Below are 63959 nucleotides of genomic sequence, written 5' to 3'. Positions count from 1 at the left end.
TTGAGGGTCCATAGAGAAAGCAGAGGTGTCCCCCCCCCGCTCTGTGTTGAGTGTTCCTATTGCTCAGCCCCACATTTGGGGGATGATTTTTCCCCTATTTTTTGCTGTTTGGGCATAGACTTGGGAGTGAAGGTTTGGGGGGGGGGATACAGAAAGAGGAATTCGGGAAGAGGCTTTGGGAAAAGAGCCCTCGGATGTTATTTAAGGGGGAGGAGAAAGAATTATAGGGGAAAACGCTTTGGGATCGATAACGGAGGTTGTGGGGGGCGAAGCGGGTTGGGGGGGGGGGTCCGGGTCGGCCGCCACCTGCGTGTCGCCGCCTGCAGTGCCACCAGCGGCCACCGGGTGGGGCGGCAGGGCAGAGAGTGAGAGCGGAGCCGGGGATGGAGGGGGGGGGGAACAACCGGTAACAGTGCGAGAAAGGGGCTCTGCTGCTCCGGGATGCACCGAGGGGTGCTGGGGGGTTGGGGGGGGGTTGGAAGCTTCCCGCTTGGGGGGGACATCATGGTGTGGAGTGTATGGGGGGGGAGCGGGAGGGGGTCTGATATGGAGTACGGAGGGATGCGGAGTGGAGGGTATCGGCAATGGGATGCTGCAGTGTGTGGTGGTGGGGTGTAATGTGGGGGGGGGGGCTGCATGAGGGTGGAGGGGAAGCACAGGCTCCCTGTAGTAGGGGAAAGGATTGTGGAAGTGGTGGTGTGTGTGTGTGTTTGTGGGGGTGTCTGGGGGTGTTAGCAGCATAGAGTGTACAAGAATGGGGACACCCCCCCCCCCCCGACTTGCATAGGGGGATATGGGACTCCCTGCTCCCGGGGTATGGGGGGGGGGTGGAGATGCAGGGAAGAAGTGATGGGGGACCAAGATTTGCAATTAGGCTGCAGTGCTGGCAGCCCCCATCCCGGGATCACCCCAAAGACTGAGACCCGACCTCAGCTCCCCCCGACAGACTCAGTGTCAGAGAGGGGGGGGAGATGAAAAGGGGAGGTGGGGGCGTCCGCAGCACTCCGGGCATCAGACTGAAACCAGCTGGGGAGGCTGCGGGGGGGACGTGGGGAAGGGGGCGGTTGAAGGGGGGGGGGGGGATGGCGAAGGAGAAGGGGGGGGGGGGGGAACTCAATGAACTTTTGTTTTTCCTGTAATGTGAAGCAAATGCTTTGCAAAAGTGGCTGTAAGCAGGCAGCCCGGATACCTGCCTCTGCTTTAGCCTCCGTCGTTGAGCTGTTGTAGGGGGCGGGAGGGTGGGGGGGGGGGGAGAGAAGGAGTGTGGAGGATGGGGGGGGGGGGGGTTCGGAATCGCTGCCTCCTTTGTAAGGCGGGGGTCTCTTAAAAGCGTGGGGTCCCCCCAGTCCTGATCCCTGTGCTGAAAGAGGGGCAAAATCATTCTCTCTCTCTCCCTTAAGATATACAGGAGTAGAGGGGTGGGATATTACAGCCCCCCCCCACTCCCGTCCCTTGTCCCAGCCCGAATATTGTAAGAGGAAAAGAAAGATGGGGGGTGGGGGGGGGGAGAAATGGGGGGGACGGCATTGCCTGGGCATCTATAATTGAAAGATGGCATAAATTGGGGATGAATGTGGGGGGGTGTCATTGCACATGGGAAGGCATTGGGAGGGTTAAATAGTGGGGGGGGTCATTATAAGGAGAAGTCATTGGGGGGGGGGGGTAATACTTGGGGGGGGTTCTTGCATGGGGAAGTCATTGGGGTTCCATTGGTGGGGTTCATGGGGGAGGGGGCAAGAAGGGTTAACTGTAGGGTGGGGATCTTGGCGAAGGGTTAAATATGGGGGGCAGGAGGGACAACTGCAAAGGGGATTGTATATGGGGGGCAACTGAATGGGGAGTTAATGGGGTTAAATATTGGGGGGGGGGAGTATTGCAAGAGGGGAATTCGGAAGGTTAAGTTGAGCACTGCAAAGGGGAATCGTTTGGGCTTGTGTATGGGGGGACAATTGAATGGGGAGGGGGATATTGCAAGGGGGGAATCAGGAGGAGTTAAGGGGGGGGGGGGACACACTGCAAAGGGGGAATGGGTAGGGGTTAATGATGGGGGGACAACATCGTAAGTAAGGCAGGAACGATGAAGGGGAGGTGGGAGCCGTTCAGGGGGTGGAGAGAGGGTTAAATAGGGGGGGTGGGGGGGACACACACACACAACTCCTTGGGGTCAGCCGCGGGGTGGGCGCCGGGCTGAGCCGCGCTGTCTCTCCGCAGGGACGAAGGTGCGGACGGAGGACGAGAAAGAAGAAGAAGGAGGAGGAGGAGGAGGAGGAGGAGGATGAAGCCGAGGAGAGCGGCGTGACCGAGCGGCGGGCTGCGGGCCAAGGCTCGCACGCTCCAACGCCGCGTCCGCCCGGCCCGCCCCCCCCCTCCCCTTCTCCTTTAACCCCCCCCCCCCCTCCAGCAACCCTCTGAAGTGAGAGGGGTGGGTGTGCGGGGGAGCAGAGCGCTGGCGGAGGGCCCAGCCCGGCTTCCCCGCCTCTATATAAACACACATTGACTTTTTACTCAAACCCACATTGAGTGAGAGAGAGAGAGAGAGGGAGAGGGAGAGCGAGAGAGCGAGGAGGGGGGGGGATACGCCGAGGCAGCCCTGCCTCCCTCCCTCCCTCTTGACGGGAGTCCTGTGAAAAGTGTGGGGCGAACAAATCCCGCCGTATAGATACCGATAGATATTTACAGAGCTAGATTGATCCATCTATCAGCCAGAGATACCCGGCGGCCCGCCACGCTCCGTGTGTGTAGATCCATACATAGCGCTATTTGAGTTCTTCCATCATCTCTCCGGCTCTTTGCTGACTTATTTGATGATTTTTTAGCAAGTTTTTTTTTTTATTATTATTATTTTTTATTTTTATTTTTTTAAATCTCGCTCCATTTTTTTTTTCATTTTTCCCATTTTTTTTCCTTTTTTTCCTCCTTTTTTCCCACTTTTTTCTTTTTTTTTCCTCCATTTTTCCTTCTTTTTCCCTTTTTTATCCTTTCTTTTTCTCCTCTTTTCTTTTTATTCTTCTTTTTCCTCCCTTCTTTTTTCCTCCTTATTCCTCTTTCCCCCTTTCCTTTCCTTTCCTTTCCTTTCCTTTCCTTTCCTTTCCTTTCCTTTCCTTTCCTTTCCTTTCCTTTCCTTTCCTTTCCATTCCCTTGATTTCTCCTCCCTTTCCCCTCCCTCCTTACCCCCTTTTTATTCCACTCTTTTTTCTTCCCCCTTTCCTTTTCTTCCCCTTCTTTTCCCTCCTCTTATTCCTTCTTATTTCCCCCCCCCCTCCCACTGTGTGTGTGTGTGTGCTTTGAAAGCGAGCGGGAGCAGCAGAGCATCCGCACTTGGACTTTTTTTTTTTGTGGTGTGGGGGGGGGAGGGGGAACTTTATTTCTTTTTCCTTTCCCCCTTTTTAAACTCTTTTTGTCCCCCCCCCCCCCCGACTTTTTGCACTCCCCCCCCATTACCTTTTGCGGGTAGGGGGAGGTTGGGGGGGGGGAGGAGGGGGGGGGGGGGGCTGAGCGTTGTGCTTATTTTCCCCTTCTCCCCCCTCTTTCCTTTTTATTCGCCTCCATCCCTCTGTCAAACTGACGCCGGGCAAGAGCAAACTTTTTGCAGAGGGAACGGAGCAAAAACCGCTTTTAGCCTCGTTCCATATATACATATATATTTTTTAATTCATTTTTTTTTAAATTCTTTTTCTTATTTTTTTTTTTTTTACTATTTTCTCGCATTTTCCGTACTGTTCTCCTACCAAAACCGGGGGCTTTCCCGCCCCCTCCCTCCTTTTCCAACTCACCCCCCCCCCCCTCATCCCAACTCGGACCCCCCAGGCAGGGTCGGCTGCGCTCTCCGCGCTCTCCCTCCGCTTTATTCCCCCCCTCGTGTCTGTGTGTGTGCGTGCGGGTGCGAGCGCGGTGCCTGTCAAGGGGCTGTTTCTCTCCCCACCCTCCTCCTCCTCCTTCTTCCAAATATGCTTTTTGAAAGTTTTGATCTCGTCTCGGCACTGGCTACCCTCGCGGCGTGCTTGGTGTCACTGACTTTGCTGCTGGCCGTGTCCCAACAGTTGTGGCAGCTCCGTTGGGCTGCCACCCGCGACAAAACCTGCAAGCTACCAATCCCTAAAGGCTCTATGGGATTCCCTTTAATCGGAGAAACCTTCCACTGGCTCCTGCAGGTAAGGAGGATTCCCTTCCCTCCGGTTGGGAATGGATTTATATTCATTTATTTCCCTACCCTTCCCCCCCCTCCTTCCACTTCTATCTCCGTCCTCTGTTCCCCAAATATTTTCTTCTCTTTGGACGTCGGGCTGCTATTGCATCATGCGAGATGGGGACGGGGGTGGTTGTGACTCGGGGGGGCACCCGGCTTGGCCCGACTCCCCATCTCCCCCTTATTCTGGTGCTACGGCTCCGAGACCGCACGGCGGTGCTGGGTTCCCCCGGTGGGGACCGCTCGGAGCCGGGCAGCGTGGTAGGAAAATGCTCCTGGAGACGGGAGGTGAGGGGGGTTCTCCCCGATCCTCTCTTTGGCCCTTTTCCATCCCCCAGGCGAAATTGAGGATAACGATTAAAAAAGATAGAGAAAAAAAACCCCAGGCTAAGCCAACCAACCCGCGGGGGTGTCATTGCCGGCGTGGTGGCGAGGAAAGGGGGGTCCCCGGTTTAAGAGCCCTCCATGGGGTAGATGGGGAGCTGCTCCCGGTGCCGGGGGAAACCCGCGGAGGTAATGGGGAGATTAACCCAGGATTAACCTCGCTAAGTGCCCGAGAGGCGGCGGGCGGAGAGGGATCCCCCTCGGAGGAAGGGCGGCTGCCAAAATAACGATCGTCGGAACAAAAATAGAGAGGGGAGGAGGTCAGGAGGTGCCCCGATGCCGGCATGGGGGGCAACCCGCGGCTTTCAGGAGGGAACCCCCGAAGTAAACGAGTCCTTGCGTTTCCCATTCTCTCTCCCTCCTTCCCTCCGAGCCTTTGGGAAAGGATGCTCCCCGCAAAAAGGGGAGAGATTCCCATTGACGGCACCGGCACGGGATGCCGGAACCCTTGCGGGGCGGCTCCGCAGCGCGGCCGCGGAAAGGCAGCGAGGTGCGGGTTGAACGGTTCGATTCGTCCCGTTCGGTTCGGCCCGGTCCGGATCCAAGCCCGAAATGAGAGCCGTGAGTCCCTCCGGCGGATCCGAAGGGGTTAACGGCACGCTCTCAATAGGGCTTTATTTTTTAAAGAAATTTATCAGATTTTTACAGGGGGACCAGAAAAGGGTTCTCGCTTTTCCACAGGCTCCATCCAAACAGAGCGCAAGGGCTAAAAATACAAAAAAATTTTGTATAAATTGGACTCCATTCGAAAGTTCTCCCCGCATAAAGGTCCTCTTTGTGCTGCCCTGGAAATGGTGTACAAATAACTCTTTATTAATGCCACAAAAAGGACTTTTTAATTATATTTACGCAGATCAAGAAACGGGGTCACCTGAACATCTGAAAATCACAACCGCGCTTTTGTTTCAAAATAAACACACGCGCGCTGCGCTGCTCGCGGGGTCCTCCCAGCCCGATTCGGCTTTGGGGAGGGGGAAAGGAGGGAGGTGTGTGTGTGGGGGGGGGGAAACCGGCTCGTCTCCCCCTTCTCCATCCCCGGCTCCATCCGGCTGTTCGCCGACAAAAGCCCTGGGAGCATGTGGGAAAGTTATTAAAGGGCTGCGCGGATCTGCAGATCGAGTTAAGCAAAGCGCAGCCTTTCGAGTAAATTGAGTCTGGGTGGAGGAAGGAAAAAAAGAGGGGGGGTGGGGGGTGGGGGGGGGGGGGGGAAAGGGGGGGGGAGGGAAGGGAATGAAAAAAGGGGGGGAAGTGGGAAAGGAAAGGAATAAAGGGGAAATGGAAAGGAAATAAAAAGGGGAAGGGAAAAGAAATGGGAAAGGGGAAGAAAAAAAGAATAGGGAGGAAAAGAAAAAGGGGGAGAAAAAAAAAAGAGGAAAAAGTGGTTAAAAAGAGCCCGGGGAGGCAAAAGGTGGAAACAGGAGGTGGCGGATGGCGCTGCCTGCAGCGCGGTGCGGTACCCACCATCCCAGCTGGGTGACCCCCATTGCCCCCCCCCCCCCCAGTCCCACGACTCATTCTGGGGTGTCCGCGTGGAAAAAAACCCACCCGAATCTGTGCGGAGGGGCTTCAAGGAGCGCTGATTTTAAAGGGAAACCCGGTAGAGGGGGGGGGGGGGGGGGGTTTAAAAGGGGAGGGAGGTGGGGGGGGGGGGAACACACGCGGTCCAAGCGCCGCGTCCCCATCCCCATGGCCGTGTCCCCATCCCCGCGCATCCCCGCAGGGTTCGTGCTTCCAGTCTTCGCGACGGGAGAAATACGGCAACGTGTTCAAGACGCACCTTTTGGGGCGGCCGCTGGTGAGGGTGACGGGAGCGGAGAACGTGCGGAAGATTCTGATGGGGGAACACCACCTGGTGAGCACCGAATGGCCGCGCAGCACCCGCATGTTGCTGGGACCCAACACCGTGGCCAACTCCATCGGGGACATCCATCGGCACAAGAGGAAGGTGAGGAGGACCCCACGCGTGTCCGCGGGGTGCGTGGGGTGCTGCCGGGGGGGCTTAGAAAGGGGGGTTGAGGGGGGGGGATTGCTTTCCCTTCTTCCTCTCTCCGCTCTCTTCTTCTCTCTCCCAGCCGACCCACTTAGCGTGGGAGGTCCCGCGTGGGTTCCCCCCTCCCTCTGCGTGCGCGCTCGGAGCCTTTGAGGAATTTAAAAGGGCGATGGAATAGGAAAAAGGAGATCGGGGAGGATGGTGGCACCAGGGGGTTTCCCCTCGTTCTGCTGTTTCAGAGGGAGGATTGTCCCTGTGATCACCCGCCGCTTGTCGCCTCCGAGCCAACCCGCGGGCGTGACACGCGTGGAGTGGGTTGGAGGCCGAGCGTCGGCACGGCGCGCTCTTAAAAGGGCGATGCGCACGGGCTTGGGGGGCCCACCGCGGAGCGGCTCCGGGGTGTGGGGCAGAGAAACGTGGCTCCAATGTAACCAGGCTGTGCTGGAGGGGTGTTATGTGCAGACTGCGTTCTTGCTGGGGGGTTCTGGCGGTGCTGAACGTTGCAATGGGTTTTAGGGCAATTGGGGTATTGATGTGGGTCTGGGGGTGGAGTGTGGGGCACCGGGGTGGCTGGGAGGTGGTCAGTCTCTCCTGGAGGCTCATCTCGTCTCCCCCCTTGGTGCTCCTCTTGTCAGGCTGAAACCCACAACAGTAGGGACAGTCAGGTTTTTGGGGGCTGTGAGCCCCTGTGGATGTGGGGAATCAGAATCAGCCCCTCCACCCTCCCAGAGGTAAATCCTGCAGGAAAAGGCAGAGGGGGACAGTGTGGTGTGGCAGCTTTCATATCCCTTTCGTGGTGGGTGAGACTGTTTCCCAGTTGGGTGGGGGCTGGGGGTTAATTTATGGGTGGTTGATGTTGAAGCATTGGGAGAGCACGGCTGTACGCAGAGCCTCAGCGCTGCCTTTACCCCAATGCAAACTCCTCTCTGTGCCTCAGCAGGATTTCCTATTTCATCCTATGTATTTCTACAAAAGCCCAACCCCTTCACTTCTCTTTTCCCTCGGGGGAGAGAGTGGGATAACAGCCATCGGTGGTCCCTATTTGTCACATTTCTTAACACCATGCTGAAGTGCTCCCACTCGGTGCATGCGATCACACAACTCCTTGGGCTGCTTCTTTGAGTCTTATGGGAGGAGAAATCCTTCCCAACTTCCCTGTGCAAACAAAAGGGCAAGGTGCATGGTCTGCCTCCATCACAGAGGGCTGGGGATGGCAGGGAGGGTGTGCAGGGACATGGGAGCCGCTTTGGGCTCTGTATTAAAGAGCAAACACTCTCAAGGGCTGGGGATGCTGTTAAGCAGATGTTGAGCTTTCTATTCCAGCTGCACAGGGTTGGTGTGATGGGCTCAGTTGGCTGCTTCACTTTCCTTGCAAAATGAGAGATTATTCCTATTCCTTCACTTGGTCCCCTTTGCATTACTGCTATTATGAGGCTGAGCATCTGCACCCTTTCCCATGTGCCAACCACCCAGGGCTGAGTTGTGCATCCAGAGACAACTTCTAGTTGTGCAAACCAGCTTCTAACAGGAAGAAAACAGCTCTCTTTGCACCCAGTGAGATGGCAAAGTGGCAGATTTAAGTTTCTTTTCCAGGCCAGGTGCCTTCTACCAACAAGAAATCAACAGCACTTCTTCTGTTCGTTAGCCCTGAGCTTCTACTGCTGTTAATTAGCTGCTAATTCAGCTCTCCCTATCCCAGCTGTGAGGAGGAAGCACCACATTTGGCATTTCAGCTTGCTGCTTCTCTGTAGGTTGTTTTCTTGGGTTCCTGCTCCGCGCTTCCTTGCAGGGAGCTGAGCAGAACCTGCAGGCAGAAGCCCTCAGAAGGGAAGCTGTTATCAGAGAGAAATGCTCAGAGATTCAGAGCCTTGTTTCCATCAGCAGATGCTCCTTCATCATTCCCTGGCTGTCCAGCTGAGCTCTCCTCTTGCTGGGACAGATTGCCATTGAGACAACAAGCTCCTCAATGGGTGCTCAGGAAGAACAGTGCCGTATTAACCTGAAGGCAACTCTGCTCTCCTATCCTTGATTACTTCTGTCCTGCAGGAAGCTGTCAAAGTTAAAGCAAGCTGGAAAAAGCTTTTCTTTTGGGATATATGGGCTCTCCAAGCTTTACTAGAGCAGGGATCTCTGCCTTCATAGGGAGGTGATGGCTTATGGAGTGGGCAGGAGGGTTTGCATGCATCATGGCCTTTATTACAGATGTCGTTAGTGGTGGCTCCGTGCTTGGCTCCAGATGAAGCTGCTCGATAAGAACAGTTTACAAGCAGTAAAACAAAGCAACCTCAAACCTTTCAGCCTCCCTCCTGAGATAGATGTGTCTGCTGGGGGGTTGTTACCCTGCTGTGGGGTACAGAGCTGATGATGCTGGAGGTGGATCAGGGCCACCCGTGCTGAAGTGAAGGCAATTTGTTACTTTGCCATGGCACTTTTGTCCCTAGATCACCTTGTGGGGAGGAGCAGCTATATGGCTGAGCATGGTTTAGAGGTGGTGCCTAAGGAGGTTGTGGATGCCCCATCCCTGCAGGCATTCGAGGCCAGGCTGGATGTGGCTCTGGGCAGCTTGGTTTGGTTGCTGGAAACCTTGCAAGTAGCAGGGGGGTTTGAAACCAGATTAGCATTGTGATCCTTTTCAACTCCAGACCGTTCTACGGTAGATACCATAGGGGGAAGGATGCTCATCATCAGAGGGAGCAAGCTGCTGTCCTGTAGGGACCTATAGAGGATGGGTGGCTGGTGACAGTGCCTTGGGTCTCTCCCATTCTGCTCTTTTTGGTGGCAGAGCCACGCCACTTCTTCTGTCTGAACTTGGGTGGCACCCTGTCCAAACATGGCTGCTCGCACTCAGTCCATTCCACATCTCTCCCAATGGATGCCTTCAGTTCCTATTCACGAAACCCTAATCAGCATACTTTGCTTTTTGGCCTTACGTGTGTTTCGGAAGCGTGGATCCTTGTGTCTCCATACCTACAGTGAAGGCAAGGCAAACTGTGCCACGGGTAGCGTGCGTTCTGGTTTTATAGGATTTCAGGCAACCCTGGGATTGGGATTTGTGGCAGCCCTGTCCACAGCAAGAGCTGGAACTCGAAGATCCTCGTGGGTCCCATCCGACTCTGTATGTTTTATGATCCTTACGGTTCCTCTTGGCCATTCAAGGATGAAATGAATGTTGGGAGGTTGTTGGGAAGCTGACGTTCAGCAAAGAGTGAGGTGCTCCCGTGATGCTGCACAGCATCTGAAGGGAATGGGAACTGGGAATGGGAAGCTTTAGGGCAAGGGAAGGAGTCTCCCAGTGCTGGCAGTGCAGCAAGGTAGGGAAAGGTGGGATGCTGATGCTTCTTGGGAGCACTCAGCCTTGGCAGGAGAACTCTGGACTGACCGGGTCCGTGCTGTGTTCCAGCATCGTAATCTCAAAATAGGCCCAGCTGGCTTAAAAAAAGGAAAAGACAGAATAAAATCAAAGCAATCCGTGGGCTGGGTAGACATCCTAGACCCAGAGACTCGAGGAGGAAGCAGACAGTGGTGCAGAGAAACGGCCTGTTTTGTCTCACTGTCCAAAACTACATCATTCATTAACACACCACAATTAATGTTCTGCCTCGGAGGCATACAAGTGTTGAGCTTATTAGCACCAAGTAGAAAGGTCTGAGGCTTTAATATAGTTTGCGAGAGGATTAAGAACACAAAAGGGGCCATAAATTTACAACCAAATATAAACCAGCTGCTGTGGGCAGGGCTGGGGGGAGGGAGGGGGTGGAGGAAGGAGGGATGGGAGCAGCGGGTGCTGTTTCCCCACTGCCAAACCCCCTCACCCATGCTGTTAAGAGACGTTGATTACTTTTTGGCATCCCCACCTCGCCACCCTCCCCAGTAGGAATCGGAGCTGTCCCCTTTCCAGCCCAGCCCACCCATATCGCCCATCGGGTCAGATCTATGGGCAGGGGTCCAGCTGGATTGGTCGTTCTCTCAGCACGTTGGCATCGAGCCCCTTCTCTCCATCACGGGCTGCTGCCCTGAGAGCTGTAACTCACGGGCAAAAGGCTGTAGGGGCTGGAGAAAAAGGCTCTCATTGATGTTGAAGGGCTCCGGTTGGGGAAGAATTTGTCGGTTAGGTTGGCTCATTGACTTTAGACCAAATAGTGCTGTCATCTACGGCGGTGTAAATCCAGAGTCATTCCAATGGATTTTAAAAAAAAGGCAAAAAAAAAAAAGCAAAGTGCAGGCATTCCTGGCTGAGATACAAATGCCCTGCGTGCTCCAACCCCTCTCCGAGGAGCTGTGCTGAGGCTGAATGCGGTACAACCCCAATGCCACCTGAGGCTCTGTCATCGCTTTGGGCTTGGTCTGAAGCCAGAAGAGTCCTCATTGATGGCCTGCAGGATGAGATGTGATGGCCATAAGTTGTGCCGCCACAACGGGTGAGGTTTGGGTATTGGGACATAGTTCTTCCAATTAGCTGTCAGCCATTGGCACAGCAGCCCAAGGGAATGATGAGGTCACCATCCCTGGAGCTGCTTCGGAATCAAGGAGATGTGGCACTGAGGGATGTGATCAGTGGGCAGAGTGGGATGGGTTGGGGTTGGGCTTTGAGCTCTTTGCCAACTCTAATGATTCTATCTATTCTCATCCCGGTACGATGCACCAACATCTTGCAGAGCTGTCCTTGAGATTTCCATGGCAGAGCTGAGATTTCCCTGCAGCTCGAGGAAGGGCTTTTCCAAACATCTTCCCCTTTTCCTGCTCTGACAAAGCATACTTGGAAAGTCATATTTGTTTCTTTGTGATGGAGCGGGCCGTATCACGAGGCAGGTGCTTCCCTCCCAGCTCAGTTCTTTGCCACTGACATCTTCTCTCTCTTCCCCTCATGTTCTATTTCCCATTTGAGGAGTGGTGACAACGTATAAAGTGATTTTTGCTGTCCCCAAATGCACTGCTGCCCCATGAATGAATGGGTACGGACCAGAAAAGGGGGTGATGTGGGCTCATAGGCGCTGAAAAACCACAGCATATTTAGATAACTCCATAATGAAGGCCAGAAAGCCTCAATCGCTGAGAGTAACTGCATTTTACTGTTGCTGGCACTGGAATTATGATTATTGCCATTATTTTCAGGTGAGACAGATGAGATGCTGAGATGTACAGTATCTTGCTTCTTTTCCGTCTGTGCATCACCCAGAGCTGCTCATATTGGGGGACAGGAGCTGAAAAGTGTGGCTAAATGAGCCCAGGTTCCTCCCTTGATGGAGGGATGGCAGGAGAATGTGGGGCAAGAGATATCCTCAAGTCCTGCATTTGGTTGGGTGTGTTTCTTCCCCTCATCTTAACATGGGGAGGAAAGGGATCATAGAATAACTGAATGACTTGGGTCGGAAGGGACCTCAAGGATCATCAGCTCCCACCCCCTTGCTGCATGCAGGGCAACTGACCTTCATATCTAAAACTAGACCAAGCTGCCCCATCCAACCTGGCCTTCAACACCTCCAGGGATGGATGGAGCACCCACAGACTCTCTGGGCAGCTGTTCCAGTGCTTGCCCACTCTTTGGGAGAAGAAATGTTTCCTAACATACAATCTGAGATATAGGGAGAAAGAGCGTGGTCTGGGACATCGCTTGGGATGCTTCCCCAAGGTCTGTGGGTACCCAATTGGTTGTGAAAACATCCCTGTGCCAATCATGCCTTCGTTCTGCTGGGTAGAAGCTCTGAGCAACCAGACTGGATGAGATGTGGGTGTCAGATCCCAAATTCTCCTTCTGGAGGGGAAGAATGGAAAACTGCTCCTCTTTGCCCTGATGGTTGTGCTTGGATGGGGAGGCTTGGCCAGGGCCGAGCATCATTCCTGCTAATTATTCTTCATCCTAGCTGCTAAATGAAGCTTTTTTCTAAGTTCTGCTTGAATGTCCCCTCCTCTTGGGTATGGTTTAAGGATGGGGATGGGGTATTTTCCATACGGGACCGGGGGCTGCTCACTGCCACCTCTGCGGGGGATGGCGGAGCTGAGGCACCGGGAAGGAATTTTCTGCCTTAGGAAAGCCATAAATCTTTAAATATCCTGTTTGCACTGTGAGACGGATTCGGAAGTTTCCAGCTGAGTGCTGGGGTCTCCCTGGACAAATGTGGGTGGGTGTGAGCGTTACCCCCACAGCAAACAGATCCTCCAAAAGGGCGGCTTTTTGAGGCCGTACCAAAGATGTGCAAAAACGAGGGTCCTTCTTAGCACCTCTAGGAGATGCTACCGACCCCCCCCTTTTTACAGGTACCCCCACTTAGTGCTGTTTTTTGCTTCTTGGCTGCTCGGGAGGAACTTTTTGCAGCGCTGCTCCTCGGTTGGTCTTCACTAGAGGGCGCAGGGATTTTAGGCTAGAAGCGCTGCAAGGGCTGTCAGGGAAAGCTGGCTGGCTTTTCCTCCTTTTTAATCAACTGGAAAGATGCAGGGTTGAACTGGAGGTGACTGGAAGGGGATCCAGACTTGTGTCTGGCTGGGGAAGGATCTGCTGACATCTGGGATTAGGCGGCGTGGAGCGCAGTGACGCCAGGTTTGCAGCCGGACGGGGCCAGAGCAGCCCCATAGCAAAAGGACAGCTCACAAAAAGAAAAAAAGAGCAAAAGAAAAAGACCCAAACCCACCAATTCTAAATGCTCGCTGTTTTCAGGCTGCTGACCTCGGCGTGGGTTCCTTTTCTTTTTCTCTCCTAGTGTTTCCTCTTCTGCCATTGCTCCTTAGGATGGTTTGGCGCAATGGGATCAGAGGTGTTCCTGGGAATGTGGGGCATGTCCCTTACTGGGAGAGATGCTGAGCAGGGATGAGAAAGGATGGGATTTAAACCAGATTGGGAGTAGCTTCTCCCACCTCATTGCACGAACGCTGTCAGCTCTGCCTGAGTGTCACAGCTCCTTCCAGGCTTAAAAATAGCTCTGGAAGTGCAGAGGGGCACTGAAGTGCAAAGGAGCACCAAAAGCAGCAGCCAAACCATAACTCTCACCCTCTTCATGGTCACTCCATGGCTCGTTCATTCAGCCTCCCCGTGGTTCATTCATTTCCCAGCTCCATTCATTCATTCCTTCATAGACAACCAGGGACGGCTGGCTGTCTGCAGGCACATCTGTCTGCCTGTCCTCTTGCATCTTCTTTATCCCCTCACGTCTTCTCTGTCTTTCCCAGCCCTCCTCCCACAAACATGCCACTATTCCTGCCCCTCTGCATGGGGTGTGATGAGTTCTACCAAGGTCTCAGCCCTGAAGGTATTCAAGGCCAGGCTGGATGTGGCTCTGGGCAGCCTGGTCTGGTGGCTGGCAACCCTGCACATAGCAGGGGGATTGAAACCAGATGATCATTGTGGTCCTTTTCAACCCAGGCCATTCTATGATTCTGTGGTACTATGATTCTCAGCCCAGGCAGTGCGTTATGAAGCAGCAATTGTCGATCCTCCCACCCTCCCTGCTAGGGGACAGAGGTGTTATTTCACCAAACAACTTCCCAGCTGAACGCTGAACTTGAGCAATGGAGGGGGTTGCAGCCAGGAAAATGTTACCTTTCCCTTTTGAGTGCTGACTGCGGAGGAAATTCTCACATTTACAGCTTCGGCACTCATGGAAAGAGTGGGGGAGGCTTTGGTTTTTCTCCTTTACTCCTTGGTTTGATAACTTTGCAATCCCCCTCCCACCCCAGGAGCCCGGCCACCGATGGAGGCTCTCAGCTCGCTCCTGGGGAGCTGGCTTTCATTTGATTTCTCCCGGAGGCCTGGCATGCATGCGGCGGTGCGTGCGTGCAAGCCCGCCGTGTAGGGAGGTTAATAAAAAATAAACAAACAGCACTTTTTCCTCCGGTGCACTCTGGGAGGGATGCGGCGGGGGATGCCGAATGAAAGCGCGTGCTGTGGGGCTGCGCTGATGGGAGGGGGGGGGAATGGGGGACATTCCTGGCATTTCTCAGCTCCTCGCGCAACACGCGGGCTCGGGCCCAAATTGGAGGAAGGAGCCGTTAGCATGGGGGCCTGGGGAGGCCCGCTCCTGAGCTGTGTTTACTTGCAGAGCTTAAATTAATAGTGTCTGCTGACATCAGTTTTTAGCCCGGCTTCCCAAGGAAATGAGCTGTGTGCGATCGCAGGCTCTGCGTGCGTGCGTGCATGCTTCTTCTACCCAAAGTTCAGACAGGTTTTGAAGAGGTCCTAAAGGTCTTGATAGAATTCTCCCATCCATGGGGGAGCTCAAGGCCAGGTTGGATGGGCCCTGGGCAACTTGAGTTGGTGGGGGGCAACCAGCCCATGACACGTGGAGCAAGGTTGCCCAAGGGGATTGTGGATGCCCCATTCCTGCAGGCATTCAAGGCTAGGCTGGATGTGGCTCTGGGCAGCCTGGTCTGGTTGTTGGAAACCCTGCACATAGCAGGGGGTTGAAACCAGATGATCATTGTGGTCCTTTTCAACCCGAGCCATTCTGTGATTCTATGAAGTGGTTAGAACTGGATCATCTTTAAGCTCTCTTCCAACCCAACTGGTCTATGATTCTATGGAAACCTTTGTTTGTGTTTGTGCACAGCCCAACAATTGGAATCCCCATGGAAGAGCTGCATTTGTAGTATTCAGCATATGGGATGAATGAGCTGGGACACATGGAACTATAGGGAAGTTCTCCTTCCATCCTGCTGTGTGTAGGGTGCGCTATCTCATATCATAGAATCATGGAATCATAGAATGGCCTGGGTTGAAAAAGACCACAATGCTCATTTAATTTCAACCCCCCTGCTATGTGCAGGGTCACCCACCACCAGATCAGGCTGCCCAGAGCCACATCCAGCCTGGCCCTGAATGCTTCCAGGGGTGGGGCATCCACAGACTCCTTGGGCAACCAGTGCGTCACCACCCTCTGAGTGGTCAGCATCCTCCCATCCTCAGCTCACTGCTGGAGGATCACAGGGCACCACGTTATTGCTGATGATGGGGATCAGCCTATGGAGGATTGCCCATGGTGGATCCCCATCAGCCCTTCTTGGCATCTGTTTTAGAAACTAGTGACTCTTGATAAATTCTGGATGATGACAAATCTGCTTAGCACGGGGGATCTGCGATGTTCATTTCTATGGGCAGAAGTGGGCTGTTAGAAAAGGTAAAGAGGAGGATGTTCGGGCTCCATAGAATCCTCTGCTCACTCTTCTGTAGGTTTTCTCCAAAATCTTCAGCCACGAGGCTCTGGAAAGCTATCTCCCCAAGATCCAGCTGGTGATCAAAGACACCCTGCGGGCTTGGAGCAGCAACCCTGATCCCATCAATGTCTACCACGAGGCCCAGAAGCTCACCTTTCGCATGGCCATCCGTGTCCTGCTGGGCTTCCGCATCCCCGACGAGGAGCTCAACCGTCTCTTTGAGGTCTACCAGCAATTTGTGGAGAACGTCTTCTCCTTACCTGTGGATCTGCCCTTCAGTGGCTACAGGAGGGTAAGGGCTTTGGGCTGAGCCCTCCACCAGCTGGTAGCATCGATGTGGGATTAGGGGGGGGTCTGGGTAATCCCTACCTCTGTGTGTTCTTGATTGGGATGGCTCTCACCATCTGATGTCTTTTGGGCTACAAAGTGCTGTTTTGGTAGAGAGGGAGATGCATTCTTAGGTACTTCAGAGCATCGGGTGCTCCGTGGCGCAATGCAATGGGGAATACGTTTGGGATTTGCTCAGATTCATCGAGTTATTTACTTCATTACCACACTAGTTTGATTTTTTTTTTGTCTGTGGGAGCCTTCTACTATCAATACGCTGCCCACCAACTGGGCAAAACAGACTGGCAGCACTTCAAAGTATTGTTCTAGTTCTTCCAGGCAAAAGATTCTTCTGTGCAAAGATGCAAAATGAGAGAACGTAACAACAAATCAGTGGAGCTTTTATTTTTCATTGGGAATATTGGCTAGTAGCAATATGAGTTATTTATTTATTTATTTATTTATTAGTCACCACAGATGTTATTGTTATTTGATCTCGTGAATGAACCCAACTGTTGATAGCCCCAAAAGGTTGGGTTTGCATTAGGGAGGCCAAGCACTACAATTGCTTGGGAAGCCCGTTCTCCTTCCAGGAAGAAGATCCTCTTGGATGAATTGGCCTTCCTTAAAGAGACGATTTTCCCAGGGACTTCTTGTATCCCAGGGAAAGAAGGGTTGTGAACTGCAGCAGCACTGGGGCTCCCACATCACAACTGCCATTTACACGGCGGTGCTGATTGTTCACACCTGTAATCTCGCATGCTTGAGGCTTGCTCCTCCTTGCTGGAGAATGACTCCAGCATTTTTGTACTCCTGTCTGAGCACCTGCAACAGCAGTTTGATTCCATAACCACATCCTGCTTGAGCACGTCTCCCTCTCCACCTTATATGCCGTATACAAGAGACATACAGGGTGGGGATGGCAATGATGGTGTTGAGCCTTACAAGGTCTGATGGTTCCTGCTCCACAGGGCATCCGGGCACGTGAGACACTGCAAAAAGGACTGGAGAAAGCCATCCAGGAGAAACTGCAGAACACACAGGGTAAGGACTACGCCGATGCACTGGACATCCTGATAGAGAGCGGCAAAGAACATGGCAAGGAGCTCACCATGCAGGAGCTGAAGGTAAAGGTCTTCCCATTGCCACCTTGGGGCTTCCTGAACAGCAAAGCTGGTGCACGAGGGATTTCGGGGGGGCAGAGCTGGGATGGGTTTTCAGACTTGTGGGTCCCCATTGTGTTTGTAGATCCCACACCCTGGTGGAGCACGGTGCCAACAAGCCAGTTGCTTTCCCACAGGCTGTATTTATTTGCAGACTCATCCCTTACTAAAAAGCACTGCCAGCAAATACGAAAAGATCATACAAGCATGCTGAAGCTTTCAGCCCTGAACAACCTCAACTCTCTACCTGTGCAGTCCCCTCTTTAGTGTGTATGAGCCCTTGACAGGTTATTATTTGCAGCAGAGTCATGGCATCATAGAATAGTTTGGATGTGAAGGGACCTTAAAGCCCACTCAGCCCCATCTCCTGCCATGGTCTAATTGCTCCCCACCAGCTCAGGCTGCCTGCAGCTCCATCCATGGCCTTGGGCTCAGCCAGGGATGGGGCAGCCAAAGCTCTTAGGGCAGCCTGTGCCTCGTTGCTCTCCAAGTAAAGAATTTCTTCTTAACATCTAACCAGAATCTCTGCTCATTTTAGCTTAAAACCATTCCCCTTTATCCTATTGCTATCAGGCTGTGTAAGAAGTCACTATCCCCCCTGTTTATAAGCTCCCTTCAAGTACTGGAAGGCTGCAATGAGGTCTCCCTTGTGCCTTCTCTTCTAATGCATGGCCAGGCACTGGTACAGCTGCCCAGGGAGTGATGGAGTCACCATCCCTGGAGGTGTTTAGAAACACTCCACTGGCACTGAGGGACATGGTCAGTGAGCATGGTGGGGTGGGTTGGAGTTGGACTTGGTGATCTTAAGAGATCTTTTCCAACCTCAGTGATTCTCTGATTCTCCAGACTGAACACTCCCCACTCTCTGCTATGTTCCCATAGTGGAAATGCTCCAGCCTTTGAGCACCCTTGTGGCCTCCTCTAGTTCTGATCCAAATCACAGAATCATAAAATGGCCTGGGTTGAAAAGGACCACAATAATAATCTGGTTTCAACCTCCCTGCTATGTGCAGGGTTGCCAACCACCAGACCAGGCTGCCCAGAGCCACATCCAGCCTGGCCTTGAATGCCTGCAGGGATGGGGCATCCACAGCCTCCTTGGGCAACCTGTTCCAGTGAATCACCACCCTCTGGGTGAAAAACTTCCTCCTAATAGCTAATCTAAACCTCCCCTGTCTCAGTTTAAAACCATTCCCCCTTGTCCTATCACCATCCACTCTTGCAAGCAGCCGTTCCCCCCTCCTGTTTTTATGTTCCCTTTAAGTACTGGGAGGCCACAGTGAGGTTCCCTTAGAGCCTTCTCTTCTCCAAGCTAAACAAGCCCAGTTCCCTCAACCTTCCTTCATAGGAGAGGTGCACCAGCCCTCTAATTTCCAATGTCCACTGTTACCTGGGATGCAAGGGCAAGAATGACCCATGGCAGACTGCAACAGCCCATATGCCTACCCCATCATACCACATCTGTCTGTGTGTCTGTCCGTATGTCCTTCCAGCCTCACCCACTGTGTCTTATCCCCTCTCAGGACGGCACCCTGGAGCTCATCTTCGCTGCCTACGCCACTACGGCCAGTGCCAGCACCTCTCTCATCATGCAGCTGCTCAAACACCCGCGGGTGCTGGAGAAGCTGCGGGAGGAGCTGCGCAGCAAAGGCATCCTGCACAATGGTTGCATCTGCGAGGGATCCCTGCGCCTAGACAACATCAGTGGCCTCCACTACCTGGACTGTGTCATCAAGGAGGTGCTTCGCCTCTTCACCCCCATCTCCGGCGGGTACCGGACGGTGCTGCAGACCTTTGAGCTGGATGTGAGTGTTTCCATATAGCTGTGTCTTTTGCAGAGCATGCTTGAAGCTGATTTAGAGGAGGGGTGGGAAGGATAAACTGGGTTCTGCTGGTGGCACTGGGTGGACAGAGATTAGATGCACTTAGGATGTCAAACTGGGGACTGCTATGGTGCTTCCAATGGAATGGGATGGTTCATTCTGGAGAACAGGACTCTCAGAAGAGACCTTATGGATGTCTGAAGGGAGGTTGGAACAAGCCTCTGCTCCCAGGTAGCAGCAACAGAATGAGAGGTGATGGCCTCAAGTTGTGCCAGGGAAGGGTCAGGTTGGATATTAGGAGAAATTTCTTCTCTGAAGGAGCAATCAGGCACTGGCCCAGCTGCCCAGGGAGGTGTTCCAGAGCTGTGGAGATGTGGCACTGAGGGACATGGTCAGTGGGCATAGTGAGGATGGGTTAGACTTGGACGTGGTGATTTCAGAGGTGCTTTCCAGCTTTAATGGTTCTGCAATTGTAAAGTTGTCTTCCTGCTCCCTCTCTCTGTACAGCGCTGTTGACCCTCTCTGCTCTTCTCTTCCCTTCTCCCCTCCCCTCCATAGGGTTTCCAGATCCCCAAGGGCTGGAGTGTGATGTACAGCATCCGGGACACCCACGACACTGCCCCCGTCTTCAAGGATGTGGACGTCTTCGATCCCGACCGCTTTGGGCAAGGCCGCAGCGAGGACAAGGAGGGCAGGTTCCACTACCTCCCATTTGGAGGGGGTGTACGGACCTGTCTGGGCAAACACTTGGCCAAGCTCTTCCTCAAGGCCCTGGCCATCGAGCTGGCCAGCACCAGCCGCTTTGAGCTGGCCACCAGGACTTTCCCCAAAATCACATTGGTGCCCGTGGTCCACCCGGTCGATGGACTCAAGGTTAAATTCTTCGGACTGGATTCCAACCAGAACGAGATCCTGACGGGGACGGACGTCATGTTGGGGGCCACTGTGTAGAGCCCACCAGGGATGGGTGGCTGGGGATGGAGGGGTGGGGTGGGGACAGGGGGACGAACAGGAGGGGAGAGGAACGAGGAGCTTCTCCACGATGCTCACTTGGCAGAACCTCCAGGTTGGGACTGTTTCCTCCACCGGCAAAGCTGCCAAAATCCTTCTGCTCTGGGCATGGAGGAGCTTGGGGTGGCATCGTGCCTCTTGCTTCCTCCAGAAAGAGGAAGAGTTGCGAATCCCAAGTAGAACTGGGACTGTCTGACCATACACAGTATCTAAATATTATAAATATATATATATAAATATCTATAAAACACTTCTGCTGCCAGGAGGAGCGCTGTGAAGACCCAACGGTGGGAAAGGCTTTGGGAACCAGCTGGCAGCCAGCAGTCCGGTGGCCCAGTGTGGCCCACCAAGCTTGTTTTTAACAGTGTTAAATTAGCTGGTGATAACAGTGTTTTATTTTTGTTGTTGTTGTTGTTTGGTTGGTTGGTTGTGTTTTTTTTTATTCTTCTGGGGCTCTGGGGGCTGCCCTGGGTGAAAAATGGAGATGAGTGATGCCCATTCCCATCCCACCCCCTTGGGCAGGTTTGGGGGAGTGTTGCCATTTCGCCTCCACCGCGGGACCAAAAAAACCCTGTGGTGCCTTGTCTGGGGCTGAGCCATCTCTCCAAAGCCTCAGATGAGTGTGGTATGGGGTGAGGGGAGCTCCATTTTTTTTTTCTCCTTGAGTTTCCTGCTGCTGCTACACATCCTGTGTGCACCGCTCCCCCCACCCCACGCAGAGGCATCAGTTTGGGGGCATTTTGGTGCCTTTGCTCTCCCTCAGGGTGCGGGCACCTCCGCGATCTGCCGCAGCTCTGTGAGCACCGAGCTGCTCCGTTTGGGTGCACCCTCTTCCACGGGAGGCATTTTTGCATTAAAGGTGATCTCTATAAATAAGCCACCGTCCTCATTGTTTGTCTTGTGTCTGGGTTTTTGTTGGCGATGGGAGAGCTCCGCAGGAAGGAGAGGAGAGCCATGCCCAGCGCACCGTGGCACAAGGTATCATGAGCTTCGTATGCTGGGTGGGTTTATTTGGTTTGATTTGATTTTTTTTTTTATTGGCATGAGAAAAGGCTTCCATGTGTTGTGTGAGACAGGCGGGTTGTGTTGAAAGCAGACGTGGCCTCACATGCAGGTGCAGAGCACAAGCTGGTGTTTGGTTCAACCTGAGCATTAGGTTGGGAGATCCCATTGGGATTGGAGGCCCTTCATCTCGAGGAAGATCCATGCAGCCTTGTTCTCTCCCATCTCCTACCCTGGAGGATGAGGTAAGGATGAGGACCATAGAGTGGTGGGGAAAGATCTCATGTTGGGGTGGGCAGCTTGGCTTTTGGCTTTAAAGGTGTCCAGATAAGTCGAAGGGGCTGAAGTGGGAAGGAGAGGGGGCAGATGTTGATTACCAGGTTGCTTTGCAGGTTGTGCTCTCGATGAGTGGGTGCCTCGTTGGAAGGTCAAAGGATGTGTGGGTGAGCGATGGTGATGGCTGCCTCTTCCCTCGTTTTCTGGTGGGGTGAGGAGCAGGGAGGCAGAATTTTAGCTGGGGGAAGCACTTGAGGTTGGGTCAGCCAAGCTGCCAGAAACCCCCAAGAGCACCTCAATGGATGGTCTCCACTCACACCAGGGAGCACGACTTGGTTTTCAGATGGATTTCATCCCAAATAAAGCTCCCAGTACTCTAAAGGATGCCACTGAGGTCCGGGTTTTGCCTTCTAGTAGGTAAGCAATGTACCAAACCCAAGAGGGAGGTCTGAGTGCTATGTGCTACCTGGGCACTCTGTCCCTGGAATGGAGAATCAGTCAATTTGCTGACCAGGGAACTCCAAGGGAAAGATTTGGCACTGCTGAGACTTCAGGCATTGTCCTTGTCCCTGATGGAGAGAAAACATTCCTAGAGATAAAAGGGGCTTAACTGCAATGAGAATCCCAATAGGAAGCAAAGGAGGACATAACCCAAATAAATGCTGTGGGAATGGGTGAGTCTCCTGTGGGCAAGTGTGTGGAGAAAGGTTTGCAGCATGCAAGGGGTAATTGTCCATGGTGTTGGCTGATGATGAACAAGTGTAAGGCACAGAGCAAGAGGTGGAGGATGCAGGATGAAAACACACCAGAAACCCACAGCCAGGAGTCCCTATTTCCCAGCTGAGACCTACTGGGGGGAGAAAACTGTGGCTGGGGGAGAGAGGAGGTGAAAAAATGGGAGAGATGGAGAGGATATGGCCAACAAGGGCCAGAGGTTCTGCCTAAAGCTCAGCGGTGGCTTCACTGTTTGCTCCCATGGCTGAGATCTCTGGGGTGAATCTGGGAAGGACTCGGTGAAGGGCAGCCAGTGGAAGGTTTGGTTCAATTGTGATTTGAACTTCCAATGTCATTACAAAGTGAAAAACCAAACATGCTTTTGAGTGAGTGGTTGACTGGAGAGCTGTAATGTCAGATGCATACATCCATTATATATAAATGCTTACACCATGTGTATATATAATGTGTGTGTGTGCGTATTTAAACTAGGCATCAGTAAGCCAGGCTTTTGTTTTACCATCCCTAACTAATATAACTTGACTAAAAAAAGAAGTTGCTGCAGTGAGTTTGCAGAATAAAGCACTTTGAATCTCAGAATTGTGTTGTTTTTTTTTTTCTTAGCACAGTCCAATTTGCTATAATGTTATTTTATACACGATTATTATTATTATTATTTTTTGTCTGTCTTTATAAACTATTATAAGTACTATTTTTGTTATAATTCAAAATAGATATTTAGTATAAAGTTTTGCTGTTAAATATTTGTTATTTAGTAAAATATGTTTTTTTGTTGTTTTTTTTTTTCCCTCTCTCTATTGTAAACATTGTCTGGAAAAATATTAATATGTTTTATCACAGTTGTTTTTAATATTAAAAAAAAAGAAGAAAAAAGCACTTGTGGGGTTTTTTTTTTCATTATGAAATTGGTGCCGTGTGAACATGTGTTTCAGTCATGTGGTTTTTAATATGTATATAATATCATGTGTTGCGTATTAAAATGAATGTTGTGTATTTTGTGATCTTAAAAAAATAATAATAAAAAAATAATAATAATAATAACCCACGTGGCTATTTTATAGACTTCCATCATAAAAAGGGTCGAACCTCCCAGCCTTTTGTCTGCATCTCTTCCCAAAGGGCTTGTGGCTGCCTTGGGGTCCCATCATGTCCTGGGACGTAATGAGCCCCACAAATAGAATCATAGAATCATAGAATTACTCAGGTTGGAAAAGACCTTGAAGATCATCAAGTCCAACCGCAGCCCAACCAGTACCCTAACCCTAACCAGTACCCTATCTCTAACAGCCTAACCAGTCCCCCATCTCTAAAACCCTCTGCTAAATCATATCCCTGAGTACCACATCCAAACGGCTCTTAAACACATCCAGGGATGGCGATTCAACCACCTCCTTGGGGAGCCCATTCCAGTCCCTAACCATGTGTATCCCATTCCAGTACCTAACCACCCTTTCTGTAAAGAAGTTCTTTCTAATATCCAACCTAAACTTGCCCTGGCGCAACTTGAGGCCATTTCCCCTCGTCCTGTCACTTGTCACTAGTGAGAAGAGACCTGCCCCACTCTCACTGTAAGAACCTTTCAGGTACTGGCAGACGGCAATAAGGTCTCCCCTCAGCCTCCTCTTCCTCAGACTAAACAGCCCCAGCTTCCTTAGTCTCTCCTCATAGGGCTGATTCTCCAAGCCCTTTACGAGCCTCGTTGCCCTTCTCTGGACCTGCTCCAGTACCTCCATGTCCTTCTTGTGCTGAGGTGCCCAAAACTGGACACAGTACTCGAGGTGAGGCCTCACCAATACTGAGTACAGGGGCAGGATGACTTCCTTAGTATGAGGACATGAGTATGACATGGCTTAGTGGGCAGTGGGTTGATGGTTGGACTTGAGATCTACAAGAAAAGTTTAGATGTTGTACTGAGGGTCATGGCTTAGAGGGGAAATATTGGTAGGCAGGCAGTTGGATTGGATGACCTTGGAGGACTTTTCCAACCTTAATGATTCTTATGATTCCATGATGATCTTTGTGGTCTTTTCCAGCTTCAATGATTCTATTTGGGTCTATTCAGGTTGGATATTGAAGCACGGGTCTGCCCAGGGAGTGGTGAGGTCACCATGCCTGGAGGTGTTCAAAGACCATGGAGATGTGGCATTGAGGGATGTGGTCAGTGGGCATGGTGGGATGGTGGGATGGGCTTGGGGATCTTAGAGGTCTTTCCCAACCTTAATGACTCCATAATTTAGCAGGCATAGTGGGGATTGATTGATGGCTGGACTTGATCTCAAAGGTCTCTTCCAGCCTGAAAGATTCCATTGTCTGCTCCAGGAATCAGCTCCTCTGCAGACCTAGCACGTCCCGGACTCAATAAGTTTTAGCAGTTGTGGTGGGTGGTGGCATTAAGTGCTCTGCATAAGGTGTGAAACTCAGAGCAGGTGGTGGGAGCTGCACCCCTCCCGGAGTGGAGATGGGTGGGTTGAGAGCACTTAGCGAGTCGTTAAGTGATTATTTAAGCAATTAGCTTCTGTATGGGTCATTTTCTTCCCAAAAGGCAATGGAGACCCGGAGGAATTAGTGAAATCTTATGCAGCTGGCTGGAAAATGGGACTGTGTGGCTCCATTCTGTGTCCCTTTTGCTTCATGTCAGTGCTCATCCTGTCCTCCTTCTGCTCCCCACACAGAGCGGTTGGGGGGGGGGGGGGGGGGCAGGGTTTGCAGTGTGTCACCGCTGTTCCCTTCCAACACCACAATGCATTTACAGCACCCACCTGCCACCTATTTATTTAATAGCAGGGGAGGTCATTTCCTTCTAGCCTTTTCTTTTGGGGATTTCTTCCCAAATTCCCCCTTAGCTTTTATTTATTTATTCGTTTCTTTATTATCATGAACATTTTGTATTTATTTTCTTTATGGCTTCAGGAATGAGCTGCAGCACTCTGAGGGGTTGATGTGGCTCAGCTGTGCTCCTGGTTCTCCCATTCTGCTCCAGGAACCAATCTCTCCTTCCTCACTGTGCTTTAACTTCAGCTGAGATCTCATAAAGTCCTCTTTTAAGGCCTGTGTTTGAGTTTAGAAAAGGTGTGTGGAGGTGTGTGTGTTTTTCCCCCCTTTTCCATCTTAACACAGCCTCAGATAAGCTCTTCTTGCGACATGCCCCAAGATGCTGGAGGAGGATGCTCCCTTGGGCTTCAGTATGGGAGTTAGGAGCAGGCTGGATGCTCAGATCCTTGCAAGGGGATGGTGAGTCAAAAAAGGCAATATGAAGCCTTGGAGTGTAACTAGAATAAGTCTTCAGGAATTCTTACAGCTGGGAGAGATATGAGGAAGCAACGGGTGTCCAGGTGGTTTGGGTGGCCCCTTGGCATCTCTCTCTCACAGGTAATTTTAGATGCTCGCAGCTCTCTGCTGATATTTAAACTTCTTAAGGCAATATTTTGGGGCTCATTTGGCTTCTCTCTATGTGTTGGAGGCTTCAGACAGCAGCCTGAAGCACTTCTGGTGATGTAGAAAGGTTGATGTGCTGTGTGCATCATCCCCCTGCCAGCATCCTAATAGAAACAGGCTTAGAACCCCAAACGTAAATTCTGCTACCTCTTCCCAAATGTTGCATTGGAAATGATAGTGCCTGGATTGCCTTGCTGTCTTATAAATGCCCAGTCTTCGCATTGACAGCAAACAGGGCATAAAGTAAATGAACAGCAGACCGCTTTCTGGCAAATATTTCTTTCTGAAGATCTCCCTCCTCTCTTACATGGGAGAGGTTTCCAGTTTATCCCAGCTGGCAATGAAAGCTTTTCTCTACAGCAGGTGACTGTGCTCAAATTCGGGTTTACGGCACCTTCCTGACTGTTGATTAGTCTGCTGATGTGCAATTTTGATCTGTTTAAATGCAAACAATAAAGGTTGGTGCAAAAAAAATTGCCAGGAGGAGAAGGGCAGGGAAGAACTGAGGTTGCCTCAGATTTCCAGTGTCCATGAGTGTGTTTTCCTGTAGACTACCTACAGGTCAGAGATGCAAAACTGACCAAGCGGTCATTGCTTCAGATCTGTTGAAGGTGCCATCTCTCCATTTCTCCCTGCAGGGTAGACTTTTCTTATTTACCCAGTTCTGACTTTGGAAAGTTGATACAAGGGATTTGGTTCAGTGGGAGTGTTGGGGATATGTTGATGGTTGGACTAGGTTATATTCATTGAATCACAGAATGGCTTGGGTTGGAAGAGACCTCAAGGATCATGAGGTTCCAACACCCCCACCACAGGCAGGGCCACCAACCTCCATGTTTAATACCAGACCATGCTGTCCAGGGCCCCATCCAACCTGGCCTTCAACACCTCCAGGGATGGATGGGGCATCCACAGCCTCTCTGGGCAGCTGTTCCAACTATCTTAGTGCTCTCTTTCCAACCTTAATGATTCCATGAAACTAAATTAAGGTTGAACGTGCCCCTGAATGTCTTACTAATGCTGGGGAGCATGGACTGCAAAAAACCAAATGTTTCCTAAGTGCTTCAGGAAACAGCTTGAACAGTCAGTTCACTCACACTAAGAATATTTCCTTTTAATGGTTTAAGACCAGCATCCAGCTGAACTTACCTGCGTCCTCTAGGTCATGTTACCATTTCATGCCCTCCTCCAACACTCATTAAAGTCAATGCTTGTCTTTCTTGTGACTGCGTTGGAAGCTGGATCAGGCTTTTATATGCTTTTTCAGCATTATAAATATAGATGGAGTACATATGTATATTTGTTCTGAAGTATCATGTTTGACCATTTGTTACGGCATGAACAGTTCCTCTTTCAGTGTAATGAACACAGTTTTATCTGGCATAAGGGCTATGTTTAGTCTACGTTCACGTATAGCTTTTCCTTTAACAATATTTGTCTAATTATGACTACACAGATTCATTTTGCTCAGTAGGGAAACGTTGTTTTTTGGATGTGCTTTTGTGTGATGGTGGTGGTCGTTTGCATTGAGCAAATCCAAGCAGCCACAGATGTTCTTTTTGGGTGCTCCTGAAAAATAAGAGCAGCGACAGCACTCCATCTTGCCATATACCCAACACTGTGCATGGTTGTACGTCAAGGGAAAGGCTGTAAGAAACAGATCATGTGTGAACTGATGATGAGTTGATGGTTGGGCTAGACGATTTTAGAAGACTTTTCCAAACTTTATGATGCTACAATGGAACATTTTTTTTTCTGGCTAGGCCTCAGGTTGAGGCTGCGTGTTGGTCAGGGAGGTCCTTTCCTTTTGGAAAACAGAGCTACTTTGTGGTGTCCAATGAAGATGCTCTCCATCTGTTGGCTCCTTCAGTTGGATTTCTTTTTCACTGGAGCCCTTTCAAAGGTTTCTTCTTGTTGTGGCCTGTGAAGCATTTTAGGGAAGGACGGATATAAGAGAGGAAGGTGAGGGAGTGGTGATGGCCAACAAGGTTTAGTGGGCATGGTGATGATAGGTGGAAAAGAACTTTGTGGTCTTTTCCCACTTCACTGATTCTATGACTCTGAGGTGATGACCAGCAGTGCTGCTGCTTGACCCTGCCTGACTCCAAGGGCTGAGCTCCAGGCCACCAAATTGTAGAGCCTGTTCCCATGCTCAGAGGTGGGTGTTGTGGCATTCTGAGCTCCCTCCATGTTTTGGGGCTGAGTATGGAGATGCGTAAAGCCAAGAAAACTCAACTTCAGGATGTGGTCATCATCATCTTCTTCAAAGAAAAAAAAAAGTGGAAATTCTGAGAAGCAGAGTCTGACACGTCTCTCACAGATTGTGTACACTGAGTTCCTCTGAAATCCAACCAAAATAGAGGAAAAATGGAACACTATGGCAGCAGCGACCCTGTCCCTGGCTAGTCTGAGCCCGCCAGCTTCTTCTACTGAAGTTTATTTAAAAACAGAATCCCTTGAGTACTAGAATTGCTTTTACAGGAGTCTCATTAAGACAGACATTATTGCATCTATTAATAAAGCAGAACATTTCCTCTGCTGGATGCTAATCACTGGGTGGATACACTCAGTGGAACAGTGGAGAGGCCTGGTGGGCAGATCAAGTAAATTAACTCAATCAGCTTGCTCAGAAAATGAGTTCTCTGTCCCGTGGAATGTCCCAGCAGTTCCCCCATCCTGCATGTACTCATCTGAAGGGAATGGAGCGTGTCCTAGAAGAGGCAAAGCTACCATAAGTAGTGACATCCCGGCAGAAGTTTGGATCAAGCCTTCTCATGCCTTGTGTTGTGTGCATTATCATCCCTCTCTGGTGACAACTGACTCTCCAAGTCGATGCAATGAGATTCAGATGTTGTGATCCTGAACCCACAAGTGAAACACAAAATGGGGTTTGTTTCCACTTTCGAGCTAAGAAAAGTTGGGAAGGAAGGGAATGTATTTTTAAGCCTCTTCTAAGGCTGTTCCTTGAGCTTTTTATTTATATGAATCCATTGACAATTTGCGTGTTTGCTTTCATCACATACATTTTTAGTTAAAATATCGGAGCATTATGTTTCAAGCTGATGCAGAAGAACTTGCAATTAGTTTTCATCAGCGCTTCTGAAGACAGGCAGCCCAGCAGAAAGAAAAGCAGCCTGGTCTCAAGGAGTTATTCCAGAATTACTGGGAGCTGATACTAACTTCCTTTCCTTACGGGGTACCATAAATTCATCTTCAAGAGTTGTTCATCTGGTCTTGTTGCTTGACAGGAATCATCACTATGCAAAAGGCAAGAAAGAAGTCATGTCTTATTAAGGGTTGACTGTTGGACTGGATGATCTTAGAGGTCTTTTCTAACACTTACGAATCTATAAGGATTTCAGAGCATTATATACAAGATAGAAGTTAGGAGAATTTCAACCCAAGTGAAGTAAGTCCCTAAACACATTTTTTTCTTTCTTCATGGAATAACACTAAAGTAAAAGAAAATAATCTGCTGGGCTGAGTGGAGAAGACAGAAGGTAGCGTTCAAGTTGGTTCCTGGGTTTGCAGATGATTAATTGCTCATTTCATGGATGACACCTCTCCATGGTGGTGTTGCACTCACTTAAATCTCAGTTGCAGTTAGTAAACCTGACTTATTCTAGACCAGTTTTGGTTTGGAGGTTGCAGGCAACTACCATCTTTTAGCTTTGTATCCTCCGCACACCAAAAACCCCCTTAGTCTTCAATGGATCCCACAGCAAAGCAAATCCTCTGATGCTCACGGTGCCAAACCAGCCAGAGACAAGATCCACGTCTTTCTGCTATCTGGGGAAGTGGCCTTGCTCACTTCTGCAGTGTAGCTGTTCCCTCCCAGTGTTCATAGGCTCTGTGGGAGTGAGAAGCCCATCTTCAAATTAGCAAGTGCCTGAAACACAACCACTGTTTTACTCATAATAGTAGAAATGTTTGTTTTTGGATACATTGGCCAAGATGATGCTGAGGCGTCACATCATCATTTGCTTTGCTTTGATTTCTGTTCTCTTTACTTTGCAGAAAGAGGGATAATTTTGAATCTTTGGGTTTACTGGGTCTTGCTTGAGACGTCACACTGATTTTTGAGGTGACTGGGATATGTTAGAGGGTCTTCTTTACCATCTGGGCAATGTCTGCCTCTGAAAGAACTGCTGCCAGAGAAAATTTGTGAGATGGTTTTATTAGACCAAGCATGCGTGGGAGTAGAGTGGAGGAATGTGTCTCTGCCAGCTTCCAGATTTCCCAATTCATCAAGTTTATGACCAAGAAAGGACATTACATCATTCCCATCTCATCTGCTCAGCACTGTCTTTTCTTCTACCTGTGAGCTGCATCTTCCCATGTGAATTCAAAATGAATTCCATGAAAGGAAGAAATCACCAAGGAGAGCTCGTTTCCTTTAGGAACATCTTCATTCATAAGTCTCTATGGATTTTGTTCCCCACTTCTTCTTACAGTCTTACTGTAGGACTCATCATTGGGTAACTATGCCTCTTTGGCACTGAGGTCCCTGTAGTGGTTGGAAATGATTAAAATATCACAGAATGGCTTGGGTTGGATGGAACCTTAAAGCCCATCCAGCTCCAACCCCTGCCTTGGGGTTGAGATCAAGCTGCCCAGGGCCTTATCCATGTCCAAGGACACCTCCAGGGATGGGGCTTGCACTCTTCTTTGGGCAGCATGAATTAAAATTGGCCTGGATGAACCAGTGATAGAATAGTTGGACTTTTATCTCATGCTTGTATCTGGAGATGAGTTGGCTGGATCACCACATCCAGTTGGGAGAGAGGAAAAGGTGCAGGCAACTGGGGACAAGCCGTAGTGTACAGTAGAGCCCTGTGGTTGAGCTAGTGGCTTGGTGGACAATTCCATAGGGTCAGATAGTTGCTCTATTAAAAGAGGGGAAGGCAGACATCAGACGTGGTCAGCCCTTGAGGCAGACACCCAAACAAACCAGCGTGTGGTGGTGTTTCCACAGCCCCAAAATATCAGCTGGGCTCTCCGGGCTGTCCAATTCGGAAGTACTGTCCGTCCCTGTTGTGTGACTCTGAGGAGTGCTCTCACTCTGCAGTTTGTGGTTTATTTACTCTCTGGGTGCTACCAGTGAGCTGGGAAAATATCCCGGAGTTTGCTGAGCGGTGTAGTTGGAAAGAGAAAGGTGTGTGGGCTATGTATGTTTTTATGGATCTCTGGTTATGGAAATAGCTTGTCCTCAGGAGTTAATAGAATTAGCAAAGCCAAATACCTACAGTAGCAAAGGGCATCTATCCAGCAGTAATTTCTATCAGGACAGTGAAAACTGAAGGGGAGAACTTGAATGCAGCGTCTTTCTGTATATGTCAGATAGGTGATGATGCATTGGAGACTTGTCTTGTGCCTTTCATGGACATTATAGAATGGTTGGAAGGGACCTTGAAAGGCCATCTAGACCAACTCTTCTGCAGTGAACAGTGATGCTCACAGCTTGGCCAGATGCCTGTCCCCCCTTGTGAGTCCCAGAGCATATGATGAACACAAACTCATCTGGCAAAACACACTGGTCTCATTTTTTGTGCCCCAATATTCTCAGAATTTTCTTTCTTCCCTTCTTTCCTTTCTCTCAAAGACGTGTTAAAATGGGGTATTAGTGTCGTCGTAGAAACCCCAAGCAGCACTGTGGTTGTATGGCTTTCATTTTGCTTGTTTTGTTGCATAAATGATGCTCCTGTCCCATATGACATAGTCGCAAGACCAGTAGCTTGGTGATTCTATGATGATGATGATGTTGTGGTTTGAAAGGGAGATGTGTGCTTAAGGGCCTGGCCCAGCCTGGCCTTGGAAGTCTCCAGGGATGGGGTATCAACCATTTCTCTGGGCAACCTGTTCCAGTACTTCACCACCCACACTGTAAAAGATGTCTTCCTTATATCCAAGCTAAATCTCCCCTCTTTGAGCTTGAAGAAATTTCCCCTTGTTCTATCACCACATATCCTGCTAAAGAGACTATCTTTTTCTTTCTTGTACCGCTCCCACCCCTCCCATGGTCATCTTGGATGCAAGAGGTATTGGTGATTCCTCACTGACTCCCTGAATGGGTCCGAGGGAGATGATGCAACCAGCCAAGTGGCATCTCTGGGGACTAGGAAAGGCTTTGCTTTAGTTCCTTTGCTCAGCTCATGTTCCCTTATTTCCTTGTCCCCACTCAGAAGGGACTTGTCTGTTTGTAGCCTCCTCACTGGCTTCTTACTGTGGTCAGGCACTGGCACAGGTTGCCTAGGGAGGTGGTGGAGTCTGTGTATGTGATGCTGTGCCAGGGCCAGGCTGTTGTCCTGTGGTGGATTTGCAGCCAAGAGGTTCTGGCACATCTTACCTGCACACTGCCTAGGTTTGCTGGGGGGAGACACGTCCCAGCTGTGCTCAGTGTTTTTAGGGTGATGTTATCCCCTAAATCCAGAAACCGGGGAGGTATCTTTCACAGTACTCTCCTCGATGGCATTTTTGAAGGTTGCTGGGTGGGACACAGTTGTGCCTGTGTCCTAATCCTGTTTTTAGCCATCCAAGATCCGTCAGTGCTGGGGTCCAGAGTTGGACATGAGCACAGTGTTTGGCTATGCTCCCTTACTGCCCTCTGCAGGCAACCACCCCTTGTCCACTGCTTGGCTGAGCAGCGCAGCCCTTCTGCCTCCTCCCAGAAGCAACTTTTTGTCTCCTTGCCACCTTATTCCCCCTGATTCCATACCCCAAAATATCCACGCTCCATTGCAGACGCTGCAGAAGCATCACTGCCAGCTGTGCCAAAGGGCAGCCGGGCTGGCAACCACACTGGGCAGCAGGGCGATGGCGTTAGCAATGGCTTTGGCTGGCAGAGCAGTGTGGGATGCAGTGCTGTGAGTCACCTGGCCAGCACTGCAGCCGCTTGGCAGCCTCTCCTGCAGCAGCCTACGTGCAGAGTCAGTGCAGAAAGTTGCTCCAGGAGGTCACTTTGGCATGCACAGGCTGCAGTTCTGCACTACGGCCAGCCCTGAAGCTTTCCAGTTCTTCCCCTCTGCTCGTTTCTCTATCGGGTAAATCAGGGTTGCAGCCTGCTTGCAGGTCCTCCTGCTCTACATCGTGTTCTCTTCTGGACCTGGAGCCAGAGCTGCAAATGGGACTGATATGGAGTAGCCGGTCCTCAATCAGACCCCAGCTGATGCTGGGGTGAGGATGTCCATAAATCTGCCTGTGACACAAAGCAGCAGCACGTAGGGACCCTGGATGGGTTGTGCATGGATTTATATTTACTAATGCTGGCTTGGGGAGCTGGGATCCCCAAGCTAGGATCCTGAGGACTCCCAGATGGAACTCCCTATGCAGATTGGGCTGTGCATGCACAGAGGGAACCCAAACAAAAAAAAAATAGAAGGTAAAAAGAAGGAAGAACTTGAAACCACCCCAGTGTTGCAACACTTCATTTTTCAGTTTCTGGGCAGGGTTTGTATTTGGCATCTAATTAATCTCAAAACACACAAAAATCATGCAGTGTAGTGGTTCTGCAGTGCCTTTTACCTGGGAATTTTGAAGCACCTTGTTAGGAAAGTGGGGCTTTGTAGTCATCCCAAGTAACCAGATGGAAAAATGAAGCCTGGCTGTGTGATTTTGCCAAGGCTGCCCAGACAGTCAGTGGCAGAGGTGAGAATGAGGTGGTAAAGGCACTTTTTCTGTGGACAGCAAATACAAATTAAAGGAAAGAGGGAGTCAGGATCACTGCAGAGCTTTCCAGAAGCAAGCCCAGCTCTAATGCTGTTTGCTGGAGCAGGTACTCAGCCTGACACTCCATAACTGTTGCAAAACAGCAGCTGAGTAACATGATAGTGGGTTAATTTGTGGTTGCACATTGCACATGGAGCTCAGGAGCCCTGATTGATGGCACCTTGCTCTGACTGCCAGACTCTGCTGCTCTGTGTAATGAGAAAGTAATCTTGCTCAGTTCCTGGATGCTGAACACAGCTTTGGTCTCCTGTAGGGTGAGGATTTTGCATCCTGCTTTGTTGGCTCAGGGGCTCCACCTTCCATGATCAGCGTTACATGATGTTGCATGGGATGAATTTATCTAAGGATAAAGCTTTTTGTGTCTGAGCGTCAAAGCTCTGCTCGAGAGATGGAGCTTTTCATGTAGTAACATGTCAGGAATGGAGTCTCAGCTTCAGGGAGAAGCAACTGGGTTGGAAGGAGCAGAGTCAGGATGGTGATCACTCACAGACTAAGTACAGCAGGGAACAGTTGGGTTTTGGACCATGGCTTAACAGCTGGAGTTCATGGCATGAAGGATGCACAGTTGTATTTGAGCTTTGAACAGCAAGCTGGAGGTGAATAAAACCTGCTCCTCTGCACCACTCAGGTGTGCCAGTGCCATGTCTTTGAGGCTATAAAGGAATCTATAAGGTAAGGTGAACCTTATAGCAAGGAGGAACGGGTCATGGAGAATCTCATGGCAGCTGAAATGTTGGTCTATGGAATTGTCATAGAGTGGTTTGAGTTGGAAGGGACCTCTGAACGCCATCTGGTCCCACTCCCCTGCAATGAACAGGGACACCCACAGCTCCATCAGGTGCTCAGAGCCCCGTCCTGCCTGATCATGAGTATCTCTATGGATGAGGCATCATAGAATGGCTTGGGTTGGAAGAAACCTCAAAGATCATCCAATTCCATCCCCACTGATGCAGGCAGGGTTGCCAGTCACTAGGTGTGGCACTGGACCAGTCTGCCCATGAGCCTTGGACACCTCCAGGAATGGGACACTCACAATTCTCTGGGCAGCAGAACCAGGACCTCTTAGTGACAGGCTTCCCCCTGACCTCGTCTATATCTCTCCTCTCCCTGCTCTGTGCCACCCTGGGGTCCTCTTGGATTCCTGGGATCTGCAGTAGTGGGTCTGGGATGGAAGGCAGGCCTGGCATGAGGTGGAGAGGAGGTGAGAACACTGTAGCTCTCCCGGTACCTTCGCCCAGGTAAGAAGAGGTCATTTGAGCTCTCACGGCAGTCAAGGGAGCACCAATTGGAACCAGATGTCAGGAAGTGCGAGGCACCACGAACGTGTGGCAGGGCCTCCCAGCCATGGCGGCGGAGCCCCCTAACACTGGGGTCATTCACGAAGCAATTAGTTGGCATCCCGCAGTTTTGGCCTGTTAAAAAATGGGAATCAACCTTCAAGAGCTAAGTGGGCCCTGCAAGGAGTTTTCCCAGAGCAATGGGAAGTGCTGGCATGGGGAATTAGCGAGCTCTGGGTGGTAGGGGACGGGAGGTGGGATGAATGGGGCTACGTTGGCTGTGGACAGACTCCTGTTGAGTTCAGAGGGCTTTGCCTCAGGCTGAGTGCCACAGTTTGAGAAAAATAAAGGAAAAATTGGGGCCAGGACTTCTACCTCTCACTCAGCTTTCCTGCCAGTACGCTCATTAAGGCTTATATAAGTCATGTCTTCTATGCTTTCTTTTGGGGAGCTGCTGTCTGTTGAATGGTTGAAGCAATTATCTTAAGGTCGTGACAGGTCCATCACTGATTCAGGCCTTTAAATCAGTTTGGAAGACTTTGTTAGGGACATACTGCAAATCTTCTAATAGTTATGGCCAAAGTAGGAATTCCTGAATGGGAATCTTTGGCTTTTGCAGGAGGCCAAACTGACTGAATATATGCAGTTCTTTGTGGTCTTACAAATGTGGTATCAAACCCTATCTTTTCCCTTTTGCTATTGCATACTCTTCCAATTGATGTTGTCTTCTTTATACAGCATGGAGTCTGTGAGGATACACTGTCCACAGACTTTCCTGTTTGCATTCATGCATAAACCTTAAAGAAAACCAAAAGGGAGAGAAACGTTTCTGAGTCTGTAAATGTTGGTTCGTGGGATTCTGTCTTTTTTTTCCCCTTCGTTGTTGCTCATCTCCTCTACTATTTCTGTTCTATTTCTGCTAGAAAACAAATCGAATGTCTTCCAGTAGCCCAGTTTTGCATACTCTAAGGGGTCAAATGGTTTTTCCATCCGCACACTGTTCCTCCTGAGCTAACCTGTGTTTTTTACACCCTGATTTACTGCAGGGAGGGAAAGGCTGGGGTGCAAAGCCAAACCTGTTTGGTTATGGAGGAGCATTTGTGAAGGTGAGTATTTGGATTGCTACCAGCTCTAGTGGCTGCATGCTCACCATCAGGAAGGTGCTGCTGTAGGTGAGGAAAAAGATGCCCAACTATTGCTTTGTTGAGGTAGGAGAGAGGCTGTGTTAAGTCTCCGTTTCAGGGTCTACAAGGTCAATGAACATTGGTCTGGCGCGCTCAATAAACTACAGGATACACCAGGGTTTGTGGGGAGCGTTTTTCAATTGAATCATGATTTATGAGTGCTGCTATGAAAGACTATCCTCTCAGGAACCATAATACTAAGTAATGCTGCATGACAGTGCTATGTTGCACATCACGAATAGTGTCTTGCACATCACAGGTGCTATGCTGCTCATTATGGGAAGCCAGCTGATGGGGCAGCCTGAGCCTGGATCTGTGTGTATCCTCGCAGGGGGAGCCCCTTTCCCAGGGCCAGTCCCCAAGGTTTGACATAGGGAAGGTGTGTAAGATTTGATGCTGTGGTTGCTGTCTGCAAGGCAAATGCTTAAAGCAAGAGCAGCCCCTCTGCTTAGCACCTCAGAGCACGTAACACCTTGGGGGCACCTCTCCCCCTCCAATTCCTTCTCTGGTGTCTGGAGGGAGGTGAGAGGATTCCCAGCTGTGAGGATCTGTTATGATTCTTGTTGTATTTGTCCCCCCAGGCGGGGCTTTGGTTACTCTCCCAGCATCCATGTGGGAGAGTAGCAACATGGAGCACATGGAATGCTGTAGCAGCATTGCTGGTGCTGATGGCAGAGTGAAAGATTCATTTTGGCTAAAAAACAACAACCAAAGGTAGATCCACACTGATTTTCCAGAATACTGCACAAGTGTATGTGGATAGGAGTCAGAAGGGAGGACTTGGGGGGATATCTGGAACAAAGGGGATGTTTTATTGCCCTCTGCTTCTCCCCAAGTGAAAAAGTCTGGGGTGCAATCGCTTTATAGTCGCTCACATAACGGGATCGGAATGACTTACGAACTGTTCCTATCTGAACAAAAATAACACCCAAACATTCTCGTTTCTCCCTCCCCTTCCAGGCCTCATGACTTTAAAAGGATTTGTGACAAGCCATGAGCCTTGAGAAAATAAACCATGATGAATTCCCATCCGTAGAGACAGCTCTGAAGGTATGTGTCCCCTCCTCCCTGCTCCCTGGAAAACCACAGCCTTGGCCAGAAGTGGAAGAGGAGCCATTCATTCAAGAACAATTTCCCAAATCACATCGCAAAAAAATGGACTCACTCACTCTTAAATGAGCTCCGTGGGGATTTTGCGTCCCCTTTATGTGCCAGGTTAGCTCTGGGGAGTGTGCAGGCTGGCCGACGTGCTCAGCACACGCAATGGGAGCATTGCATAGTGGGGCAGGCACGTAGCTGGGGAGTGGCTGGGAAGAGGATGGCCTCATCCATGGGCTAATTGCCCTCTGGAAATACCAACACCTCCCAGCTCTGTTCCACTGCCATTAGCTTGGAGAGGGTCATTAAAGCAAAAGACATGGCCTTACCTTTCTCTAAGCACAGAAATGCAGAATTATAAAGGTTGGAAGGGACCTGCGGAGATCATCTGGTCCACCTCCCCCAAACAGCTAATAGGTTTTGGATGAGTGCTCAAAAGGGACCTTGCAGGAAGCTGGGATAGCTGATCAGGACAAATCTAACTCTCTCAGAAGTCACAAGTGATCTACCAATGCAAGTGAGGAAGTTGGCTTCTGTCCCACGTAGCTTTGGGAGCAAAGCAGACATGCATCCATGGCCCTGTATCAGAGTCCCTGGGCTTGGTATAGGGGGCAAGTCATCTTTGGTTGATTCCCTGCCATTTGTGATTTTCCTGCTCCCCATAATGCACTCATTGAGCCACAGATTGATCAGCATAGGGTCTATGTAGTCTGCACACTACATAAAGCTCCGTGGGATGCTTGCACATTTCTGTGGTTTGAGCAGGTGAGAAGAAGGACAGTGTTTTGCAAGCAGAAATTAGGAAGGTCATTTTTCTCTTTGTGCACCAGAAATCATCTGCTTGGTTCTGTTGCAACTGTTGGTAGAGGTGGGCCAAAAAATGTTCACGTTGACAGCTCACTGCTTAGTACTTTTCTCATGATGGCTTGTAGTTACTAAAATCACATTGATTTTCTTTCATTTCCCCTTGGAGTTTTATTTGGACATCAATGAAGAACTGAAAGCAGGGCAAGCAGGGAGTGGGAAGGAGCATGCAAGTGTGAAGTGCACTGGGAAATTATCTTGTGATGGGTGAGGAATGATGACAGATCAAAAGAGATGGGGAGAAGCAAGCCCCATGATACCAAACACATGGCAAGAAGAACCACCTACTGTTTAATGAGAGAATTAGGACATGTGAATGCTTTTTCTCAGGCTACTTCAATCTGTTTCTAATACTGGCCTAGAGAAGAGTGGATGAGTAGCAGGAGGCCTATATATATATATATATATATATATATATATATATATATATATATTAATGCTTCTCATCTTTAGTAAGTGTGTGTGTGTGTATTTATATTTACCCTAATTGCTCACAAAAACATGTTTGACACTGTTATTTCTGGTGTTCCTTGGCAGTGAGGGGCTTTTTACCACCAGCCTATCAATACCACATGGTGGGTGGGAGAACCTCCTGCTTTCCCTCCCCTTTTTGCTCCATTCTAAAAAGCACTGTGTTGTCTCAGTTTGGCAAAGGAAGAAATGCAAAAGGGGGAAGCTAAGCTATTGGTTTAGCTCCAGAGCCCTCCATGTTCCTCCTGAGATCATGGAATCATTAAGGTTGGAAAAGATGGCTCAGATCATGTAGTCCAGCCATCAAATGAGATGTAGGTCCCTTGTTCCAACGAGTATGTTTGTGCATATGTGTTAACTATAGAGCTTTCCCATGGCAAAGCTTCCACAGTGCTCTATTTATTTTGCTGAGTTCTCACTCAACTCAACCACAATTCTCTGGTTTGGACTTGAAGGTGGATTATTTGTTCTCTGTTACTGGATATCACCACTTAAAAGCCTGCCTTGCCAAGGCCAACCAAGTACCTCTTATTATCTGGCAGCTTTGCCCAGATTCTGATGAACTTGGATCCTCCTGGGTCAAGGATCTTCCTGGCCAATGGAGATAATGCAGAAGTGCCTGTAGGATAACAGCAGAAAAAGAAAATACTTCCTTATTCCTCCTGTGGAGAAAAAGGACTATCCTTTAATGGGGAGTTTCATCTACAGATCGTCTGCCACCAAATCCTTGTACAGCTTGGGAAGTCACCACAAACGAAGGGAAATTGTATTAGTGGTGGCTGATGGTTTCTTGGAGGGGATTGTGGAAGAGAGGACCATTTCGTCAAGTATTGAGTAGATATACAAAATCTTTTTGTCTATGAGGGAGGATTATTTCTGACTGATGACTGGTAGGGCAATCAGCTGATTGTCAAAGATCACCAAAAGGATGGCACAAAATAGGCGTGGGTTAACAGATCCCATTATAAACTGGCCCTTCCACAGAGCAATCTATCTCATCCAAATGAGAAATGACTTTTGGAAATGGCCTCAACTCTTCATGGGTTTTAATGAAGCCAAGTGTCTAGTCTGGGCTGCCTCTCACCTTTTAGGCTCCTAAATGCCAGAGGGATGTATGCCACTCTTAACACCTTAATCTTTTAAAATTATATTGAATTTTCATGGTCTTCCATCTTAACATCTTTCTCTTGCTCTTGGATAATTCTGTGTCTCTTACCTTAATTCTCTCCAGCTTCCTGACATCTTTTCTATAATGTGTGTTGCAGACTGAACATGATATTTCACATCCGTGGTTTCTACAGGCTTCTTCCTTGCTCTTGTTCACCAGCACTTTTGGGGAAACTTTCTAGCCCATCAAAAAAACATCACTGTCCTTTGTGTCACAGCTCTCTGCTCTATGGGTATGGCGGAAATCCCTTGTCCTCTGCGTGTAATGTGACATTTTGCTACCTAAAATGTATGCTTGAGCTGAAGCATGTGACCAGATAGGGCACTGTGGTCCTTCAGGACTGCCATCATTCTTACTTACCCTCTATAACATCTTCCGTGACCTAAACAGCATACATCAGCTGAAAATAATATATTTACTTTCAGAAAACTGACGACAATGTTGACTACCTCTGGGCAAGGCAACAGATCCTGACAACCGCTGGTGATACTTTCTCACTGAGAAAATACCTTCCAGCTTCTACAAGCTAGCCAGCTCCTGATCTGTTCAATGCATGTTTCATTTTTGTAGTGTAGCAGAAGCTTTTCAAACAGAAGGTTGTGCAACGTTCAGTCATGCACCACATGAAAGTTTGTATTATGCCTGTAAGAGACTCTTTGATGAACTGAACTCATAGTTTTGTCAGAAAATGAAATCAGGCCTATTTCCCATGAAAAACATTGACTGACATTTGTTGCAAATGTAATTACTATGCAAGGTAGAGTGGTGTCACCTCACCTGAATTTAACCAAATAATAGTTTGCTGTCTGATCCAAACCTGCTGCCAAGGTTGGTTCTGCAGTCAACGGAGCGAGATCAGCCCTCCAGCTGTTGAATCATCTAATCTACCATAGACATCTGTCTTACAGTAGGATGATTGCTGTTTGGATGTGCCTACCTGTCTCCATTGACTGAAGGAGCGAGGATTAATGTTGAGCTAGCCTGCGTACGGCTACTTGAGTGAAATCACTTCTGTTAAAATATTGGCACGGCTTTACCATTCCTTTCTCCAAATGTTGGGAAATGCATTATTCCCCTTCAGGACTCTCGTGACTCACAGTCTGGGGAGTTTCAGGTAAGTCACAATTCTTAAGTCCAACATCCCCTCCCTGCCCCTTCTTTTTATCCAGAAAGATCGGTTAGGTTTTGGTTGAGCTGTTAATGGGGCAGCATTTGCTAGACTACGCCCTGTTGCCAGCTAGCCACAGGCTTTGATCATAGAGCACTGTGCATCACCCAAGCTGGAAATGAAAGTCTTGTGTTTGCCTCAGCAAATGCTTTGGGATTGAGTGGTGAATTCATGAGAAATGTGCAGAGGGTGAGGATGGAAGCGCAACAGTGATGCTTCGACCCTACGTCAGGGGAAGAGGGCATGGCCAGGTTGGTTGGAGGGTGGGCTGCACCAACATAGGGCAGCCAACGCTATGGAAAGGAGGGTCTTTTCTGAGACTAATAAGGCTTTTCCAATGAGGAAAAAAAACACCTTTGGTTATCCTTGGGTTATTCCATTTTAAGTGTGTGTCACACCAGAGATATCAGAATAGTGCTGGGAGGGCACAGATGTACAGCTGTGACAATGAAGTGCTAAAACCAGCCAAGGATTTAGAAGCTATTAATTACAAATAAAACAAATGAGTGCATTTCACGACCTGCTAATTTGTAAGTGGAGAGAGACACGCAAAACAAATCCAACTCTTGTTTGCAGCAAATGGTTTACTTTGTTCTAATAATAAATGTGACTAAAAAGTAATGCCAGTGCTCTGCCAAGGAAAAACAAATGGATTTGTATGTGAGTGCAATTCTTCTCCTTTTCAAATGAATGAAGCAGAAAGGACTACAGAAATCTCATGTTTCATCCTTTAATCTCTTTGTTCATTTTTGCATTTTGTTGATGCAGCGGAGGACGGACTGGGTTGCTGTAATGTGGTTGATTGTCAATTATTGTCAATTGGAGCCATTCTGTCATCCTTAATAGAAGGGTTGTTGTTTTTTTGGAATGAGTTTCTCTGACAATTCCCATTATCAGTTAAGGGAACTGGAAACAACTTTTTAGTTACGTTGATTTAATTTAACTTTGTTTTAACTTCTTCCATCGTGCAGCAAAAAATAGACTTGTGTTAAGACATTTGTGAACAAGAGATATAGTTGGGTACAACAGAATTCCCTTTCTTTTTTTGCCTCCTCGACGTGTTCTGCACCACAGCATGGGTCTGCACACTCACAGGATGTTCCATACTTTGGAGACGTGGAGTAAGGAAAAGTTTCTACTCCATCTTTCTTCAGGGATCAGGATGAGCTTTGAAGTATTTAACATTTCAGATATTTGCAATTCGGACACAATCCCTTGTGGGAAAAGTGGAGCCATCCTAAGCACGGGGGAAATGTGGAGTCAGAACCATATCCAGACTTAGTAACTTAAGCTTTCCTCTCCAATGGGTTGAACTGAGATCTCTGATCTGGGAAGTCCCAGAAGGCTTCAGCTGGAGCCCGCATGTCCGGTACGAGGCATGTCAAGATAGATGAAGGCCAACTGGAGAAGGTCCAGAGGAGAGCAGTAGAATGGTCAGAGGTCCAGAAAACATAACCTCCAAGGAAGGACTGAAGGAGTTTGGATTGTTTAGTCTAGAGGAGAGAGGACTGCAGAGATTTGCTGGGAGATTTTTAGTATGCATAAGGTTACCACAAAGAGAAGAATTTGCTCCCTGAGTCCTCTGTAGGAAAAAACCACACGTTTCTATCTAAATTAGGAGAAAGAAACGTGCCTGTTTTTGTGATCTAAGTCAAGAGAAAGGCGTTTGGGTTGGACAAGAGGAGAGGATTTACAGAGGTGAGGCTGATGATGGCAAGCAAATGTATTTTGGTAGAACTGATTTTATGACTTCTGGAAGCTCACCTGCAGGTGGATCTGTGTGTGTGTGTGTGTGTGTGTGTAAAAGGGAAGAAAGCATGAGATGAGAAAATAGCTTCCCTGTAGGGTGCAGAGTCCTCTCCAAGCTTCTTGTCAGTGATCTTCTCAGTTTCAGGTGGGTATGTTGCTGGTGTTTCTGATACTTCTGAATCTAAGACTTATAATATGCCTCTACTCAGCCTTGTTTAAGCCATGTCTAGATACTATGTCCAGTTTTAGGGCTCTTCTCACACTTGAAAGTACATAGAAAAACAGAGCAAGTTCATCAGGCTCCACCAAGATATTTGGAAGCTGGAGCATTTGCTGCATGGGGTAGCTGAAGTTTATTCAGCCTTGGAGGTTTTCAAGATCAGAATGAATAAAGCACTGTGCAATCTCGTCAGGTGTCCCAGGGAACCCTGCTCTAAGCAAGGGAATGGACTGTGGACTTGATGATCTTCAAGGTCTTTTCCAGCCTGAGTAATTCTATGATTCTATGACCTTTCCACAATTCTCTAATTGCAGAATTCAAAAATTCAGTGGTTGTATTTGTCAAAAAACCCAGTGATACCACTGAACCCACGCTTTCCCAGCATCTGATGACAAGTGGCAACAAAAGCATTGTGGTGCCAGTACCTCTGCGTGTCCTTAGATGTCTCTGTGCACCCAGTGCTCTTCGCTTTACACTCTCAGACTTTTCTCTGCCTGCAGAAAGAAGACAGACGTGAACTCCAGTTTGCATTGCTCTCATCAGTAAGGATCAGACGGAGACTTCCAAGCAAACATAGGCTTGTTTGGGGCTGTAAGTAGGCTTGAACTTGCATCAGAGCAGCATGAATGGAAAAGTTTTTGGATTTGGACACAATGCTGCCTTAAAGTGGCTACCCACTTATTGGATTTTAGTTATTCGCTCTCTCGAGTACTCCAACACTTCATGTTGAGTGCTTTTCTCTTACATCCTGGGTTATATAACCTACTACATCCTTATGGTTTAAGCCTTTGGAGCAGTTGAAATTATTTCAGGTTAATAAGAAACTATTAAGATTGTTGCTGTTGTTTCTCACCATAGAATACGAAAGTGACAGAATGGCTTGGGTTGGAAGGAAGTTTAAAGATCATCTAGTTCCAGACCCTTTTTGAAAACATAGGAAGTCCTTTCCATAGATTTAAAGTCATAAATTGTGATGTTCAGATGTGTAACACAGATGCTAGAGCATCCCTGATATCATAGAATCCTTAGAGTTGGATGGGATCTTTTAAGGTCCAGCTCCCTTGCAATGAACAAGGACATCCACAGTTAGATCAGGTTGCCCATGGCCTGATCCAGCCTCACCTTGAAAGACTCCAGGGATGAAACATCCACCACATCTCTGGGCAATCTGTATGGTAGATGGTGCTAATTCCATAACCTGGAAGGGATATATGCATGTCCAAACACAGTACACAGATGACCTTTTAGTGTGAGCTCTTAATAGCACTCTCCAGTCAAGATGCCCATCCTTGTGTCTCAACTTCCCCTCATTTTCAAGTATTTGAGAAAGAAAGAAGGTCAGCATCTTTCCTTGCATTATGACTGCTCCCAGCCATGAAAAATAAACCCAAGACCTACTCCATTCCTATATTAGATTTGGGCAAGGGGCCTGCTTGTGCTCTGGGAGTACCTTCCCATGATGCATGCGTGCTCAGCATCACACAATGTGCTTCTTGCAGGGAACACCCTGCTTGGATCCAGTCCGTCTCTGGTCAAGGGAGGATTATTCCCAACAGACCGTGCTTCAGTTCATTTTTAAATATCTTAAAGAGCAGGGTTTCCACCACAGCCCCTGGGGAGGATGTTCTAAAGTCCAGTAGGTTAGATCTCACTGTTAAGAATGTTTCCCCTGGTATTCAGTGTTCATTTTCCATTCCTTAATCCCGTTTTGTGATTCCTGGTTATTCCCCTGTTGGGCTAACCTAAACAATTCCTCCCCCTCCTCGACATTTATGCCTGTCAGTTAGTCGGCAGACAGTTGTCCTCCTTTGCTGTCCTCGAGCCAAACTATACATATTTAGCTCCTTCTGTTTTTTTCCTCATAAGTCAATCCTTCCAGCCACTAAATCACCCATTTTGTCCTTCTTTGAATTCTCTCCAGCTCCAAGCATTCCAGTGCTGCTGAGGTGCCCAGAAATGAATCAAGTCCCCAGTGACCTCAGCCCAAGGAGGAGGTTGACAGAAGAAAAGGTTGACAGAGAAAACCCTATTTATGAGACAATCCCTCAAGCCATCTTCTTCAGCATGGAGTTGGAAATGGGGTGCTACTCCTGAGACCTATCCAGCAAAAAGCTGATGGTTTCTTTCAGTTATTCTGTTGAATGCAGGTGCTGGGAACAGCTTCAAAATGAAGTCTTGCTGCATCATTTTCATTCATCTCACTGTGGTGATTTTGGAAGGACACAAAGAAGAGTTAGCTATCACAGTGTCACAGCCTATCACAGGGCCATGTCGTGAAAGAGCAACCCAGATTACCCCACCTGCTGTGCTGCATTTAGCTCTGGGTTCCCTGCACAAGGACATGGAGCTGTTGGTATGGGTCCAGAGGATGCTACAAGGATGCTCAAAGGCTGGGATATCTCTCCTATAAGGAGACAGGTTGAGAGCTGGGGGTGTTCAGCCTGGAGAACAGAAGGCTCTAGGGAGACTTGGTAGTGGCTGAAAGGGATCTACAGAAAGCTGGAGGGGGACTCTTTGCTGGAGTATGTGGTGGTAGGACAAGGGATAATAGCTTTAAACTGAAAAATAGTGAATTTATATTAGATATTAGGAAGAAATTCTTCATGATGAGGGAGGTGAGGCCCTGGCACTGCTGTCCAGAGATGTGTCTATCCCATCCCTGGAGGTGCTCAAAGCCATGGATGGTGCTCTGAGCAGCTTGAGCTGGTGGGAGATGTCTCTACTCATGGCAGCCACTGGCACTGGATGGGCTTTAAGGTTCCTTTCTATCCAAACCATTCCATGATTCCACACCAAGGAAATTGCTTATGTTTGCCACCTGCCCTGAGCCAGGGTAGCTGCTCACCATGTTTTCTTTGGGTATTTATACATGCAAATTTATATATACCAATAGAAGAAACCAATTTTTGAATCTTTCTTTAAACAAGTAGGAAGAACGAGCCTCTGATGGAAGGCTGGTAGCATCTGCAAATTATCCTGACTCACTGCAGATCTTTCTTAGGGTAAATTAAATGTCAAGGAGTTGTGGGTGATTATCACTCTCTTGAGTCCAGCCTGCTCCTTCCAGCAGCCCCTCAAACTCTTTGTCCTCCTCCCAACTAAATGCAAAGCAACTGGAAGTGGTGATTTAAGAATGGATTGCTTGGAGCAGGGTCAGGACTTGTTGGAGGCTCTGGATTCCTTCCAGTATAGAGGTAATGTCTCATTCTTGTTTGGAGCCCAGGGTGCCATTGGGTTACAAGGAGATGCCATAGTGATACAGCTTTGTCTGTGGCATAAAATGAGGTCCCAGACTGCTTATTCACATTCAAGGTCCTCTGCCATCTCTGATATTCATTACAGCACTGGCGCCTGTAGTTTGCAGAAGAGTACTGTCTGCTGCTGCAGACAAGATAGTGCCCCAGATGACAGAAGATTTAATGATGTTCTGAGAAAAAAATGACTGTGCCATCAAAAAAGACAAGGAAGGAGGAGGAAGGATATTTTTTATTTCCATTTTAATGATAAAGAACAGAAAGGTGAAGCTAGAGGGGAAAATGTCTGCTGGGCCAGGTTTTCTCAGGGATGCATTCTCAGCTGAACCTAACCCCACAGGTCCTAAGATGCTTCAACTCTTGTCCAGAGAGCTTGGTTTCAAAGCTAAGCTCCAAGCCAAATTGCCTGATGGCTTTAACGCAAGATCATCCTTCCTTCACACCACTGTGAATGGACAGAGGTTTGAAGCATTGGCTGTCCCTGATGTAGCTTGAGGGATAAATTGCATTTAGCTGGAGCAATCCGGCTTATTTCATACAAATACCATGTAAAGAATGGCTGTAAATCATGGTGAGGTTACTGTGCTTTGTACCAAAACTGCAGATTACTATAGGTCAAGCCATCAGAAAATTCCTCTTCAGATTTAGAACACAACCACTAATTTTGCTCTTCCAGCCTATTTTAAAAATGGGAAAACAACAGCCTCTTTTAAAAATAGGAAAACAAGCACTTTGCTAAAAACAGCGGTGTTTATTTTATTTTATATATATATATATTTTTCTTTTCCTATTTTAATTTGCAGGCTGCCTAAGCCCTGACTCAGCAAAGCACTTCTCTTTTGTGCACATCTGATGCCTCGTGCAGCACATCCCACCTCTATTTTGATTCCCCGTTGCCTTTGAAGTGTTGGCTCCTGCATACAGAGCAGCTGGTGGAAACTTAGTCCCCAAGGAAAGCTGAGCAAGCAGAATTATAAAAAAGAGGAAAGCTGAGATCAAAATCTGCCAGATGATGGTGGGGAAACACCTGAAATTCTCTTTCTGTAGAGGAGATAGCTGTGAAGTAGGCTGGATGTGGCTCTGGGCACCCTAGTCTGGTGGTTGGCGACCCTGCCCATGGTTGAAACCAGATGGTCATTCTGGCCCTTTTCAACCCAGGCCATTCTATCCTTCTAAGTAGGGGGTGGTGTGATGACTGACATCAGGACCCCATGGTAGATGATGTCAGAAAGACATGGAAGAGCAGAGAGGACAAATCTTGGTGTACATCTGGGTGGCAGACCCAATTTCATGTGCTGCATCAAAGGCCATGCCATTCTTCCCTCCTTCACCAAAGTGGATGAGAAGCATTTGAGCTCCTGTGGGTTTCCATGCTGATCTTGAAAGACTCCTTGCTAAATGTGAAAAAATATCTCCATTTCTTCAGCTCATGCTAGGAAACTTTGCCTCTGTCTTTTAGAGACCACACTGACCTACCTATTTTTTACTTGCAGTTGAGGGTGTTGCATCCTCTTGTGTCTGAAGTTGAATGTGACAATAAGGTGCTTGTCTAGGCCTGGTCCTACTTTGGGATGGACAGGAGCAATCTCTGTGCTACAGAGACTGCATGACTTGGGTCTTTGGTCTAATCTTGACTACGGATTTGTAGACAGACTCCGGACTAGATGTTCAGGAAGGCCCTGCTCATCCTTTCTAGATTAACATTCAAGCAATGCATTTATCTGTGGGCTCTGGGTGAGAATGTGATATACCCCATGGACCACAGAATCATAGAATGGGTTGGAAGGGACCTTAAAGATGAACATATGGGAAGAACTTCCCATGAAGGTATGGGAAGTATCTTCAAAACTGGTTGTGTTCAAGAAACATTCAGATGGAATACTAAGGGACGTGGTTTAGTGGGGAAATACTGGTGGTGGGTAGTGGGTGGATGACTGGACACAGGGATACTCAAGCCTTCCTTCATTTGTTCTCTGTGCTTTACAACTTGTAAAGGTAAAATGTGCAAAAAACTCCACCATATAATGTCACAGAACACCTTCTAGGGGTCAAAGATAGCTCAAGAGTTTGTATTGTGATCTTCAGGCTACTGTGGACACCTTGAGAAATAAATAGGGGTCAAAAAGGCCAGGCTGGATGTGGCTCTGAGCAGCCTGGTATGGTGGTTGGTGACCCTGCACATAGCAGGGGCATTGAAACCAGATGATCATTGTGGTCCTTTTCAACCCAGGCCATTCTATGATTCTATGAAATAGTAAAATTGCTCCTGCTGCATGTGAGCCACTAACATTTAAAATAATTTACTGTTTTTTATGCTGCTTTAATGTCTCCCCCCCTTCTTTCTCCGATGTTAAATGGAACGTAAAAATAGTGTTTCGAGCTAAAAGCATGGGAAAGTCCGAAACCCTCTCTGCATTCCCATTAAAACATGAGCAGTTCCCACAAATTGGAGATTTCCCTCCCTTCCCCCCAGCTTTTCATTTTTCTTTTTTTCCCCTTCTCTTCTGGATAGGAATTGTTTGATTCAGGGCGACCATAAAGGATTTGGGGTTGGAAAGGAAGGGAGCGGGAAAGGGAGGGAAGCAGGGGAAAGCAAATGGAAAAAAATACACCACAGTAGTAGCCACAGAATTCTCTGCTCCGTCTTCTCCTTTGAACTGGATACGCCACCCCCCTTCCTTAATAAGGAACAAATTTTCAGGGCTCTATGGGAAAGTTTGAATGCAACATATTTCTGACAGGTCACTGTCAGTTCACACTGAGGAGGTTTCTTTTCTTATTTCTCTTACCATCACCCCTTTTTCTTCCTTCTTTGCCTTTCTCCATCCTTCTCTCTTCCTTTCTCTTTTCTCCTTTTCCTTTCTCTTTCCTTATTTTCCATATTGTTTTTCCTCTTTCCTTTCTCTTCTTCCTTCCTCTTTTTTCTTCCTCTTTTCCCTTCCTCTTTCCTCTCTTTCCTCCCTTTCCCTCTTTTCCATCTTTCTCTTTCCTTCTTTACCTTCCTTCCACTCTTTCCTCCTTTACCTTCCTTCCACTCTTTCCTCCTTTTTTCATTTACTTACTTATTTTTAGGACGAAAGTGTTGCCTGCAATAGGCTGGTGCACATGCTGAAAAGCACACTGCTGTGTGTGGGTGGCATGAAAAGGACTTGAGGTCAACAGTGCCCTACCAGTGTCATCCATTTCTCATGGGTGACAAGTAGTTGTCCCCTGTGTGGCCCACGCTGCTGTTCCAGGTGTTTGGATTTGGTCCCTGTTTGGCCTCTGAGCCCAAAAACTTCCTTCCCTGATGATGGACTGCACCTTCAGGGCTCTGAGATGCACCTGCCCAACCTTTCTGATAGACATGACCTCTGTGCATGTGAAGCTTTGGGCATCCTGCTCACCTGGAGGCCCCAGCACTGTGTGCTGAAGCAAAGCACTGCATCAACCTTGTTAGAAATGCTCTTGATACTCAGCCATTCTCAGCCTAGCCCAGTTTGCTCAGGCAAGGAACCAAGGTTTTTTTTTCTATAAGGATGGTTTTCTGCCCTGGCATAAGGCAGCTAACTAATGATACCCTGCACTGGTTTTCTGAAGGACAGAATCAGGTGCCAGTTTGTATGCAGGTTGGATGGGGCTTCCAGCAAACTGCTCTAGTGGGAGGTGTTCCTGCCTGTAGTGGGGGCATCAGAACAAGATGATCTCTAAAGTCCCTTCCAATCCAAACCATCCTATGATTCTATGAAAACCTTGGTGGCTGTTGCTGCTGCAGGATGGCTTGGAGCTGCCAGGATAAAGTAGGAGTGCCTTCCTTCATCGCCCTTCCTCTTCTGCTTCTCAGCAGAAGCATTCAGGGATTCTCCAAAGCTCTGTCTTCTCTTTCCCAATTCTTTCTGCCCTCTCTCTTCTTGCGGGAGTGATCCATGGGGTTTGTTTTACCTCAGAGTAGAAAAGTCTTGCACTATCTTCACCCACTGCATCCCTTCCCATGAGACATACAAGTCTCCTCACTGTTGTATCCCCCCAGCACAGCACCCCATGCCCCAGCTTTGCTGGCCTTCCCTGGGACAGCCAAGGGGTTATTCATTAGCAACAGCAGTCAAGAAGCTGCACTTGGGTGATGCCTAACGTGGGTCATGCTGCACAGCCTTTGGTTGCACCCCAGGTTTCTGAGTGACACTCGGAAGCTCGGCAGAGGGTGTGCAGTGGAATGAGGCCCTTGAAGGGCAATCTGAGGTGAAGGTAATTGGCTTCATATGTCTCACAGGCCACTTCTGAGATCTCAGAGCAAGGTCAAGGGTGCTTGAGGCAGAGACGAGAAGCTGTTCTTGCTAGCATTCATTTCCCATTGGTATGTCAACAGCTTGTTACACGGCCAGGCTGATGACTGTTAAAGATTGGGATGGGTGACTCATTGCATTTGCTTTAATATCCATTTTTATTTAGCATCATGGTGCAGTGGCTCAACTAATCGGTATAAATATCCCCTGCTTCCCAGGAGTGGAACACATCAGTGTTGGGCCCAAGAGGAAAAATAGAAAATCCTTTTAAAATGAGGTTTGGCCAGTGGTGTCCCATGAGAGGGACAGCCTCCACTTTTAGCTGCTTTGTTTCTGCTCATCTTGCTCGGTGGATTTTGGCTTCTCAAATTGTCTTTCCTTTTCCTGGCTGGGGCCTTGGGTTTTTCTTAACAGGTTCTCCTTTGCAGCCCCCTGATGCTCACTGTCATGTCAGGGGTATGCCCTGCTGATACTGCTACTGACAGAGCTTCCCTGGGCTAAAAAACACCAGGATTGCCATCTGAGTACTCAGCACAAACTTGTTCACAGCAGCTGAAGGTACTTCAACTCCTACTGATTCTCATCAGCGGGTTGCTGAGCACTTGTCCTGATGGCCAAGGATGTGCTGAGATCTTCGGGAAATCTTGTGATTTGGTGTGATGGTGGATTTGAAGAGAAGGGAGGGAAATTGGATTAAGATGGCTGGATAAAATTAAAATCATTGGTGTCATTTTCCAGCCAGTTTTCCACTCCAGGGGGCTCAAAGTGCACCCAGAAGCTCTGTTTGCTGGTAAGGATTTTGTCTGATGGTTTGAATGTTATAGGTTCCATTCTCAGCTGGGATGATTTTTATTCCTTGGTCTAAGTGTTGCTGATTTTCTACCACTCGCATGTGAAAGCTCATCCATGCTTTGAATAGGTACAGGGCATGTATATATATATATATACTCCATGTATATATACTCCATGAAATATTTCCCTTTGCATCCCTAAAATGTCCTGCTGATGGGAAGGAAGCAAAACCAATCCTGATTTGCTTTGGAAAGGTCACTCAGGACACTGTGTCTGGAACTCTCATCCTCCCACTAAGGGTTGAGGTCTATGGGAAATCCCAGTGTTTAAAGATTGCCTTTGTGATCCCTGGTCACATAACTGACATCGTCAGAGATGGGTGTTGCCATTTCTGTTTTGGCCAAATGGGAATTCCCAGGTCTCACTTGCTATGAGGAAACCCCCAGAAGGGAGCCTCGACCCCAGGACTGATCTTACTGGAGGTTGGAACCTCTGTTCAAGAACACAGGATACTAAACTTGCCCACTTAGGTGGGGGAGCACCTGAGTGTCATCTGCTTTCCTCTCAGCTGCTTCCAGTGCTCACCAAGAAACAGAACAACCTGAGCCTTGTCCCTGGCTGCTCTTGCATTCTGTCTGGAGATATTTATTGTTCACACACCAGTAAGTCAGCCTGGTTTCTTTGTTTTGAGAACTTCTAACCTTACAATGCAGGTAATTATCAACCTAATTTCTTTTCTGATTCAGATTTTCTCTCATCTCTTCTGTTCTGCCGTCTTTTCTATAGAACAACATTACTTCCTTGCCCAAATTGTGTTAAGTTCCCTGTCTGACACTTAGCCCTATTTCAATGGAACTGCACCAATAGAAAGTCATACAAAAGTTAGTCACACACCTCGGCTCTGCTTAGAGCCCCTGTAAAATGCCTAGTATTAGCTGTAATGATAATGCTACCAATGAGTTCTAGAATCTCATAATTAATGTGTTAATTAATTACCAGGTTTGTAACTATGTGTTGTAGTAAGGGACATGGTTTAGTCGGGAAATATCGGTGGCACGTAAGTGGTTGGAGTGGATGATCTGGAGGTCTTTTCCAACCTATGGTGATCCTATGATTCTACCTCTGTTCACGTCTTAGGAGAAAACAGCATGGTACCAAGATAGCAGGTCTCCCGTTTTGGCAGCAAGCAGGTTGATACTGGTCTTCAGCTAGAAAGGAATACACCCAGTCCCCAAACAACTACTACCTTCTGAGGTCTTTGGTTGGATTGTCATAGACGTTCCCATCAAAGAGAAGAAGGGGGAAGAGCGTGATGAGGACGTCTGTGTCACCTCCTTTAAGCTCTGTTAGACAACAAGTTTGGGCTGAGGTGAGGGAATATCTTCAGTCTATGTCTCTCTGCAATCCGTTGTACAGAGAAAGGGAAGACTAAGGCATACTGATGTCGCATCTTGTAACTTGGGGCAGACACTAAAGGTGAAAGAGTGGAAAAAGGGAGTGAAAGATTTGTGAGACAGGCATTGCCAAGATCAAAAAGCAGGTTGTAGTATTAGCGTTGGAAGCTGGATTCCCTGATTCCTTGTTTGGTGTCCTATGCACTAGATTACAGTGGTCCTCTTGTTGAGTTCCTGGTGTAGCTCCAGTGAAGTCAATGGGTTTGTACTCTCCCATTTCCTCCTTTCCCTCTAGGCATGAATCAGACTCCAGCCCCTTGGCTCCAGAACGCATCCATGATGATGAGGTAAGTTTCCAGTCTTAGGCACTGACAGAGACAAGCTGGGAAGAATTTGTCTCTATGTGGCTGGAGAATGACTGTGTCCTCCCATAAGGGAGCAAAACTGGAAACCAGAAAAAGGATCGCCTCTTGGCAGAGCCTCTGAAGTTCAAACGTTACAGTAGCAAAAGGTCAGGATGCAGTGCAAATGTGGCTAATCCTGCAGCAGCAGGGGCAGGGGAAAGGCTTTATATGGTACAATCCTGTCCTACTTTTCTCAGGAAAAAATGTCTTTCGGAACAGTCCAGTGGAAGAAGCCAGAAGTGGGGGATTCTTCACATTTTTCTTGAAACCCCTTAAGGGAATCCTATCAAAGTAGAAAGCTGGTTTCAGCCTCCTGCTGTTACAAATACCATCTAAGCAACCTCGGGCTGACCTTAGCTGGTCAGTGACACTGGTCTTTCTCAGAAACCCACAGTCCTAAAAAAGAAGGAGCCGCTTTTTCTCTTTCCTCCCCTCCATCACCCTACTGAATGCCAGGCCAGAAATGACGAACAATCCCTCGACCTTCCAAGAAAACAAGGCAGAGCCACCTAGCGCGGAACAATAGAGAATGATGAAGACACAGCCACAATAGCTGGCTGTGGTTAACCTCAGAGGCTGCAGTCAAACCCAAGGAAATTACAGAAAACCCTTAAACAAATACAATGGCCACGACTGTTTTCTCCCCAGGGGACCCATAAATAGAAGCTAGTGCTCCCGGGGAGGGAGGAGGGGAGAGGCGGGTGGCCACTGTTTGTTCTGCTGTGGTTCGGTGTAGGCTAAACTGGAGATTAGGCTATGAAATCGAAGGCAGAGAGAAAGCAGGCAGTAATGGCTTTTGGCCCTGATTCTCACGTGGAGCTGCACAAATCCAGGGCAGAAAAAAAATGTTGCATTCCTGCACGGTTCTGCAAGGCTTGTGTGGGCTTGCTCCATAGTTTGAGTGTGAATTGAACTCACCTTGAGCCAAGGGTCACCAACTCTTAAGGGTTTCCTATCCCTATTCCCTTCTGTGTTGCATGGCCAGGGTTTGAAGCAGGCCCTCTGTGTGTGAGCATGTGGTTCAGGCCAGAGAGTCTCTTTTTTCTCTCTCTCGTTCTTTATATCGTTCTAAGACATGCGTGAGCATCTGGATGACTGGGAAGTTGGACTAGATGACCTGAAAGGGTCCCTTCCAACTTAAATATGTCTATGATTTTATGATTCCTATAGTGCTGATAGCAGTGGAGCTGACCACAATAACAGATGGCTCTGACCCCTGTCGATTCCAAATTGTCCAGCCACTGCTTGTAGGAAGTGTTAGCACTGAGCTGGATAAACTGGTGGAAAACTTGGGGCATTTTTTTTTGTGAAGAAGGCTGCAATGGCACTCAATGGCACTTCAGGCTGAAAATGACCTCTAAGCTCATCTAGACCAACCATCAGCTCACCTTGTTTTATATTTTACACAGAAGCATAGAATCACCAAGGTTGCAAAAGACATCCAAGGTCATCCAGTCCAACCATCCACCCACCACCTATACTTCCCCACTAAACTATGTCCCTTAGTACCACAATCACTTTATATCAGTGATTATTGTTGCTGTGAACCATGCCATTTAAAAGAAAAGGATGCAGTAGGAGCTACCAAAAACCTCCATCACTTGCAGCACAGTGATGTGGCATTCCAGCACACTGGTCTCATAAAAGCAACTTGGCTGGAGCAGCTTGGAGCTGAAGGCATTTCTGAGCCTTGAGTGCAGCCAAGGTATCCTACACAGGGAGACCATCCTTTTAAAGAGCCTGCATGCACAGAAAGAAGAGGGTAACCCAAAACTGGGTCCTTGGAGTGAAAAGGCTGGTCATTGCAGGAGAGAAAGCCTACATGCTGCCATCACACCATCTTAGGCTGCAGCTGTGCATTGGCAAGACCTCCAAACCCCATTACCTTCAACCCATTCTCCTCCTGCATTTGCCAGCAGTAACCCTCACTTCTGCTCCTGAGACAAGGCAAATTCCTCCATATGACATGGTGTGCAACTGGATGGGCAGGTCCTAGCTGGATTTTGCTGAGCTTTCTGCTTTCAGGTCTCTCTTCCTAGAAGGTATAGGTCCAAACTAAAGTAGATGCATTAGCTTGGAGTTAGGAAGACCTCAGGTGCTTGAATGAATGTGGCAAATCATCAGCACTTTTAAATTTAAGAAGATAATAGCAGCTGTGTAGGGAATTTAGTCTGGGAGATGAGTCAGATCTGGCATGATGGCAGCAGCTGAAGGTAGGGTCTGAGGTTCTGTGCTGGTTGTTTCTCACTGTGTGGAGGATTAGCAAGGTGAACAACTCCTTCCCACTTTCTCTGTGGAGAAAGCTGGAGTACCTGTTATATTATTCCAGCTTGCCTCCCAGGACCTATGGTGTGGTGTAAACCATAGGAATGAACACCGCGAATCTCAGGTTCTTGGTGTTTGTAGGATATGGACTTGGTCCCCTTTATTTCTTCTAATGTCTGAAATAGCCCCAAAAACCTTTTTTTAGTGTTTCTCTGCTAAATGCTGATTTGTTGAAAGAATGACTTCTTTGTGAAGACTGAGCTGGTTGGTCTGCTTAGAATGATGTCCTTGGCCTAGGATGAAGCTGGTTCCAGCAGTCAAGCTTGCTGGTGTTTGGCACGCTGGTCATAAATGTTAAATTTCCGTTTGTGATTCATGCAGAGCAAAGGGTTGCAATCACTCTCACATCTCACACGAGCTCCCTAATAACCAGCCTATCTGTCCATCTTCCTTCTTCCACTTCAGCTCCACCATATTTATGAAAAATTTCTGGAGGATGCATAATAGTGGGATAATGTGATCTTGGAGTCACGGATAAGGAAAATATTTCCTGCTTAACTAAGCTTTGCAAATAATTCTGCTTGGCTTGGTGCTTTCTCTCTCCTTAATCTTAGTTCTGAATCATCTAGGGGAGGAACTACCTAATGTTTGGCCTGGGATCTTGAAGGAGGTGTCCAAGGCCACATTAATCTGGGCGAGTGATGTAAAGTTCAGCTTTCTGATTCACCCATTGTTCACGAGGTCATGATTAAGCCTTACAAATGTCACTTACCTTGAGGTCCCTCTGGAGGTGAATCACGACTTCTTGCCTATAACCTCACTTCAAAGATTGCTTTGGCAGTGTCCTGTGAAGACTTGAAGTGGGATGATGCAGTGGGTTGGTGCTCGTGAGGATTCACTCACTTGTCCTACTGTATGACCTTAGAAGCATCCTCCGCTTTTCAGATGCCATTTTTGAGGACATCCATTGGAAAAGCATTGGTTGGCTTTTGTAACAGCAGTCTTAGTGAGCAAGAAGCATGTTTTTTTTCCTTGTTTTCTACCCTTTGTCCCATTTGCTTAGATAAAGTATGTTCTTAGACGCTTCTATATGCACTTGAGTATGATGGGCCCTGAGCTCAACTAAAGCACTTAACCAGCACCCACAGGAGCAGGTCAGCTCAGGGAAGGTGCACAGGCTGACATCATGAAACCAGGCTGATGGCTGAGTCTGTGCATGGCACCATTTTTGCCTACTTCAGGCTTCTTGCATGGTAAATGCTTGAATAAGCGTGAACACAGCACTGAATGCCTGAAGCACTTATAAATGTCCAGGCTGCAGCAGGTAGAAGTGTTTATGGCTGTGGGAGATATTTATGGCCCTATTACATCCTCTGTTATTTTGGCCTCATTGACTTCTTACAAAATCTTTAATGAAGGTTTATATTTTATACCTTCCCTCCTGGCTTGTGCTTGCTTGTAACTAAGTGTGGTGGCAAGAGGTGAAGGTACAAAAGGTCCTACAAAGTAAGCCTGGGAATTGCATGGGGTGGGTGTACAGCAGGAGGGTATGTCAGCAAGGTTCATACCAAGAGGAGAGGCCTCTTGGTTCTCAGTCTGACATCAGTGGTTGCGCCAGAGTGTGAATACTAACACTCTAGTTGTTGCTGTCCAAGTTGCTTCCATATAAATAAATACACAAATCCATTTGTACAGATTTTATGTATATTTATGTATTTTTTTTTTCCAGCCCGCTTTAGACAGTCAGCGCTGGTTCTCTTGAGAAGGATGGTTGACTTCCCTCCTTGTATGAAAGCATGGATGTTGTCTTTCCAGAGCACTTGATGCTTTTCTAATGAACGTGTCACAATTTCATGTGGATCCTCTGTAGGTGAAATTCGTTTCACAGGAGATTTCTCAGGGAGACTAATACGTGTGCCAGGCATGTGAGCTCTAGATGGTGTCTTTCTTGATGACTTCATGTCAGGTCAACACACCTTCATTTTCCCCACCTGCAAAAAGCCAGAGTGCTGCTTTCCATTCCTACTTCCAGGCAGTAGTTGGGATGAGCATTGGAGACCACGAGAAGCAGAAAAGTCCTTTGCTCTCTGCAAGTGTTACTTTGAAACAGCTGAAATGTTGATGTATTATCACTCTATTTTCATTAAAAATCCAAAACATGGCATCATACACCAGGGCTCAGTCAAGGAAACTAACTCTATCCCAGCCAAAATATTGGCAGTCTCTCTAGATATATTTAAGCTGCTCTTATCTCACGTGGATCAAGACTGAATGTGTATCACACATGTGACTTGACCTTTGGACACGAGGGTCTTAACTGCATAAAATCACAGAATCATTTGAGTTGGAAGGGACCCTTAACAGCCATCTGGTCCCACTCCCTGCAGTGAACAGGGACACTCACAGCTCCATCAGCTGCTCAGAGCCCCATCCAGCCTGACCTTGGGTGTCTCTGGGGATGGGACACCTCCACCTCTCTGGGCAACCTGTGCCAGTGCCTCACCACCCTTACTGTAAACAACTTACGTCATTATATCCAACCTAAATCTCCCCTCTTTTAGTTGGAAACCATTTCCCTACTTGGACAAACGCTGGCAGGAGGTGACAAAGTGTAGAGGCACGTGCAGTGTGGGCCGGAGGGCTCTGAGATGCCTTTTGACTCATTCATGACAACACGAACTTTTTCCAGTTTGTAAACTCCGAGAGGGTCAAAAGTTGAAGGGCTTTTCTCTTTTGTTTGCCACCTCCATTGCCCCTGCTTGGAGGAAGGCTTGAAGAATCCTCCCTGGAGGTGCACACCGGGAAAGACAGACTGCATTGTTCTGGCTCCCGACTCAAAACCAACACAGCTGACATGCATTGCTGCATGGTTCACCAGCTCCGAAAGGAAGGGAAGAAGCTGATGACTTAATCCTCTGAGCGCTGCCTTTCATCCTTTAGAAGAGCCGGATGTTTTTGCCTCTTGTCATGGTTGTAGGCAAGCTGAGTGCATCAGTTCCATTTGAGGGTGCAGCCCCACACCTACAAAACTGATAGCCAAAGGGCATGTCTATCTTGCTGGTGTAGGCAGAGCTGAACTGCCAATTCTTGTGTGGGAGCAGAGCTAAAAGCATGGGCTGTGCTGTGCCAGGTCTGGATGAGGCCAGGCTGCGTTTGGTGGTGCTGTGCTTAGCAGTTCCTGCTAAACCTCTGCAGTGCTCCACCTGAGATGAGCAAAATGCATCTGAAATCTCCACTCAGCCAGGGGGAGACCAATGCAGCTTTCATATCTAAAGGGAGGCTGTAAGAAAAGGAGGGGACAGACTCTTAAGCAGGATCTGTGGTGATAAGACAAGAGGAAAAGGTTTCCAACTGAAAGAGGGGAGTTTTAGACTGGAAATAAGGGTGATGAGGCACTGGCACAGGTTGCCCAGAGAGGTAGGTGGTGGATGCCCTGTCCCTGGAGACATACAAGTTCAGACTGCTTGGGGCTCTGAGCATTTGATGGAGCCGTTAAAGGCCATCTGGTCCAGCTTCCCACTTGTTACAGGGAAGTTGGACCAGATGGCTCTTAATGGTGTCATCCAATTCAAACAATTCTATGAGTCTACATGAACCTCAAGGTGTGGGTCATTTTTTTGCTGTTACTTCATTAATTAGATATTTGATGGTCAGACTAGATGATCTTAGTGGTCTTTCCCAATCTTTATAGTTCTATGAAGAGCATATGAGTGAAAAGCTTGGACTGGGAGTGCGGTACTGAATGCAAATAGCCCTACAGAAGGGAAGCTGGCTCCTGACTTTGGGCATAAAGTTACAAATCATAGAATCGTAGATCATTGGTTGTACCTCAGTGCTTTCCTAGCCGGCAGAAACACTCTTTGGAGGATGGATAAAAGCATGGGCTGGTCTCAACCTGCGTGCCTGCCAACCGCACAAGGCTGGGGCTGGGAGATGGAGCCTCCACCCTCCCGTCCCACTGCTGTCACCACGCAAGGCACGTACAGGACTGCAAGCTTTTCCTCTGGGGCAGGGATTAGCCAGATTAACAAGGGCTTCTCCTCGGTTTGAATCTGTTTTATCACGTCCCAATCTTGGCTGTAACATCCAAGAAGGAGGTGTCATTTAGTAGCCAAAGTGTTTTCTGTGGAGACGCTTGTATGTTTTAATGAAGATGTTGGGGATGCCCTGAAAAGACTCTTCATGTGTTGCTCAGAGGTTTTCTTTACCCTCTCTAGATTTCCAAAGTTATCCTAAAATTGTGCAGAGTCAGCACTGCCCATGTTTCTGTTTTCTCCTCGTGCTGTGTGTGCAGTTCAAGTTGTTGGGACTCAGTTCCCAGCTGAAGATCTTTCCATTTCTTCTTTAGAAAATACTAGATAGGCTTCTCTGATTTCAGCTCTTGACCTGAAACATTTGAATGAATTAAAACAAAACCTCATAGCAATCCCAGGAGAAGGGGAGAAGGGGGGGATCTTGCATTTCAGCTGCCCCTTCAACCCCAGATGTGGACAGACCCCAAGTAGGAACACATTCAAGTAACATTTAGGCCTTGTGCTGAGGGACACGATTTGGTGAGAACTATTGGTGATAGGCGGACAGCTGGACTGGATGGTCTTGTAGGTCTTTTCCAACCTTGGTGATGATTCTATCATTCAGGAGCTAGCTCCATGATCCTTGTGGGCCCCTTCCAGCTTGGGATATTCCTAAACAGAAGGTACTAGCTCAGTGTCTTTTGTGCTTCTTCTTGCTTTACTATGCCTATATCCTGGGGAAAGTGTTGCCTTTCATTTTTCCCTTCAGTATTCTCTTTCATCTTCTGTTACGTTACAGTGTCTACCAAACACTCAGCGGTTTCTAAGAGTGCTAACGGGCTTGGTGGCTTCATAGCATTTATCTCTTCAAGCACAGCTGAGGAACTGTATTTTGTAAGCGTCTTCCGAGTTGTTTTATCTGCAGCCAGCTTCCTAATTTCACTTCTAGATTAGAAGCTCCAGGTTGGTAGAAGGGGATACTTTTTAAAAGGAGCTTATGTAAACTCTTTGGAGGCTGTGTTAATTATATTTGCTTCTGTAATTAATGGACTCGCTGCATTTTGAATGATTCCTGCCCTGCTAATAAATGCTTCGCATTCCTTTTACTACTTCTCTGCTGATGAACAAGAAAGTTAAATGGCTTCATGTTTGTGAAAACGCCTTCCATTCTCATTGTTTTCCTCTTTCTTTTTGAAAAAAGCTGGAGATCTTTGAGAGGGTTTCTGAGAAACCATCCTCATCACTTTGCATTCCTGGCATATTTCCTTTTCAAGAGTAGGTTAGGACGTCTGGGTAAAGACACCTTCTTCACAGCTGGATTTTAAGTGCCATACATCGGAATGATTTTTTTTTTCTTGGGCAAATACTTCTGTCATAAACTCGCTTGTTATCATCTGTCAATCTTGTCTGTACTGTGGAGACAGCACTGCACTCGTGGGATGTTGCAGAGCACACTTCTTAATCCTCATCTGGTGCTGACCTTCATTCCAACCTTGGACAAAGCATTTTTTCCACTTCCCCTTTGTGATCTTCGTTTCCTGTTTAGATGCTAAGCCCATTGATGAAACTGAGACAGCCTTCCCAAAGGAATGAATGACAATGTCATGAGCTGAAGATTTTATCCATATCCAGTACCCTGGATCCAAATACTTCAGATAGTTAAAAAATGTTTGTATTGTCACTCTTGGAACCTCCTCGTTTCCATTTGTGCTTGGAGTTCATACATGGATCTCAGCTTTGCTCTATATCCTCAAAGAGCCATCTTGTGTCTGACTAGAACCAAACTGTGGGGGGGGATACTTGTTCAGCAGCAGGCAGACAAGACCCTGAAACTCTTCAGCTTGGTGACCAGGCCAGAAAATAGGAAAGAATACTTGTTTGAATTAATACAAAATTTGATCTCCAGGGTTCAAAATATTTTGTTTCAGTCTGAAACAAAACTTCTGGGTTCTATTTCATACTCCCTTAGTGAAAAATCAAAGCAGACTTTCCTTCCTTGTCACATATTTGAGTAAGCAGCAAAGAGGAGCTGCTTCCACTTTTGTGTCACAGTAAGGTGACTAAGGAATGCTTCTGTGTTTTGGGGAAAAAAAACAGCTTTCCACAACTCAGCAGAATAGGCCATAAGCATTAGGTAAAATTCTGGTGTTGTGATTTATTTATTTATTTGTTTTGTGCCAGAAAATGTAACAGATTTAATGATTTTGAATGGACTTTCCTAGTGAATGGCTAGCAGAGAAATTCACAGTGGAACATGAGAAGTCAGGTGGAACGTTTCCACCTGTGATTTCTGTTACTATCACTCGAGGAGCTGGTTCTGGAATAACCAAGTCACACAGATGAACTGGACCAGGAAACCTCTGTTCTCTCACCAGATGACTTGTGGGCAGCTGTTGCTTGCACTTCCTTGCAAATGCTGGTCTCACTGGATCAGGGTGAGAACTTGGCCCTGGCCACCTGCCCTTAGGCCTTGCAGGGGAAAGTCAGTCTTTGTCCTTCTCTGTGTTTAACTACTCATCACCAAGGCATATGACCACTAAGATCATCCAGTCCAACCATCAACCCATCCCACCATGCCCGCTGACCACATCCCTCAGTGCCACATCTCCACTGTTTTCAGCCACCTCCAGGGACAGTGACTCCTTTCACATCCCTTAACGCCCTTCCCTCTCGCCCTATCACATTGAGAAGGGGAGACTTATCAGGCGAGATGTGTGGGGAGGAATGCAATGATGTAGGCAGTTGGGAGAGTGTCCCCACGCACGTGCTGCTGGAGCCAAGGCAGGGGATGAGTTTGGCGTGGCCAAATTTGAATGGTGCGCATTTTTGTTGGGACTTGTTGAGAGGCAGTTCGAGCGTAACTGGAATCTCACCTCAGGTTCCTTGTGCTGGCTGCCAAAGTTTGCCGTTGTAAACAAGTTGTACAACCCTGGGACAATGTCAGTAGATAAAGTGGGACTCCTGCTCTCTTTTGCATCATGAGGTCTTGTGAAGGAAAGCAGAACTGTGCAGAGAATACAGACTCAGGGCACTTCCCTGGGGTGATATTAACTATTCAAGAAGAACAGATCTGTAAAGGACTAAAAGGTTGAAGTTCAGGTACTGTCTCATCTGCGCAACTTCCTTCCAAATCAAGGGCTGTGCAAGAGTAACCAGATTTAGGTATTTAGCTATGGTTACTCATTAAAGGCGGGGAGGAGGGGAGGAGGACGAGGAAGAAATGATCACAGAATGAAACCTGCTTTTGCAAGTGTCACTGGAACGAGTTGCCAGGTGCATGACTCACTCACCTTTGCTGGATTTAGCTATGGTGATGGAGGCCTCTGCAGATGTGTTGGGGATAGTGCGGGAATTGGGTGCCCACGGGGAGTTCTTTTCTACGACTCCCTGAAAGGAGGCTGTAGTGAGGTGGAAGTCGGCCTCTGCACCCAGGTAAAAATGATAGGACAAGTGGTGATGGCCTCAAGTTGTGCCAAAGGAGGGTCAGGTTGGATATTAGGAGGAATTTCTTCTTGACAAAATGGTCGGGTGTTCAAGAACTGTGGAGATGTGGCACTGAGGGACATGGTTTAGTTGGTTGTTGGTGATGGGTTGGTGATTGGACTAGATGGTCTTAATCATTACGATGGAAAGACCACCCTGTGATTCTTTGATTCTGTGATTTGTGTGGCACCAAGGGCTAAATGCTCTTTTATCACTAGCTCAGACCCTCTCACCAGTATCCTCTTGCAACTTGCTCTTCCATTCCCTGGTCCATGAGCTGTTCAGACATTTTACAGACAAGCAGTTGCTCAGTCACTGTTTTTCTCTGCCAAAAAATAGTTAAGGAAAATCCCAAATTAAAGGTGAATTAGATATAGCAGACTGTAAAGGCTGTACACTGGCTTGCAGTTCTGCAGCCCTTTGGGATGGGGGAAGTCACTTTTGGCACATGGGCGTATCAGAGCTAATGGCGTTCACTCCTTGTGCTGCCCCAGCGTGTGCCAGACAAATGTGCAAACTGCAATGCGTGCACTTCAAAAGTGCTTCACCTGCACAGCATGCACACATGTGGAGACCTGGCTGGAGGTGAGCAGCATCTCCTGCCTGCACAGCCCACTCAGCAATATGTCCCAGCCCAGGTAAAAGGCTGTGCCAGCACGTCCAGGTGGCTCCAGCGTGCCTGGCCTGTGCAGGCACGCCTTTTGCTGTGTGCATAAGAGCAACTCCAAGTGTGTGTTTCCACAGGGCTTAACTGGACTCTGCAAAACCAATCTCCTGAAGTCATGGCATAGAAATAGACCTGGTGCTGTGGCATCTTGTTCAGCTTGGGTAAAGCGACCTCTCCCACCTTAAGGTGCTGGCAGCGCATGCAAGAATTGCTGTGGTTACTGTGCTGGCTGTCAGCAGAGTTCCCCTGCTGCTTCTGAGGTGATGAGACTTGCAGTGCTCCATTACAGCAGAGCTTTTGTGGCAATGCAAACAGCCTGAGCCATACTTTCACCTTGTTATGGTGTTCTCCTCCCTTGCCAGTGTTTATTTAGAAGGAGAAACCCCAGAAAAAGTGTATTCAGGTCACAAATAAGTAGTCACTTTGATAGAAGCAAAGCCAAGCAGTTGATGCTGCCTCTGTAGAAGAACGTTAGGGAGAAATTCTTTACTCAGAGGGTGGTGAGGCAGTGGAACACATTGCCCAGAGAAGTTGTGGATGCTCCACCCCTGGATGTTTCTAAAGCCAGGTTGGATGGGGCCCTGGACAGCCTGATCCAGCAACCAGCCCACAGCAGGGGCTGGAACTCAATGATCTTTAGGGTCCCTTCCAACCCAAGCCATTCTATGATTCTAAGAAGCAACAGAGAGGAGCTGGTTTCCAGGAGACTGCTGGATATAGCTTGGATGGAGCTACAGAGCCATCCTCTGCCTTCCATATGGCACTGGGGACTACAACTCTTTGCCTCGTGATGCCTCCAAAGATAGATGAGAGATGGCCCTGCATAAATAAGCTAATGCAAAGTGATCTTTCCTTCCTTCTCACCTCTTGCTGGGAGCGCAATGTTTGTGATGAATTCCAGCAGCATAAATCTCAGCTCAATAACTTCAAAATCTCTCTCTGTAGTTTCTTGCCAGTTGCCCAGACTCCAGCACTGGAATGGGTCTCAGCTGTAAATTCCCTGCCTTCAGCTGTAGAATTCTCAGAGA

The 63959-nt window shown here is 48.3% G+C and overlaps 1 protein-coding gene across 1 annotated transcript; it reads left to right on the top strand.

The window, feature by feature from the left end:
• Positions 1–3818: 3818 nt before the first annotated feature.
• On the top strand, positions 3819–20895 carry CYP26B1 (cytochrome P450 family 26 subfamily B member 1). The gene is made up of 6 exons (XM_072334954.1): positions 3819–4151; positions 6291–6515; positions 15718–15993; positions 17000–17155; positions 18715–18996; positions 19573–20895. Exons 1-6 carry the CDS (start codon positions 3948–3950, stop codon positions 19963–19965), a joined length of 1536 nt encoding a protein of 511 aa, XP_072191055.1. The 5' UTR covers positions 3819–3947; the 3' UTR covers positions 19966–20895.
• Positions 20896–63959: the final 43064 nt, after the last annotated feature.

The sequence above is a fragment of the Excalfactoria chinensis genome, chromosome 4 (genome assembly GCF_039878825.1).
Source record: "Excalfactoria chinensis isolate bCotChi1 chromosome 4, bCotChi1.hap2, whole genome shotgun sequence".
NCBI classification, from domain to species: Eukaryota; Metazoa; Chordata; class Aves; order Galliformes; family Phasianidae; genus Excalfactoria; species Excalfactoria chinensis.
This window is presented reverse-complemented; position numbering and strand designations above follow the sequence as displayed.

Bases quoted from the DNA above. Each gene is read 5' to 3' on its own strand.
- CYP26B1 (XM_072334954.1), top strand. From the start codon at position 3,948: ATGCTTTTTGAAAGTTTTGATCTCGTCTCGGCACTGGCTACCCTCGCG. The intron at 4,152-6,290 runs GTAAGGAGGATT...GCATCCCCGCAG, and splicing joins CCTTCCACTGGCTCCTGCAG to GGTTCGTGCTTCCAGTCTTC. The intron at 6,516-15,717 runs GTGAGGAGGACC...ACTCTTCTGTAG, and splicing joins TCCATCGGCACAAGAGGAAG to GTTTTCTCCAAAATCTTCAG.